Raw genomic sequence first — 65683 nt, 5'->3', positions numbered from 1 at the left:
ACCACGTGCAGCAACATTTCAGTGTATTCACACTATCATCAGGCTGAATGAGACATAAACAGTACATACTTATATACCTTCACATACCACGTGCAGCAACGTTTCAGTGTATTCACACTATCATCAGGCTGAATGAGACATAAACAGTACATACCTTATATACCATCACACACCACGTGCAGCAACATTTCAGTGTATTCACACTATCATCAGGCTGAATGAGACATAAACAGTACATACCTTATATACCTTCACATACCACGTACAGCCACGTTTCAGTGTATTCACACTATCATCAGGCTGAATGAGACATAAACAGTACATACCTTATATACCTTCACACACCAAGTGCAGCAACATTTCATTGTATTCACACTATCATCAGGCTGAATGAGACATAAACAGTACATACCTTATATACCATCACACACCACGTGCAGCAACATTTCAGTGTATTCACACTATCATCAGGCTGAATGAGACATAAACAGTACATACCTTATATACCTTCACATACCACGTGCAGCAACGTTTCAGTGTATTCACACTATCATCAGGCTGAATGAGATATAAACAGTACATACCTTATATACCTTCACACACCAAGTGCAGCGACATTTCAGTGTATTCACACTATCATCAGGCTGAATGAGACATAAACAGTACATACCTTATATACCATCACACACCACGTGCAGCAACATTTCAGTGTATTCACACTATCATCAGGCTGAATGAGACATAAACAGTACATACCTTATATACCTTCACACACCAGGTGCAGCAACGTTTCAGTGTATTCACACTATCATCAGGCTGAATGAGAAATAAACAGTACATACCTTATATACCTTCACACATCAGGTGCAGCAACGTTTCAGTATATTCACACTATCATCAGGCTAAAGAAGACATAAACAGTACATAACTTATATACCTTCACACACCACGTGCAGCAACGTTTCAGTGTATTCACACTATCATCAGGCTAAATGAGACATAAACAGTACAAACCTTATATACCTTCACACACCACGTGCAGCAACGTTTCAGTGTATTCACACTATCATCAGGCTAAAGGAGACATAAACAGTACATACCTTATATACCTTCACACACCACGTGCAGCAACGTTTCAGTGTATTCACACTATCATCAGGCTAAAGGAGACATAAACAGTACATACCTTATATACCTTCACACACCACGTGCAGCAACATTTCAGTGTATTCACACTATCATCAGGCTGAATGAGACATAAACAGTACAAACCTTATATACCTTCACACACCACGTGCAGCATCCGGATCGGAACCAGGACCACGCACCCGGCCGGTGTCGGAGGCCAATGACATCACTCAGAACCGCCGCGTCGCTGGGTGAGTGATGAAGCGCTCACCGTCACCATGGCAACACAATAACGCTAAACAATAAAACATCCAAAATGACTGCATATATAAAACATTCTAGAACCAATTGCAGAGATCACTAATACAAAGCATCTTCCACAAATTAGACGAGGACTAATTGAAAATATAAACATATAAAAAATATGATAGTAGTACGCTTTCATTACGACCGTGCGGCGCTAATTCTCCAAGTCTATGACTCCAGCTAGCGTCACATTTTATATAACGCATTGCTTCCTGAGTTCCCAATGGTACCACTGTTATATCCTTTACCAAAAATCCACAAAGGTATTCCCCCCCTCCAGGCCGTCCAATTATTGCGGCGAGGGGATCACTATCACTATCAGCTTCTATTTTCCTGGATTCTATATTGCAACCAATTATTAAGGAACAGGGCCATTTTCTTTTGGACACCACTATGTTTATTAATTGACTTAATGACATAGCCAGATTAAGGGGGGTATGCAGGGCATACTGTACCCCGGGCCCCACTTTGTCAGGGGGCCCCCTGGCCAGAGCACGCTGACATCACTAGCTTTCCCTCTTAAGCAGCAGCAGAACCAGCAGCCAGAATGTGAGCAGGACAGTGGGGGTAATTCCAAGTTAATCGCAGCAGGATTTTTGATAGCAACTGGGCAAAACCATGTGCACTGCAGGGGAGGCAGATATAACATGTGCAGAGAGAGTTAGATTGGTTGTGGTGTGTTCAATCTGCAATCTAATTTGCAGTGTAAAATAAAGCAGCCAGTATTTACCCTGCACAGAAACAAAATAACCCACCCAAATCTAACTCTCTCTGCACATGTTATATCTGCCCCCCCCCCCTCCCTGCAGTGCACATGGTTTCTCTGACGTCATAGTGGATGCTGGGAACTCCGTAAGGACCATGGGGAATAGCGGCTCCGCAGGAGTCTGGGCACATCTAAAGAAAGCTTTAGGATCACCTGGTGTGCACTGGCTCCTCCCCCTATGACCCTCCTCCCAGATCTCTGTGCCCGAACGAGAAGGGTGCACACTAGGGGCTCTCCTGAGCTCTTTGTGAAAGTTTTAGTTTAGGTTTATTATTTTCAGTGAGACCTGCTGGCAACAGGCTCACTGCATCGAGGGACTAAGGGGAGAAGAAGCGAACTCACCTGCGTGCAGAGTGGATTGGGCTTCTTGGCTACTGGACATTAGCTCCAGAGGGACGATCACAGGTTCAGCCTGGATGGGTCCCGGAGCCGCGCCGCCGGCCCCCTTACAGAGCCAGAAGAGCGAAGAGGTCCGGAAAATCGGCGGCAGAAGACGATCCTGTCTTCAGATAAGGTAGCGCACAGCACCGCAGCTGTGCGCCATTGCTCTCAGCACACTTCACACTCCGGTCACTGAGGGTGCAGGGCGCTGGGGGGGCAGCGCCCTGAGACGCAATAAATCGATAAAAACCTTATATGGCTAAAATAAATGCATCACATATAACTCCTGGGCTATATGGATGCATTTAACCCCTGCCAAAACATACAGAAAAACGGATGATAAGGACGCCGAGAAAGGGGTGGAGCCTATCTCCTCAGCACACTGGCGCCATTTTCCCTCACAGCTCAGTTGGAGGGAAGCTCCCTGGCTCTCCCCTGCAGTCACTACACTACAGAAAGGGGTTAAAAAAGAGAGGGGGGCACAAATTAGGCGCAGTATAAACAATACAGCAGCTATAAAGGGAAAAACACTTATATAAGGTTATCCCTGTATATATATAGCGCTCTGGTGTGTGCTGGCAAACTCTCCCTCTGTCTCCCCAAAGGGCTAGTGGGGTCCTGTCCTCTATCAGAGCATTCCCTGTGTGTGTGCTGTGTGTCGGTACGTTTGTGTCGACATGTATGAGGAGAAAAATGATGTGGAGACGGAGTAGAGTGTCTGTAATAGTGTTGTCACCCCCTAGGGGGTCGACACCTGAGTGGATGTACTGTTGAAATTGCGTGACAGTGTCAGCTTTGTATAAAAGACAGTGGTTGACATGAGACAGCCGGCTACTCAGCTTGTGCAGGTCCAGACGTCTCATACAGGGGCTCTAAAGCGCCCGTTACCTCAGATACAGACGCCGACACGGATACTGACTCCTGTGTCGACGGTGAAGAGACAACCGTGATTTCCAATAGGGCCACACATTGCATGATTGAGGCAATGGAAAATGTTTACACTTTTCTGATAATATGAATACCACCAAAAAAAGGGGTATTATGTTTGGTGAGGAAAAACTTCCTGTAGTTTTCCTGAATCTGAGAAATAAAATGAGGTGTGTGATGATGCGTGGGTTTCCCCCCGATAACAATTGATAATTTCTAAAAAGTTATTGGCAGTATACCTTTTCCCGCCAGAGGTTAGGGTGCGTTGGGAAACACCCCCTAGGGGGGATAAGGCGCTCACACGCTTGTAAGAACAAGGGCTCTATCCTCTCCTGAGATGGCCGCCCTTAAGGATCCTGCTGATAGAAAGCAGGAGGGTATCCTAAAATGTATTTACACACATACTGGTGTTATACTGCGACCAGCAATCGCCTCAGCCTGGATGTGCAGTGCTGGGTTGGCGTGGTCGGATTCCCTGACTGGAAATATTGATATCCTAGATAAGGACGGTATATTATTGCCTACAGAGCAATTAAAAGATGCATTTCTATATATGCATGATGCACAGCGGAATATTTGCCGACTGGCATCAAGTATAAGTGCGTTGTCCAATTCTACCAGTAAAGTGGTCAGGTGATGCGGATTCCAAACGGCATTTGGAAGTATTGCCTTAAAAAAAGGGGATGTACCCCTGGTCGCCTCTCAAAATAAGACGCCGTATTATCAGGCGCAGTCCTGGTTGGCAAGCGGACAAAAGGGTTCCTCTTTTCTGCACGTGACAGAGGGAGAGGAAAATGGCTGCAGAGATCAGCCAGTTCCCAGGAACAGAAACCCTTTTCTGCCTCTGCCAAGCCCTCAGTATGACGCTAGGGCTTTACAAGTTCAGGCACGGTGGGGGCCCGTTCTCAATGAATTTCAGTGCGCAGTGGGCTCACTCGCAAGTAGACCCCTGGATCCTTCAGGTAATATTTTCAGGGGTAAAAATTGGAATTCGAGATGTATTCCCCTCGCCGTTTTCAAAAAGTCTGTTTTACCGACGTCTCCCGCTGACAGGGAGGCAGTTTTGGAAGCCATTCACAAGCTGTATTCCCAGCAGGTGATAATTAAGGTACCCCTCCTGCAACAGGGAACGGGGTATTATTCCACACTATTGTGGTACCGAAGCCAGACGGCTCGGTGAGACCGATTTAAAATCTAAAACATACAGAGGTTCAAATTCAAACTTGAGTCACTCAGAGCAGTTATTGCAAACCTGGAAGAAGGGGACTACATGATGTCTCGGGACATCAAGGATACTTACCTTCATGTCAAAATTTACCCTTCTCACCAAGGGTATCTCAGGTTATGGTACAGAACTGTCACTATCAGTTCAGACGCTGCCGTAGGGATGGTCCGCGGCACCCCGGGTCTTTACTGAAGTAATGACCGAAATGATGATATTCCTTCGAAGGAAGGGAATTTTAGTTATCCTTTACTTGGACGATTCCCTGATAAGGGTAAGATCCAGGGAACAGTTGGAGATCGGTGTAGCACTATCTCAGGTAGTGTTGCGGCAGCACGATTGGATTCTCAATATTCCAAAATCGCAGCTGGTTCCGACGACTTGTCTTCTGTTCCTAGGGATGATCCTGGACACAGTCCAGAAAGAAGGTGTTTCTCCCGGAGGAGAAAGCCAGGGAGTTATCCGAGCTAGTCAGGAACCTCCTAAAACCGAACCAAGTCTCAGTGCATCAATGCACAAGGGTTCTGGGTAAAAATGGTGGCTTCCTACGAAGCAATCCCATTCGGCAGATTCCACGCAAGACTTTCCAGTGGAACCTACTGGACAAATGGTCCGGGTCGCATCTTCAGATGCATCAGCGGATAACCCTGTCACCAGGGACAAGGGTATCCCTCCTGTGGTGGTTGCAGAGTGCTCATCTTCTAGAGGGCCGCAGATTCGGCATTCAGGACGGGGTCCTGGTGACCACGGATGCCAGCCTGCGAGGCTGGGGAGCAGTCACACAGGGAAGGAATATCCAGGGCTTATGGTCAAGCCTGGAGACATCACTTCACATAAATATCCTGAAGCTAAGGGCCATTTACAATGCTCTAAGCTTAGCAAGACCTCTGCTTCAAGGTCAGCCGGTGTTGATCCAGTCGGACAACATTACGGCAGTCACCCACGTAAACAGACAGGGTGCCACAAGAAGCAGGAGGGCAATGGCAGAAGCTGCAAGGATTCTTCGCTGGGCGAAAAACCATGTGATAGCACTGTCAGCAGTTTTCATTCCGGGAGTGGACAACTGGGAAGCAGATTTCCTCAGCACGACCTCCACCCGGGAGAGTAGGGACTTCACCCAGAAGTCTTCCACAGGATTATAAACCGTTGGGAAAAACTCGACAGGTATTGCGCCAGGTCAAGGGACCCTCAGGCAATAGCTGTAGATGCTCTGGTAACACCGTGGGTGTACCAATCAGTGTATGGGTTCCCTCCTCTGCATCTCATACCCAAGGTACTGAGATTGATAAGATGGAGAGGAGTAAGCACTATATTAGTGGCTCCGGATTGGCCAAGAAGGACTTGGTAACCGGAACTTCAAGAGATGCTCACGGAGGATCCGTGGCCTCTATCTCTAAGAAGGGACCTGCTTCAGCGGGGACCTTGTCTGTTCCAAGACTTGCCGCGGCTGCGTTGACGGCATGGCGGTTGAACGCCGGATCCTGAAGGAAAAAGGCATTCCGGATGAAGTCATCCCTATCCTGATCAAGGCCGGGAAGGATGTAACCGCAAAACATTATCACCGCATTTGGCGAAAATATGTTGCGTGGTGCGAGGCCAGTAAGGCTCGACGGAGGAAATTCAACTGGGTCGATTCCTACATTTCCTGCAAACAGGAGTATCTATGGGCCTGAAATTGGGGTCCATTAAGGTTCAAATTTCGGCTCTGTCGATTTTCTTCCAAAAAAGAACTAGCTTCAGTCCCTGAAGTTCAGACGTTTGTTAAAGGGGTACTGCATATACAGCCTCCTTTTGTGCCTTCAGTGGCACTTTGGGATCTCAAGGTGGTTTTTGGGTTCCAAAAGTCACATTGGTTTGACCCACTTAAATCTGTGGAGTTAAAATATCTCACAGAAAAAGTGGTCATGCTGTTGGCTCTGGCCTGGGCCAGGCGCGTGTCAGAATTGGTGGCTTTATCCTGTAAAAGCCCTTATCTGATTTTCCATTCGGACAGGGCGGAATTGAGGACTCGTCCTCAGTTTCTCCCTAAGGTGGTTTCAGCGTTCACCTGAACCAAACCTATTGTGGTGCCTGCGGCTACTAGGGATTTGGAGGACTCCAAGTTGGTAGACGTTGTCAGGACCCGGAAAATATATGTTTCCAGGACGGCTGGAGTCAGGAAATCTGACTCGCTGTTTATCCTGTATGCACCCAACTAGCTGGGTGCTCCTGCTTCTAAGCAGACTATTGCTCGTTGGATTTGTAGTACAATTCAGCTTGCACATTCTGTGGCAGGCCTGCCACAGCCAAAAAAATCTGTAAATGCCCACTCCACAAGGAAGGTGGGCTCATCTTGGGCAGCTGCCCGAGGGGTCTCGGCTTTACAACTTTGCCGAGCAGTTACTTGGTCAGGAGCAAATACGTTTGTAAAATTCTACAAATTTGATACCCTGGCTGAGGAGGACCGGGAGTTCTCTCATTGGGTGCTGCAGAGTCATCCGCACTCTCCCGCCCGTTTGGGAGCTTTGGTATAATCCCCATGGTCCTTACGGAGTTCCCAGCATCCACTAGGACGTCAGAGAAAATAAGAATTTACTTACCGATAATTCTATTTCTCGTAGTCCGTAGTGGATGCTGGGCGCCCATCCCAAGTGCGGATTGTCTGCAATACTGGTACATAATTATTGTTACCAAAAAAATTCAGGTTATTGCTGTAGTGAGCCATCTTTTCTAGAGGCTCCTCTATTCTCATGCTGTTAACTGGGTTCAGATCACAAGTTGTACAGTGTGATTGGTGTGGCTGGTATGAGTCTTACCCGGGATTCAAAATCCTTCCTTATTGTGTACGCTCGTCCGGGCACAGTATCCTAACTGAGGCTTGGAGGAGGGTCATAGGGGGAGGAGCCAGTGCACACCAGGTGATCCTAAAGCTTTCTTTAGATGTGCCCAGACTCCTGCGGAGCCGCTATTCCCCATGGTCCTTACGGAGTTCCCAGCATCCACTACGGACTACGAGAAATAGAATTATCGGTAAGTAAATTCTTATTTTTGCCCAGTTGCTATCAAAAATCCTGCTGCAATCAACTTGGAATTACCCCCAGTATGCAGTGCAGGCAGAGACACAGGAATATCATGTTTCATGAGCTACCGTGACCAGAGGATAGGAGGGTGGAGAGAGCTGTGACACAGGTATCCCAGCTTCTCCTCCTCCCCGCCTGGCTGTCTGAGTCCTGTGTAAACTTTTATGCAACTAAACCATTTGGGTCTAGAGATAGAGACACACACAGATAGTCCTCCTGAGTCCTGTCCCAGTGTGTAAGTAGAACAGAGGCTGCTGCTATTCTTGCAGTAGTGATCAGCCCGTGGCAAGACATTTTGTCGAAGCCAAATATAGCCTTTCAAGCATCCGTTACCGTATGCTCGATCATATAATATTCTCTCACAGAGGTGGTGATCGTAATCTACAACTATTAAAATGTGACGCTAGGTGGATTCATAGACTTGGAGAATTAGCGCTGCATGGTCTTAATAAAAGCTAAGTACTATCATATTTTTAATATGTTTATATTTTCAATTAGTCTAATTTGTCGACGATGCTCTGTAGTGATCTTTGCAATTGGTTTTAGAATGTTTTATATATGCAGTAATTTTGTATTTTTAATTGTTTAGCGTTAATGTGTCACCTATAGTACTGCCCATACAAAGATGGCCGCCTATATGCGTGTGGGTGTGTATATATGTATCACAAGTGAGGGTGTGTCTGCCAGCCACAATATGGCCACCGATAGCCATGTTTATCTATATTACCATTCATTGCAGGAATGTCTGCCAGTCCCAAGTTGGCCGCCAGGAGTAATTTGTCTATAAATAACCGGCGTTTGCCAGTCCCAAGATGGCTGCTAGCGGTCTCCATGGTAACTCAGCTGGCAGCGCCCAGGTAATTGGAGAGATCTGACGGACTCTGCTTAGAGGGGCGGGGCATGACGTGCGCGGTGACGTCACGGGGCGACGTGCTTACAAATGCCGCCATTTTGAAGCTGGGGGGCTCTTGGTGACTCCATTTTGTAGTGGCTGCTAGCAGCGGGGCATAGAGGGGGCAGCGAGACAGCCGCCAACCGCCCGGAACACCCGCAGGAGGCTAGTGCCCGATATCCCGCACCCGGAAAGCCGCACAGGCCGTAGCGTTTGCAAAAGTGGCGCTCAGTGAGTATGCGGGAGAGGGGCGGCGTGTGCGACCGGGGGTGAGGGGCCTGGATGCGGGTGGTATATGGGGAGGTCCGGAGGGGGATGTGGGTGGTATGGGGGTATAGGGTCCTGGTATAAGGGGTGTATATGGGGTGTGAGGAGTATAGGGTCCTGGTATAAGGGGTGTATATGAGGGGGGGGGGGGGGTGAGGGGCCTGGATGTTTGGGGGTATGGGGTATAGGGGCCTGGTATAAGGGGCGCGTATGGGGTGTGAGGGGCCTGGAAATGGGGGTATAGGGTCCTGGTATAAGGGGTGTATATGGGGAGTGAGGGGCCTGGATGTGGGTGATTTGGGGGTATAGGGTCCTGGTATAAGGGGTGTATACGGGGGGGGGGTGAGGGGCATGGATGTGGGTGCTATGGGTGTATATGGTCCTGGTATGGGTGGTGTATAGGGAAGGGGGTGAGGTGCCTTGATGTGGGTGGTATGAGGGTATAGAAACCTGGTATAGGTGGTGTATGGGGAGTGAGGGGCCTGGATGTGGGTGGTATGGGTGTATGGGGTCCTGGTATAGGTGGAGTATGGGGGGTGAGGGGCCTGGATGTGGGTGGTATGGGGGGTGAGGGGCCTGGATGTGGGTGGTATGGGGGGTGAGGGGCCTGGATGTGGGTGGTATGGGGGGTGAGGGGCCTGGATGTGGGTGGTATGGGGGTTGAGGGGCCTGGATGTGGGTGGTATGGGGGTTGAGGGGCCTGGATGTGGGTGGTCTGGGGGTGGAGGGTCCTGGATGTGGGTGGTCTGGGGGTTGAGGGGCCTGGATGTGGGTGGTATGGGGGTTGAGGGGCCTGGTATAGGTGATGTATGAGGAGAGTACTGGAACTGTGCTGTATGGGGGAAGATGAGGGGGTGGGGGGGGGGGTGAAAGGCCCAGATATGGGTGGTATGGTCCTGGTATAGGGTGTGTATGGGGAAAGATGTGAGGACCGGAGGTTTGATGTATGGGGGTGGTAAGTTGGCTGTATTGAGCAATTCTGAGGTGGAGGTTTTATATGTGGTGTGTGAGGTTAGGTGATGGAGCCTATGGGAGGGTGGTGTAGGGGGTGAGGCTATATGGGGGGTGAGAGGCCTGGAGGTAGGATGTATGGTAGGTTGGTATGGGGGCGGCCAAGAAGTGCCCTGTATGGGGGGGAGAGTGTGGGGTCTATGGGGTGAATGGGCTGGTGGTGTGGGAGGTCTAGAAGGATGGGGTGTATGGGGGGGGGGGGGATGAGGTTCCGGAGGTAGTGGTGTGTTGGGGGGGGGGGTGTTAAGAGGGATGGGGGTGTATGGTGGGGGGGATGAGGTATAGAAGGATGGGGTGTATGGTGGTGTGGAGGGGAGAATATAAGGTTCTGGAGGTAGGGTATATGGGCAGGTGGTGTGGGAGGTCTAGAAGGTTTGGGTGTATGGTAGGGTGGTGGGGAGGGATGAGGGGTGTATAGGCAGGTGGACAATAGGGAGAGAAGAAGACTCTTTTGTGGGCGCACTAAGGTGTTGTGGTGGTCCATAGGGATGGGGTGTATGGCAGGGTGGTGGCGGGGGGTTTGAGGTTCTTGGGGTGGTGTGGGAGGTTTAGAAGTATGAGGTGTATGGTGGTGGTGGGGTGAGGTTCCGGAGGTGGGGTGTAAGGGCAGGTGGTGTGGGAGGTCTAGAAGTATGGGGTGTATGGTAGGGTGTGGGAAGGGGGGAAGGTTCCAGAGGTGGGGTGTAAGGGCAGGTGGTGGGGAGGGATGAGGGGTGTATGGGTGGGGGTGGGGGGGGTTCCGGAGGTGGGGTGTAAGGGCAGGGGGTGTGGGAGGTCTAGAAGCATGGGGTGTATGGGATGATGGTACGCTGGGTTACTGAATTGTGCCTTATGTATTTGCAGGTTACCCGGAAGTAAAGATGGCCTCTCCGTCGGCATCTAAAGTTGTGCTAAAGAGCACCACCAAGCTGTCGCTGAACGAGCGGTGAGGAAGCCCAACAACACCTGCGTAACATACCCAATGTAGAACATACCCTATGTGGCCCCCTGAGGCTGCGTCTCCCTAACGGAGAGCGGTCGCCAGCTGCTCAGTCATGGCAGCCTTGGCACACTGTGTGGCGTCTGTCACTAGCGTTTGGTAATACACAGTGAATGGGGGCTGTAAGATGCCTTCCCTTGTTCTATCACATGTGATACATGGGTTCAAGTTCTGGCTGCAGCCTGGTAGCATGTTACCTGTGCTGCGTGATTCCTGCTGGTGTGTCCAAGGCTGGCGCACATGCGTGTGTGGCCGGTACTGTAAGAGGCATGATGCGGGTCACCCTCCCTGCCCGAAGACTCTTTAATGAATGTTCTAGGGTCTTGTAAGAGGCAACTGCTTTGCTTTTGTGTCTGCTCATTCCCTCCTCTCCTGTCTGTCCCTGGCATCTGCACCCCATCGTGTCCTGTCCATATCTTCCAGCCCGGGGTTACCCAGTGCCCGCCAGCTCCATAGCGCTGTGTGTGTTGTCCATTACCGTCTCCTGCTCTAACCTACCTCCTGAGTGTCTGACTACCATCTGTGTGTACTGCTGCCTCCCCACAAATCCCATCACATCCACCCCTCGTCTCCTCTCCCGTCACCTACTGTAACCTGGGTTCCTCCTGCTTAGCTGTGCTGTCCGCTCTGTAATGTAGGTCTCTTTATTGCTGTGCATTTGTGGAAATTTGCGGAGGCTAGATCTTACTCTGGCATACGTGCCAACTAAAGTTCATGGCAGCTCCTCTTAGGGGCCTTAAGGTACACCGTAGTGTCTGTTAAAAACTTATTTAAACCCTCCCCCCCCATTTTGTTCGACCTTGAAGCTTTACTAACATGCTGAAGAACAAACAGCCGATGCCAGTGAATATCCGCGCCACGATGCAGCAGCAGCACCTGGCCAGCGCCAGGAACAGAAGACTGGCACAGCAGATGGAGAACCGTCCGTCCGTTCAAGCCGCTCTGAAGCTGAAACAGGTGAGATTCGGGGGGGCAGGGGCTGGCTTCTAGCGCCGCCCTGCGGGTACACACCCCCGTGGTGGTTTTCGTAAATTGCTTTCATCCTTAAGATCAGCACCATTGCACGAACTTGGTGAGATGAGCGTGTTAAAAGAAAGATGGCTTCCATTGCTCTTAGGGAGGAGTGGAGAATGCAATACAAATGTGGCTTGTTAGTGATTTTCCTGACCTTTCGCCCTCATGCCGTAATTTTGATATATTGATATATTCATGTATATACCTATGGGTGAGTTTCTGCTTTACACGACGGTGCCAGCCCATGCACTATCTGGCCCCTGTCCCTACACTTGTGTGGCTGCAACGCTGGATTGGGGTGGCAGTATACATCCCAACATGCCCTGCTACTGGTTTGCCGTTAGACCCTGCTGAAACTAGGGCATGCTGGAATGTGCAGTGCCGCGGTTTGCCTTCCGCTGACTTGTTGCACTTGTGCTGGTGGCTTGGCCCATGGATATTATGTGAGGTGCTATTGTGCTATGAGCCACCAGGAAGATGGCGTACGGTATACTGGTGCCTGGTCCTGGAAGTGACACGTCTTACACAATCTGTGCACCATGGCCAGCTAATGCCGTGACTCCCTGTATGAGGTGTGACTGCCGCCACTGTCTCCAGCTGCTGCCCCCACACACTATATCCTTCTGTATCCTGACACCGGTAAGTGAGATCACTTTGTGTAACAGCATCAGAACCAAAGGCCAGTAAGTAGCCCACCGTAAATACAATGTATAAGTGGGCAGCCTATTATACACAGGAGCCCAACACATCATCTAACACTACGCAGAGTTTCAGGGTACACCAGCCTGTGCCCACACAGAAGGATCGCTGGCCAGCCTGCGCTCTGATTACCCTGAGACACAGATGACCAGGCTTCCCCACAGTCACTTGCTGGAAACACAGAACTGTGGTCATTTATTTCATTATTAGCAGTTTTTTATATAGTGCAGCATATTCTGCGCTTTACAAGTAGAACAACAGTAATAGAACAAAACTGGGGTAATAAGTCAGTCATAGAGGTAGGAAGGCTTATGTGCCATTTACTTGTGCAGCAGTGCATTATGGGAGCATTGCTATAGGGAACACTTTACAGTCACCAGGGTAACATAGTAACATAGTATCTGAGGTTGAAAAAAGACAATTGTCCATCGAGTTCAACCTATTTGTGGTCTCCTATGCATGATGATTTGACTAAAATTTCTGACTGATGCTGCTGTCAGCCGTTGCATTTTATCCCTATTTATAGTAACTATAATGCATGACTATGCACCATACCCCTGGATATCCTTATCCATTAGGAATTTATCTAACCCATTCTTAAAGGTGTTGACAGATTCCGCCATTACAACTCCCTCGGGCAGGGAATTCCAAACACGTATAGTCCTTACCGTGAAAAAGCCTTTACGCCGTATTGTGCGGAATCTCCTCTAACCTGAGCGAGTGTCCACGAGTCCTCTGTGTTGATCTAACCAAAAACAGGTCCCGCGCAAGCTCTGTGTATTGTCCCCTTATATATTTGTAGATGTTGATCATATCCCCTCTTAGTCTCCGCTTTTCCAATGTAAACATGCCTAGTCTTTCAAGCCTTTCCTTGTATTCCATCGTCTCCATGCCCTTAATTAGTTTGGTCCCCCTCCTCTACCTTTTCAAGCTCCAGGATATCCTTTTTGTAGTACGGTGCCCAGAATTGTACACAGTATTCAAGGTGTGGCCTCACTAGTGATTTATATAACGGGAGTATAATACTCTCGTCCCTAGCATCAATACCCCGTTTTATGCATGCTTATATCTTATTAGCCTTCTTTGCTGCAGTTCTACTTTGGGTACTACTGCTTAGCTTGCTATCTATGAGGACACCCAAGTCCTTTTCCAGTACAGAATCCCCTAATTTTACCCCATTTAGTAGGTAGGTGTAATTTTTGTTCTTGTTACCACAGTGCATTACCTTACACTTGTCTGTGTTGAAGCGCATTCTGCATTTGGCTGCCCATGCTTCTAATTTAACTAAGTCGTTCTGAAGAGACTCGGCATCCTCCTCTGTATTTATAGCCTTACACAATTTGGTATCATCTGCAAAAATTGACACCATGCTCTCTAGACCTTCTGTTAGGTCGTTAATGAAAATATTGAACAATAGTGGTCCTAATACTGAGCCTTGCGACACACCACTTAGCACTTCAGTCCAAGTTGAAAAAGATCCATTAACCACAACGCGCTGCTCCCTATTATCTAACCAGTTTTTGACCCAAGTGCATATTGTGCTTCCTAGCCCTGATTCTTGTAGATAAGTCTCATGTGTGGTACAGTATCGAACGCTTTGGCAAAGTCTAAAAAGATTACATCCACGTCTTTACCCTGATCTAGGTTTGCGCTTACTGTTTCATAAAAGCCAAGTAAGTTGGTTTGACAGGATCTGTCCTTCATAAACCCATGTTGATTCCTTTTAATGACCTTATTGACTTCAAGGAACTTCTGAATACTATCTCTTAGAATACCTTCCAATACTTTCCCCACTATAGATGTAAGACTAACTGGTCTATAATTACCTGGTTCAGCTTTACTTCCCTTTTTGAATATAGGCACTACTTCCGCTATACGCCAGTCTTTGGGAACCATACCTGATATAACTGAATCCTTAAATATCAAAGATAGCGGTTTTGCCAGTTCAGAGTGAAGCTCCATTAGAACCCTTGGATGAATACCATCGGGCCCTGGTGATTTATTAATCTTTAAATGTTTTAATCGGTCACAACTACTTCCTCGCTTAAATAAGTACCTATCAGTGGGACATTCTCATTATTGAGATTGTGTGTCAGTCCCTGAATTGGGTCCTCTCTAGTGAATACTGTTGAAAAAAACTCATTTAGTGTGTCCGCTATGTCATTATCATTTTTGCTTAAGACTCCCAACTTGTCTTTTAAAGGGCCTATACTCTCCTTCTTTAATCTCTTGCTATTAATGTATTTAAATAATTTTTTGGGATTCGCTTTGCTTTCCTTTGCTACTAGTTTTTCAGTTTCTACTTTAGCCGCTCTTATTTCCTTTTTGCAAATTTTGTTACATTCCTTATAGTGCTGAAATGACTGCTTCCCCGTCAGATTTGTATTTTTTAAATGCTCGCCTTTTCTTGCCCATAAGTTCCTTAATCTTTTTGTTAAGCCACATCGGTTTATGATTTTTATTCCTTTTTTTGCTACTCATAGGAATAAATTTGAGTGTATTTTTAGCTAGCAGGAATTTTAGTACCTCCCATTTCTCTGTAGTATTTTTTCCTAAAAACAAACCTTCCCATTCAATATCCCTGAAAAATACCCTCATCTTTTCAAAATTTGCTTTGATAAAGTTTAGAGTCCTAGTTGAGCCAGTATAGGGCTGTTTATGGAAACTGATATTGAATGTGACCATATTGTGGTCGCTGTTTCCTATGGGTTCCCCTACTATAATACCTGATACCAAATCCCCATTGTTTGTTAATACCAGGTCTAAGATTGCATTGTACCTTGTTGGTTCCTCAATTAGTTGAACTAAGTAGTTATCATTAAGTGTGTTTAAAAACATATTTCCCCTAGCAGTATCACATGAATCGTTTTTCCAGTTTATCTCTGGATAGTTAAAATCTCCCATCACTACTATGTCTCCTACTCCTGCTGCTCTTTCCATTTGATTCAGTAACAATTTCTCCTCAGACACGTTAATACCAGGCGATCTGTAGCATAATCCCAATAATAACTTTTTTATTCCTTTACCCCCGTATGCAATTTCTACCCATAATGTCTCGACAGTGTCTACAGTCCCCTCCTGAATATCTTCCCGTATATCAGGTTTTAAAAACGGCTTTACGTAAAGACACGCCCCTCCACCCTTTTATTTAGTCTGTCTCTCCTAAACAGTGTATAGCCCTCTAGATTGACTGTCCAATCATGAGATTCATCCCACCAAGTTTCAGTAATGCCTATAATATCATACTGTTTGCTTGCTGCAAGTATTTCTAGTTCACCCTTTGTACCAGTAATGCTTCTGGCGTTTACATACATACAACTAAGATAAGTATTTTCCCTTGCGTTAGGGACATCTTTCACCTTATGTAGCAAGGATGACCTGTAATCGTCATTGGTTAGTGCTTTGGTCAAATCCCTTTTAGTAACCATGTTAGTAACCTTACCGCCTGCGCTTACCCTCCCCCCCCAACAATACCCAAGGGTATAGTATTTGGTACAATGTTCTCTACTGAGCCATGGACTCTCTGTTCCATCAGCCTCTATTCCCAGGTTCTTCTGCTTTGAAGCTTGTTACAGAGAAGAGTAATGGGGTGGTAGCTTGGCACACAGGAGGGTGGCAGAGGGGTGCTGGGGGTGTAGCTTGGTACATAGGGTGCCAGATGCGTGGCTTAGTACGCAGGTGGGTGCTGGGGGTGTAGCTTGGTACATAGGGTGCCAGATGCGTGGCTTAGTACGCAGGTGGGTGTTGGGGGTGTAGCTTGGTACATAGGGTGCCAGATGCGTGGCTTAGTACGCAGGTGGGTGCTGGGGGTGTAGCTTGGTACATAGGGTGCCAGATGCGTGGCTTAGTATGCAGGTGGGTGTTGGGGGTGTAGCTTGGTACATAGGGTGCCAGATGCGTGGCTTAGTATGCAGGTGGGTGCTGGGGGTGTAGCTTGGTACATAGGGTGCCAGATGCGTGGCTTAGTACGCAGGTGGGTGCTGGGGGTGTAGCTTGGTACATAGGGTGCCAGATGCGTGGCTTAGTACGCAGGTGGGTGCTGGGGTGTAGCTTGGTACATAGGGTGCCAGATGTGTGGCTTAGTACGCAGGTGGGTGCTGGGAGTGTAGCTTGGTACATAGGGTGCCAGATGTGTGGCTTAGTACGCAGGTGGGTGCTGGGGTGTAGCTTGGTACATAGGGTGCCAGATGCGTGGCTTAGTACGCAGGTGGGTGTTGGGGGGTGTAGCTTGGTACATAGGGTGCCAGATGTGTGGCTTAGTATGCAGGTGGGTGCTGGGGGTGTAGTTTGGTACATAGGGTGCCAGATACGTGGCTAAGTACGCAGGTGGGTGCTGGGGGTGTAGCTTGGTACATAGGGTGCCAGATGTGTGGCTTAGTACGCAGGTGGGTGCTCGGTGTGTAGCTTGGTACATAGGGTGCCAGATGCGTGGCTTAGTATGCAGGTGGGTGTTGGGGGTGTAGCTTGGTACATAGGGTGCCAGATGCGTGGCTTAGTACGCAGGTGGGTGCTGGGGGTGTAGCTTGGTACATAGGGTGCCAGATGCGTGGCTTAGTACGCAGGTGGGTGCTGGGGGTGTAGCTTGGTACATAGGGTGCCAGATGTGTGGCTTAGTACGCAGGTGGGTGCTGGGGGTGTAGCTTGGTACATAGGGTGCCAGATGCGTGGCTTAGTACGCAGGTGGGTGCTGGGGGTGTAGCTTGGTACATAGGGTGCCAGATGCGTGGCTTAGTATGCAGGTGGGTGTTGGGGGTGTTGCTTGGTACATAGGGTGCCAGATGTGTGGCTTAGTACGCAGGTGGGTGCTCGGTGTGTAGCTTGGTACATAGGGTGCCAGATGCGTGGCTTAGTATGCAGGTGGGTGTTGGGGGTGTAGCTTGGTACATAGGGTGCCAGATGCGTGGCTTAGTACGCAGGTGGGTGCTGGGGGTGTAGCTTGGTACATAGGGTGCCAGATGTGTGGCTTAGTACGCAGGTGGGTGCTGGGGGTGTAGCTTGGTACATAGGGTGCCAGATGCGTGGCTTAGTATGCAGGTGGGTGCTCGGTGTGTAGCTTGGTACATAGGGTGCCAGATGCGTGGCTTAGTACGCAGGTGGGTGCTGGGGGTGTAGCTTGGTACATAGGGTGCCAGATGCGTGGCTTAGTACGCAGGTGGGTGCTGGGGGTGTAGCTTGGTACATAGGGTGCCAGATGCGTGGCTTAGTATGCAGGTGGGTGTTGGGGGTGTTGCTTGGTACATAGGGTGCCAGATGTGTGGCTTAGTACGCAGGTGGGTGCTCGGTGTGTAGCTTGGTACATAGGGTGCCAGATGCGTGGCTTAGTATGCAGGTGGGTGTTGGGGGTGTAGCTTGGTACATAGGGTGCCAGATGCGTGGCTTAGTACGCAGGTGGGTGCTGGGGGTGTAGCTTGGTACATAGGGTGCCAGATGTGTGGCTTAGTACGCAGGTGGGTGCTGGGGGTGTAGCTTGGTACATAGGGTGCCAGATGCGTGGCTTAGTATGCAGGTTGGTGCTCGGTGTGTAGCTTGGTACATAGGGTGCCAGATGCGTGGCTTAGTACGCAGGTGGGTGCTGGGGGTGTAGCTTGGTACATAGGGTGCCAGATGCGTGGCTTAGTACGCAGGTGGGTGCTGGGGGTGTAGCTTGGTACATAGGGTGCCAGATGTGTGGCTTAGTACGCAGGTGGGTGCTGGGGTGTAGCTTGGTACATAGGGTGCCAGATGTGTGGCTTAGTACGCAGGTGGGTGCTGGGGGTGTAGCTTGGTACATAGGGTGCCAGATGTGTGGCTTAGTATGCAGGTGGGTGCTGGGGGTGTAGTTTGGTACATAGGGTGCCAAATGCGTGGCTTAGTACGCAGGTGGGTGCTGGGGGTGTAGTTTGGTACATAGGGTGCCAAATGCGTGGCTTAGTACGCAGGTGGGTGTTGGGGGGTGTAGCTTGGTACATAGGGTGCCAGATGTGTGGCTTAGTACGCAGGTGGGTGCTGGGGGTGTAGCTTGGTACATAGGGTGCCAGATGTGTGGCTTAGTACGCAGGTGGGTGCTGGGGGTGTAGCTTGGTACATAGGGTGCCAGATGCGTGGCTTAGTATGCAGGTGGGTGCTGGGGGTGTAGCTTGGTACATAGGGTGCCAGATGCGTGGCTTAGTACGCAGGTGGGTGCTGGGGGTGTAGCTTGGTACATAGGGTGCCAGATGCGTGGCTTAGTACGCAGGTGGGTGCTGGGGGTGTAGCTTGGTACATAGGGTGCCAGATGCGTGGCTTAGTATGCAGGTGGGTGTTGGGGGTGTAGCTTGGTACATAGGGTGCCAGATGCGTGGCTTAGTACGCAGGTGGGTGCTGGGGGTGTAGCTTGGTACATAGGGTGCCAGATGCGTGGCTTAGTACGCAGGTGGGTGCTGGGGGTGTAGCTTGGTACATAGGGTGCCAGATGCGTGGCTTAGTATGCAGGTGGGTGCTGGGGGTGTAGCTTGGTACATAGGGTGCCAGATGCGTGGCTTGGTACATAGGGTTCGTGATGCGTGGTTTACTATGCTGGTGGGTGCTGGGGGTGTAGCTTGGTACATAGGGTTCGTGATGCGTGGTTTACTATGCTGGTGGGTGCTGGGGGTGTAGCTTAGTATGAGGTTCCGGATGTGTGACTTAGTATGTAGGTGGGTGCTGGGGGTGTAGCTTGGTACATGGGGTGCCAGATGCGTGGTTTACTACACAGGTGGGTGCTGGGAGTGTAGCTTGGTATATAAGGTTCCGGGTGGGTGCTGGGGGCGTAGCTTGGTACACAGATGGGTGAAGGGTTATGCGGCTTGGTACATAAGGTGTCAGGTCCTTGGCTTAGTACGCAGGGGGCTGCTGGGGGAGCGTAGCTTGGTGCACGGTCGCATCTAATGTGTGTTTGTCAGAAACTCCCACTGTGCAGCTGCCAGAAGCTAATCTTCCTGCAGCTGACAGACTCACCATGCACGGCCAGCAGCTCCGTCCCCAGCCTCCTGCTCTCTGGATGCAAGAAGAGATTCTCTTCCTATAGTGTGAATAGTTATGAAACACTGCGGCCACCGTGATCAGCGATACCTACAGGACCGGCCACCCAAGGCAGTAGAATCCTCACTTCAGGCGTGCCTCCCCCATCCCCCCTCTCATCCCCTGGAACAGTGTCCGCTCATTAGCTTGACAGTCAATGCGTCAACCACTATTGTCGACATGAATATGGTCAACACAGCATAAGGTTGATATGAGTTTTTCAAGTTTTTTCTCTGACGTCCTAGTGGATGCTGGGACTCCGTAAGGACCATGGGGAATAGCGGCTCCGCAGGAGACAGGGCACAAAATAAAAGCTTAAGGATCAGGTGGGTTGCACTGGCTCTTCCCCCTATGACCCTCCTCCAAGCCTCAGTTAGATTTTTGTGCCCGGCCGAGAAGGGTGCAATCTAGGTGGCTCTCCTGAGCTGCTTAGAATAAAAGTTTAGTTTAGGTTTTTTTATTTTCAGTGAGTCCTGCTGGCAACAGGCTCACTGCATCGTGGGACTAAGGGGAGAAGAAACGGACTCACCTGAGTGCAGAGTGGATCGGGTTTCTTAGGCTAATGGACATTAGCTCCAGAGGGACGATCACAGGTTCAGCCTGGATGCGTCACCGGAGCCGCGCCGCCGTCCCCCTTACAGAGCCAGAAGAGACGAAGAGGTCCGGTGAAATCGGCGGCAGAAGACATCCTGTCTTCAGACTAAGGTAGCGCACAGCACCGCAGCTGTGCGCCATTGCTCTCAGCACACTTCACACTCCGGTCACTGAGGGTGCAGGGCGCTGGGGGGGAGCGCCCTGAGACGCAATATAACAGTATATACCTTAGGTGGCAAAAAGAATACATCACATATAGCTCCTGGGCTATATGGATGTATTTTAACCCCTGCCATTTTTACACAAAAAAGCGGGAGATAAGGACGTCGTGAAGGGGCGGAGCCTATCTCCTCAGCACACAAGCGCCATTTTCCCTCACAGCTCCGCTGGAAGGACGGCTCCCTGACTCTCCCCTGCAGTCCTGCTTCAGAATCAGGGTAAAAAAGAGAAGGGGGGGTATTTTTGGCAGCAAATAACGATAATAACAGCAGCTATAAGGGAATAACACTTATATAAGGTTATCCCTGTATATATATATATATATATATATATATATATATATATATATATATATATATATATATATATATATATATATATAGCGCTGGGTGTGTGCTGGCAGACTCTCCCTCTGTCTCTCCAAAGGGCTAAGTGGGGTCCTGTCCTCTATCAGAGCATTCCCGGTGTGTGTGCTGTGTGTCGGTACGCGTGTGTCGACATGTATGAGGAGGAAAATGATGTGGAGGCGGAGCAGTTGCCTGTGTTGGTGATGTCACCCCCTAGGGAGTCGACACCTGACTGGATTGTATTTAAACAATTAAGTAATAATGTCAGCAATTTGCAAAAAACTGTTGACGACATGAGACAGCCGGCAAATCAATTAGTGCCTGTCCAGGAGTCTCAGACACCGTCAGGGGCGCTAAAACGCCCGTTACCTCAGTGGGTCGACACAGACCCTGACACAGATACTGAGTCTAGTGTCGACGGTGACGAGACAAACGTAATGTCCAGTAGGGCTACACGTTACATGATCACGGCAATGAAAGATGCATTGAACCTTTCTGACACTACAAGTACCACAAAGAAGGGTATTATGTGGGGTGTGAAAAAACTACCAATAGTTTTTCCTGAGTCAGAGGAAATAAATGAGGTGTGTGATAAAGCGTGGGTTTCCCCCGATAAAAAACAGCTAATTTCTAAAAAATTATTAGCATTATATCCCTTCCCGCCAGAGGTTAGGGCGCGTTGGGGAAACACCCCCTAGGGTAGATAAGGCGCTCACACGTTTATCTAAACAAGTAGCGTTACCGTCTCCTGATACGGCCACCCTCAAAGAACCAGCTGATAGAAGGCTGGAAAATATCCTAAAAAGTATATACACACATACTGGTGTTATACTGCGACCAGCAATCGCCTCAGCCTGGATGTGCAGTGCTGGAGTCGCATGGTCGGATTCCCTGACTGAGAATATTGATACCCTGGATAGGGACAATATTTTGTTAACTATAGAACATTTAAAGGATGCATTACTATATATGCGTGATGCACAGAGGGATATTTGCACCCTGGCATCAAGAGTAAGTGCTATGTCCATCTCTGCCAGAAGAGCGTTCTGGACGCGACAGTGGTCAGGGGATGCGGATTCCAAACGGCACATGGAAGTATTGCCGTATAAAGGGGAGGAGTTATTTGGGGCTGGTCTATCGGACCTGGTGGCCACGGCAACGGCTGGAAAATCCACCTTTTTACCCCAGGTCACTTCACATCAGCAGAAAAAGACACCGTCTTTTCAAACTCAGTCCTTTCGTTCCCATAAGTACAAGCGAGCAAAAGGCCACTCCTTTCTGCCCCGGGGCAGAGGAAGAGGAAAAAGACTGCACCATGCAGCCGCTTCCCAGGAGCAGAAGCCCTCCCCTGCTTCTGCCAAGTCTTCAGCATGACGCTGGGGCTTTACAAGCAGACTCAGATATGGTGGGGGCCCGTCTCAAGAATTTCAACGCGCAGTGGGCTCACTCGCAAGTGGATCCCTGGATTCTACAGGTAGTATCGCAGGGGTACAAACTGGAATTCGAGGCGTTTCCCCCTCGTCGGTTCCTGAAGTCTGCTTTACCAAAGTCTCCCTCCGACAGGGAGGCAGTTTTGGAAGCCATTCACAAGCTGTATTCCCAGCAGGTGATAATCAAGGTACCCCTCCTGCAACAAGGAAAGGGGTATTATTCCACGCTGTTTGTGGTACCGAAGCCGGACGGCTCGGTGAGACCAATTTTAAATCTGAAATCCTTGAACACTTACATAAAAAGGTTCAAATTCAAGATGGAGTCACTCAGGGCAGTGATAGCGAACCTGGAAGAAGGGGACTATATGGTGTCTCTGGACATCAAAGATGCTTATCTCCACGTCCCAATATACCCTTCTCACCAAGGGTACCTCAGGTTTGTAGTACAAAACTGTCATTATCAGTTTCAGACGCTGCCGTTTGGATTGTCCACGGCACCTCGGGTCTTTACCAAGGTAATGGCCGAAATGATGATTCTTCTACGAAGAAAAGGCATTTTAATTATCCCTTACTTGGACGATCTCCTGATAAGGGCAAGATCCAGGGAACAGTTAGAAGTCGGAGTAGCACTATCTCAGGTAGTGTTACATCAGCACGGGTGGATTCTAAATATTCCAAAATCGCAGCTGATTCCAACGACACGTCTACTGTTCCTAGGAATGATTCTGGACACAGTCCAGAAGAAGGTGTTTCTCCCGGAGGAGAAGGCCAGGGAGTTATCCGAGCTAGTCAGGAACCTCCTAAAACCAGGCCAGGTCTCAGTGCATCAGTGCACGAGGGTCCTGGGAAAAATGGTGGCTTCTTACGAAGCGATTCCATTCGGAAGATTCCATGCAAGAACGTTTCAGTGGGATCTACTGGACAAATGGTCCGGATCGCATCTGCAGATGCATCAGCGGATAACCCTGTCGCCAAGGACAAGGGTGTCTCTCCTGTGGTGGCTGCAGAGTGCTCATCTACTAGAGGGCCGCAGATTTGGCATTCAGGATTGGATCCTGGTAACCACGGATGCCAGCCTGAGAGGCTGGGGAGCAGTCACACAGGGAAGGAATTTCCAGGGCTTGTGGTCAAGCATGGAAACATCTCTTCATATAAACATTCTGGAACTAAGGGCCATTTACAATGCCCTAAGTCAAGCAAAACCTCTGCTTCAGGGTCAGGCGGTGTTGATCCAATCGGACAACATCACGTCAGTCGCCCACGTAAACAGACAGGGCGGCACGAGAAGCAGGAGGGCAATGGCAGAAGCTGCAAGGATTCTTCGCTGGGCGGAAAATCATGTGATAGCACTGTCAGCAGTGTTCATTCCGGGAGTGGACAACTGGGAAGCAGACTTCCTCAGCAGACACGACCTTCACCCGGGAGAGTGGGGACTTCACCCAGAAGTCTTCCACCTGATTGTAAACCGTTGGGAAAAACCAAAGGTGGACATGATGGCGTCACGTCTAAACAAAAAACTGGACAGATATTGCGAAAGGTCAAGGGACCCTCAGGCAATAGCAGTGGACGCTCTGGTAACGCCGTGGGTGTACCAGTCAGTGTATGTGTTCCCTCCTCTGCCTCTCATACCAAAAGTACTGAGAATCATAAGAAGGAGAGGAGTAAGAACTATACTCGTGGTTCCGGATTGGCCAAGAAGGACTTGGTACCCGGAACTTCAAGAGATGCTCACGGACGAACCGTGGCCTCTACCTCTAAGAAAGGACCTGCTACTGCAGGGGCCTTGTCTGTTCCAAGACTTACCGCGGCTGCGTTTGACGGCATGGCGGTTGAACGCCGGATCCTGAGGGAAAAAGGCATTCCAGAAGAAGTCATCCCTACTCTGGTCAAAGCCAGGAAGGACGTAACCGCAAAACATTATCACCGCATTTGGCGTAAATATGTTGCGTGGTGTGAGGCCAAGAAGGCCCCTACAGAGGAATTTCAACTGGGTCGTTTCCTTCATTTCCTGCAAACAGGACTGTCTATGGGCCTAAAATTAGGGTCCATTAAGGTTCAAATTTCGGCCCTGTCGATTTTCTTCCAGAAAGAACTGGCTTCAGTACCTGAAGTTCAGACATTTGTAAAAGGGGTGCTGCACATACAGCCTCCTTTTGTGCCTCCAGTGGCACCTTGGGATCTCAATGTGGTGTTGGAGTTTTCTAAAGTCACATTGGTTTGAACCACTTTCCACTGTGGACTTAAAATATCTCACATGGAAGGTGTCGATGCTGTTAGCCTTGGCTTCAGCCAGGCGTGTGTCAGAATTGGCGGCTTTATCATATAAAAGCCCTTACTTAATTTTTCATTCTGACAGGGCGGAATTGAGGACTCGTCCTCAATTTCTACCTAAGGTGGTTTCTGCATTTCACATGAACCAACCTATTGTGGTACCTGCGGCTACCAGGGACTTAGAGGACTCTAAGTTGCTTGACGTTGTCAGGGCCTTGAAAATATATGTTTCCAGGACGGCTGGAGTCAGAAAATCTGACTCGCTGTTTATCCTGTATGCACCCAACAAGCTGGGTGCTCCTGCTTCTAAGCAGACGATTGCTCGTTGGATTTGTAGTACAATTCAGCTTGCACATTCTGTGGCAGGATTGCCACAGCCAAAATCAGTAAAAGCCCATTCCACAAGGAAAGTGGGCTCATCTTGGGCGGCTGCCCGAGGGGTCTCGGCTTTACAACTTTGCCGAGTAGCTACTTGGTCAGGGGCAAACACGTTTGCTAAATTCTACAAATTTGATACCCTGGCTGAGGAGGACCTGGAGTTCTCTCATTCGGTGCTGCAGAGTCATCCGCACTCTCCCGCCCGTTTGGGAGCTTTGGTATAATCCCCATGGTCCTTACGGAGTCCCAGCATCCACTAGGACGTCAGAGAAAATAAGATTTTACTTACCGATAAATCTATTTCTCGTAGTCCGTAGTGAATGCTGGGCGCCCATCCCTAGTGCGGATTGTCTGCAATACTTGTATATAGTTATTGTTACAAAAATTCGGGTTATTATTGTTGTGAGCCATCTTTTCAGAGGCTCCTTTGCGTTTATCATACTGTTAACTGGGTTCAGATCACAAGTTGTACGGTGTGATTGGTGTGGCTGGTATGAGTCTTACCCGGGATTCAATATCCTTCCTTATTATGTACGCTCGTCCGGGCACAGTATCCTAACTGAGGCTTGGAGGAGGGTCATAGGGGGAGGAGCCAGTGCACACCACCTGATCCTTAAGCTTTTATTTTGTCTTCTGTCTCCTGCGGAGCCGCTATCCCCCATGGTCCTTACGGAGTCCCAGCATCCACTACAGACTACGAGAAATAGATTTATCGGTAAGTAAAATCTTATTTTTTCATTGTTATAACTTCTTTTTATACTTTACCATCCAAATGGACTACAATTGGGAACGGTATGCCCAAAACATGGTGAGACATGCGAGGGTATGAGGTACACGAATTGTGGGTTTATGTGCTAAAACTTACTCATAATTGACACCCCAAAAACCTACACCCATCTCTGCATTCCATGTTGAGGTTTTACTTTTATCAACCATTTCTGCAGCGGGGTACACTGGGATTCCACAGGGAATACATTGGGGGTGTAGAGTTGGATCTTGATCCGAGGCACCAACAAGCTTAAGCTTCGACTCTTCCCAGGGTGCACTGCACGGCCACCTCTATAACCCCGCCTCCAGGCACTGGAGCTCAGTTTTTAAGTTGGTGCATGCAGTGCAGGTCACGAACGGGGGGCTGCGGGGCAGCCCTGAAATCAGGATTTTGGTACTTACCGATAAATCCCTTTCTCCGATTCCACAGGGGCCACTGGAGTGCAGTAACAATGGGGATATAGTAGGCAGTAACTGGGAGCTGGCACTTTAAATTTATAACCATGTGACTAGATCCTCCCCTACTGTATCCCCCCTCCGAGCCAGTCCAGTTAAAACTGTGCCCGAGGAGAGCTGGAAAAGACCAATGTTAAAGTAGAGGAGGTTCGCTAAGCCATTGAAAACAGGATAACACCAAGGAAACCTGGAAACCTAGTGAAAGTGTAACAAACAAAACGTGCAGTCACATAGTGACATGCCAACTGATAAGTGAAGTAGGAGGAAAACAGCGCAGTGGAATCGGAGAAAGGGATTTATCGGTAAGTACCGAAATCCTGATTTCCCCTTCATCCACTAGGGGCCAGTGGAGCGCAGTAACAATGGGGACGTCCCAAAGCGCCCAAGACGGGAGGGAGAGCGCTGAGAATCCTGCTAAACCGCTTGGCCAAACTGACGCAGAGGCTGCAAAAGTGTCAAACCTGTAAAAACTTGACAAACGCATGTCGGTCCAACCAAGTGACAGTGCGACATAAAGTAGTCATGGAAACCCCACGAAGGTCCCCCAGAGCGTGTAGAGTGCGCCGAAATGGAAGACGGAGGCTCTCGAGAAAACATTCAGAGCAGCTGGTCTGATGGTTAGACGTAGTCAACGGGCCAACATCTGCTTGGAAACCGGCCATCCAAGATGGGAGCATCGAACAGAACAAATAAGAAATCAGACCTTCGAATAGCTTAAGTCCTATCCACGTAGATTCGGAGTGCTACATCATCCAAAGATCTCAAATTCAGTGAATCCGCTGAGAGGGCTGTAACCACAAGTGGCTAATTGTCAAAAGCAGACACCACCTGCGAGAGAAATGACATTGGAGCATGAAGCTCAGCTGAAACCTCATGTAATATCCGGTAAGGAGGCCGATGAGAGCGAGAGAGAAAAAGAGACCCAAGCTCCGACCCTCGTCTGGCCAGAGCCAGGAGAAAGACCACCATCTAGGTGAGAGAGTTCATCTCCACCGACTCCAGAGACTCAACGGAGACTGCAGAAAAATGAGGACCAGGTTCAGGTCCCATGGTGTCTGAGGACGAAAGGGAGGCTGCTAGCAGAGAACTCCCTGCAAGAAGGTCTGAGCATCCGTCTGCAAGGCTAATTTCTTTTTCATCCACTAGGGGTCACTGGAGTACTCTTGGGGATATGGACGGTGTTAGCAAGGACAGGCACTGAATATTTAAATTTAGTAACTCCTCCCCTCCATACTCCCAGAATACCTGTGTTTTTTTCGGTGCTCACATGGATAGAAGCACAGTGTGGAGCTCCTCCACGAATTTTACTTTTAGATTATTTTATTTTTATTTTTTATACTTTTTTCTACTTACAATCCCTTCCCAGCTTACACACAAACTCTGGGATTACAGAAGCTGCTCTTGGCGTGTCTGTCCTCACAATAGGAGCCCCCTCATAGCCACAAGCAGCTCGGCTAACTTCAGATGAGGCTGCAGAAAGGACTGGACGGAACTTGCTGGAGAAGCCCCGTCAGAGCCCAAGTACATCAGCTACCTTCAGCTGTGGCTACAGAACGGAGCTTGCTGGAGAAGCCCCGTCAGAGCACAGGAACACAGGTATTTATGACCGGGGCGGTCAGATCACGCTGCCGCCCCGCCAGGTGAGGGAAATGCTGTGTGTCACCTGAGGTCATCCCGCTGCTCCGCTCCCCGCCACCGCTGCTCCCCTACTCCCGGCCGCCGCTCAGAGGTACGCGCTGGACGGCCGCTGCAAGCGCCGTTCTCAGCGCTCCCTGCCTGTAGTGCACAATCAGACCGCGGACAGCGTTCAGTGCTGCCGCGGTCTGTCCCTGTAATGGCCGGAGGCTCCGTCACTTAGGGGAAGGAAGATGCTGGCGTCTCTGCTCACTCAGACAGCGGACAGCGTTCACTGCTGCCGCGGTCTGTCTCGGTAACGGCCGGCAGCTCAGCGTAACAGTCACTGCCAGCGCTCCCTGCACACGCTAAGGGGGAAGCAGGGGGGTGAAGATGCCGGCGCCTCTGATCACTCAGACCGTGGACAGTGCTCACTGCTGCCGCGGTCTGTCCCTATAAAACAGCGGGCTCATGCTGGGCAGTCAAGAGTTTTCCCTGCCCCTATTACATGCAGCGCAGCTGCGGTTGGGGGGGGGGGGGGGGGATTATGCTGCAGCAGCAATAGACAGCCACTGCTAAAGAAAGGGCTGCATTGTGTTATATATGCATACGTATTATACAAGCACTTATACCATAGAAAATGTATATAAAATGCTATAGGTATATATGGTCATGTAAGGAAATATGCTATATGTTCTTTGACTATAAGCACATGGCTGGAGGCCATTTTAATCATACTTTCTGTTTCTTTTCCAGAACGTTCCTGTCCTACAACACTGCTCCACCGGATGGCGCAGGGGTGTTGGTAGGAATTTTGGATCAGGTTTCTTATTGTCTGCCCACGTGCACTGCACTTTGGCCATAATACACATTTTAGTAATTTTACTGAGGTGGAATTTGTCTGGTTACATAATGAGTAAGTCACCAGCAAAAACGAAAAAGTAGTTTCACTGCAATGTCTGTAAGAGTGGGTTCCGAGGTTTCTACCACATGCACAGTATATTTTATACTCCCATTTCATCTCCGATTTTGCAAAGATGGTTATCATTTGCCTTATAAATTCCCAGTTTCTGCTATGTTGCAATCCTGATGATTCTATGCCAGGCCTAACTGCGCAAGATGAATATGAGAAGGGTGAATTAGACCAGCAGTCAGATAGTGTGGGTGCATCAGTCTCTGAAGTTTACAGAGACTGAGGAACCACTGACTAATAAGGTGGTCTTTACTAGACGACAGATCTCCAGCGTGTTTCTTATTTTTTTCGGAATCTCTAAATAAGATGTTAATATAGAATCCTGATACACGGGTTTCTAAACCTCGCTGATTTAAGTCTAGTTACCCGTTTCCAGGGTCCGTGACATCTACATGGGATGTTAAAGTCGATGTATACAGCAGCAGGGGTGTTGCTTCGACCGCGTTTGGTTGGCATTTGGGTAACTACGGCTCTGCTTGTATGGATAACAGGAGTCCGGTCCCCCTACAAGACGACCAATCTGCGAAGCTGCTGATCATCTACGTACAGTTTCTACGGACGTCTGACTAGTCAGTTCTCGCCTTTCAGCGTCACTAGTTGCGGCACGACAAACGCTCTGGCTGCGTCCTTGGCAGGGGGAGACAAAGGTCGAGAGAAGAATAGAAACATTACCTTATGCGAAAGTTGTTTGGTCCTGAATTGGACAAATGGATTTTTCAGACCGAGGGGGGGGGGGGGGGGGGCGCAAGTCTGCTTTCCTACCATTGCTTCCAACGGTACCTAGACGGAAATACTCTGGACCAGCGTTCACATCCTTTAGACCTCGGCCCTTTCGAGGCCGTGGTAAAGTAACAACCACACCTGGTGGACGAGGCAGAGGACGTGGTTTTCAACAAACCACCACCCGTCGTCAGGAAGCTAAGGTCACCGGCAAGCCAGTGGCATAATGGCCTTCCAGTCCATCTCTGATCTCCAGTTGTGGGGGCACGCCTTCATACGTTCCATTTGGAGTGGTTCCAGACATCCACAGATGGGTGGATCCGCAATTTAGTGTTAAAAGGTTACAAAATAGAGTTCGACTGTCTCCCATCACTGTGGTTTTTCAAGACAGGACTGCCTGTGTCGGAAGACAAGTAGGCGGTTCTCCAGATTGCCATTCAGTCTCTGCTGGATTCAGCAGTTTTGATTCCGGTCCCTGTTCACCAACAAGGTCAGGGTTGTTATTCCAGTCTTTTTGTAGGACCAAAGCCGGATGGCTCGGTCAGACCAATATTGAACTTAAAGGGTCTCAATCTGTACGTCACTTACTACAGATTCAAGATGGAATCCCTGCGGTCAGTAATTGCGGGTATAGAGCTACAGGAATTCATGATTGCGCTGGATCTCAAGAATGCTTGCTTACACATTCCAATTTGGCCACTTCATCAGAGGTTCTTGCGGTACGGCAAAACCATTACCAGTTTCAGGCTCTACCGTTTGGCCTCTCGTCAGCGCCTCGGGTATTCACCAATGTGATATCTGTGATAGCTCATCTCAGATCCCTGGGAGTGATAATAGTTCCGTACTTGAACGATCTACTCATCAAAGTTCCTTCTCAACATATGATCCTCCAACATGCGTTGCTAACGTACAATGTGCTTGTTCAGCATGGTTGGATTGTCCACTTCAAGAAATCACATTCAATTCCAAGGAATGATTCTTGATACGATAGATCAAAGAATTTACCTACCAGAACAGAAAGTACAGAGTATTCGTCATCTGGTACAATTGGTGCTCAAGCCACGCACAGTCTCGGTACATTTGTGCATTCGACTGTTAGGAAAAATGGTGGCGGCTTTCGAAGCGCTTCCGTTCGGAAGATTTCACTCACGTCCTTTTCAACTGGATGTGCTCGCACAGTGGTCGGGCTCGCATCTGCAGATTCACCAGATGGGGAGGTTGTCTCCACGGGCCAGAGTATCTCTACTCTGGTGGCTCAAAGTACTCTCTAACCGCAGGGAAACGGTACGGCGTGTGGAATTGGATAATTCTAATGACGGACGCGAGTCTCAGAGGTTGGGGAGCTGTGGTTCAAAATTGTCAGCTCCAGGGTCTCTGGGCGGATCACGAAAGATTGCTGTATATAAATGTCCTGGAACTCCAGGTAATTAACAATGCGCTACGACAAGCAGTGCACATGCTCCGGTCTCAGACTGTCCAGATGCAGTCACAACGCGTCGGCGGTCGCGTACATTAACAAACAAGGAGGAACGAGAAGACGCATGGCCATGTGGGAAGTAGCTTGAATCCTCCATTGGGCCGAGCATCACCAAGTGATATTGTCGGCAGTGTTCATTCCGGGAGTGCACAACTGGGAGGCGGATTATCTCAACCGTCGGATTTTCATCCAGGAGAATGGGCATTAAATCCAGAAGTGTTTCAAATGTTGGTCCAGAGGTGGGGTTACCCACAAGTGTATCTGATGGCATCTTGCCACAATCACCACACGCCCCAGTATGTGTCCAGAACGCGAGATCCAAAGGCAGTGGCGGTGGATGCTCACAATCGCGTGGCCGTACAGCCTCGTGTATCTGTTTCCGCTGCTCCCTCTGTTGCTAAAACGGCTCAAACGTGAGTCCGCCACAGTCATACTAGCGGCGCCTCATTGGCCTCGGAGAGCATGGTTCTCGGCTCTCCGCGGACTACTCGCAGACGATCCTTGGCCGCTCCCGCTACGTCAGGACCTGTTACAACAGGGTCCGTTGCTTTACCCCGTTTTAGCGCGGCTGCATTTGACGGGGTGGCTGAGACCGCCCTCTTAAGAAGAGAGGGCATTCCAGAATCTTATACCAACCATGTTACGTGCTAGGAAGCCCGTTACGGCAGCTCATTATCACAGAATTTGGCGTGCATATATAGGTTGGTGTGAAGCTTGGAAGTTTCCGACATCTTTCAAGTTATCCCGTCTTTTGTTATTTCTACAGACGGGGTTGGATGGAGGACTGCGTTTGCCTACACTAAAGGTGCATGTCTCTGCTTTGTCAATTTACTTTCAAAGACGTTTGGCTCTATTGCCGTCTGTACGCGCTTTTCTGCAAGGTGTCCACAGTACAGCCTCCATTCATTCCACCTACAGCGCCATGGGACTTGAATCTGGTTTTAGATTTTTTTACAGTCTTCATATTTTGAACCCTTACAACAAGTGGATATTAAGTTTCTCACTTGGAAAAAATGTTTCACCTAGCCTTAGCTTCGGCGAGGCGTTTCAGATTTGGGTGCCTTGTCATGCAAGCCACCGTATTTGGTGTTTCATGATGACAGAGCGGAACTTTGGACGAATCCCGCTTTCTTGCCAAAGGTAGTGTCATCTTTTCACATCAATCAACCAATAGTAGTTCCTGTGTTAACAGGAGATTCTGGAACTTTGGATGTGGTACGCGTGGTATCTCGAACGTCTACAGTTTGTAAGACGGATACGTTGTTTGTTCTCTATGATGCTGCCAAGATGGGTTGGCCAGCTTCTAAGCAGACCTTATCCAGATGGATTAAACTGACCATACGTCAGGCTTACCTTCATGCTAGGTTACAGCTGCCTACATCAGTAACAGCTCATTCCACACGTTCTGTGGGAACTTCATGGGCAGCTGGTCGTGGCGCTTCTACGACGCAGCTTTGCCGTGCGGCTACATGGTCATCAGTGCACACGTTTGTGCGGTTTTACAAGTTTGATACGATTGCGGCATCAGCATCTAGCTTTGGCCGCCTAGTGTTACAGGTGCCAAACAGCTCTCCCGCCCACGGGGGAAGCTTTGGTACGTCCCAAGAGTACTCCAGTGACCCCTAGTGGATGAAAAAGAAATAGGATTTTGGTACTTACCAGATAAATCCTTTTCTTTGAATCCATAGGGGGCACTGGACGCCCACCCAGAGCAGTTTTACCTGGTTTGTGGTAAGTTCAGTGGATCTTATGGTAACACATTCTCACAGACTTTCAAAGTTCTAGCGGTTATGGTGCCAACTGTTTATTTGTCAGTTGCGTTGTGTCAACTTTATTGTTGTCCGTTATGTTATAATGTTATATGTAATTCTCCGTTGTTCATCCTCTCATCGCTCCTGTTCGGCTCAGGAAAAAACACTGAGGTATTCTGGGAGTTTGGAGGGGAGGAGAGTTACTAAATTTAAATATTCAGTGCCTGTCCTTGCTAACACCGTCCATATCCCCAAGAGTACTCCTATGGATTCAAAGAAAAGTATTTACCTGGTAAGTACCAAAATCCTATTTTCCCTTGGAAGAAAAACCAAAAGAGCAGTGACCTGAACCTCAAGTGAACCTAGTAGAAGCCCTGCCGAGAAGACCACCGAAGAAAACAAAGAAGGTGGTTAAATAAAAAACGGAAGGGGAAAACCCTCATTGGTCACACCAGACCAACTAAAGCTTCCAAATGTGGTAATAGTGAGACGATGTGACTGACTTCCGAGCTTGGAGCATAGTAGGTATAACCATACGAGGAACCCTTTTCTTCTCAGATGGCTTTCTTAACAGCCACGTCGTCCAACGAGGCCTGCGCAAAGCTGAATAAAGAAAAGGACCTTGTTGAAGCAGATCGTCCTGTAGCGGCAGGAGCTAAGGCTTCTCTACTGACAACAGGATTAGGGCGGAGTACCAAGTCCTGTGCAGCCAAATTGGGGCCACCAGGAGGACAAGCGCGTATTCTCCCTTTATGTGGTGCAGAACTCGATGTAGCAACGGGAAAGGAGGAAAGAGAAATGAACCAAAAGTTCCAAGGAGCCATCTCCCCTACCATTAGGCAATGGGCACCACACTGCAAGCTCTTGCTTCTGGCCGCCAGCGCGCGCCGAGACTCCGGAGTAGAGAGTCTCTGTATGGTGTAAGCTCGACGCCCCCCCCCCCCCCGTTGTGGCGCCCAATTCAAAAAATGCGTTAGCCTCATACTTACCACTGCTGGATCTTCTGCTGACGGAGTGGCCCCAACACGCAGCGGTGTCCGGCCATCTCCGGAGAGCCAGCATCTCCTTCAGCCTGGGGAACCCAGCCCAAGCTGCACGCAGCTACGATGAGACCTCGCCGGCAGCTCCCGCGGTGCAGACTGGCAGTGGCAGAGCTGAAGAAATGAGAGAGAAAAAAAAATCTTCAGAGCAATCCTAAGAGTGACCAGCTCCCTTGGGCACAAAATAAAGACTGGCTTGGAGGGGGGACAGAGTAGGGGAGGAGCTAGTCACATGGTTATAAATTTAAAGTGCCAGCACCCAGTTACTGCCTACTATATCCCCATTGTAACTGCGCTCCAGTGGCCCCTAGTGGATGAAGGAGAAAATAACTTTTTAAGAAGATTTCAAAGGCCGCAGCACTTGTCATTGAGACATGCTGTGCTGCGGCTCCATCACCTCCCCAGCAGCGCTGCATTCTCCCGCGGCCTGGTTTCCGGGTACTTGCAGCGGAGGCGCACCGGTTTCTAGGCACACCACCACACTGCATGACAGGGTGGAGGTAATAGGGTCCCCCAGGTCGGACTTGCCAGTAAATCACGATCCCAGGAGATGGACCCCACCGCTGGCGTGGACACTGTACTGCACAGGGACCCCATTATATCCACCAGGGCAAGGAGCACAGGTTGGATTTACTAAAGTCCATTTACAATAGGCTCCATAGTACCCGGTGCTGACCTGTGGCCCCTCTCCCAGCTCCGGCCACCATCTACAGCGGATGTTCCCACCCTGGAGCTGCATTTCTCACTCCCTGCTGAGATTTTTGCGCCATCTTCATTACTAGCTGGGCGGATCTCCGGGATTGCAGGGCTCTGTCTCCTCTGTAAAGCTGCCTGTCTTCTCAGCGCTGTGTATTTACTGGCACTTAAGTATTCTACATGTTGTTTTAGACAGTGTTGGTTAAAAACAAGTGTACTGCTATCTGAATATTTAGTACAAGTATTCTGTGATATATATATATCCAGTAGTTACTGTGCATTGTTATATCTATATATACATATCTAGTGTATATGTAGATTTACTAGTCCAATAAAACTGCACTGATTTATATGTAATCTTTTCTGCATTGTACCTGTGTCTGTGTGCCTATAGCTGTTGTGTGGATTCTATTCTGTGTATCGCACGTATTGCTGTCACTATATTCTGTACCCTGGGGGGCTAAGTGCATCAGGGTCTCATATACCATATAGTGTTCCACAGGATATACGGTTTGGTATTTTTCACTGTGTGTTTCAGTCACCTCATACCGCTTAAACCCTCGGTCTGTGTGTGCTCTGCCTTTGCAGTCACATAACGCAGGGTTTTGGGTTTTTTTTGCCGGTATTGTGTTTGTCTGGCTATATTTTAATGTTACGCCCTAAGGCTTCATTCCCAATGTCTGCTACACAGCGCGGGAAATTCGCAGATGCTCCTGCATCATGCAGTGCTGGCGCTACGGATTTACCCGAGGAAAAGATTTCAGCTGAGAGTTCAGGTACTGGGTGCCCTGCACCTTCCAGTCTGCCCGCAGCTCCTGTGGCAAATCAGGACCCACCTTGGTTTGCATTTTCAAAATGCTGACTACTCTTGTAACACGGCTTACGCCCCCGTGGGACCTCCTGTACCATTTCAGCCACATATTGTCCCTGTAGTTAATCCTCCCTGGGCGGATACTCTGTCATCCCAGTTACAGCAATGAAATCAGTCCTTGGTTAGTCAACCTAACCCTCGCCCTACTTGGGACCAAGGAGTCATCAAAGCGGGCTATTTCTTCCTCTCAAGCCACTAATATTTCGGATAATTCTTCAGATGAGGATGTGGGTTATACTGATCCATTAGACACTGATACAGTTGTTTCCGATGAGTAATCTACAACTCAAGTTGATGTTCCTGAACCAGTGGAGGCTATCAAGCTGATTCTCCAGATTGATGATGAGATTGAACCTCCTGCTACGTCTAAGAAACCTGATAAGTTTACACGTCAGAAGGTTGCTAAAGTGGTTCTACCTCATTCTGACCTTTTAATTGACATACATCAGGAATCCTGGTCATCTCCAGGAAAGACATTTTTCCCTGTCCAAAAAGATGCTTAACATATCCCTGCGGAGTTGAGTAACAAGTGGGGAAACTCCACCGCCATGTCGGCCGTCTAGTGGTGTCTTCTATGCCTGTCACCACTGTCACCTCTCTGAAGGAATCAACGTATAAGCGCGTGGAGGGATGCCTGAAGTCTATCTACACACTTACCGGTGCTGTGCATAGACCCACTATGGCAGCCTCCTGGGCTGCGAAAGGCATTGAAGCATGGGTTCAGGCAATTGAGGATGAGCTACCTCTAAATTTTTCTAACACTGCCAGACAATCTGTCGTATATAACCACAGCCTCTCACTATATTCAGGAGGCGGCCTCTGATGCAGGCGTAATGGCGGCCAAGGCGTCTACTACATCTATCCTGGCTCGCTGGATTTTGTGGTTAAGGTCCTGGAAAGTGGACCTGGACTCCAAAAAGACCTTGGAGGTGCGCCCTTTTAAGGGAGACACACTATTTCGAGAGGATCTGAACAGATCGTGACCGACTTGGCAACAGCTAAGACTGCGTTTCTCCCAAGTACCAATCCTTCTGCTCCGAAGGCTGAGTACCACTTTTCATTCCTTTCGACCTCCAGGTAAAGCGAAGGGTCAGGCGTATCCGAGACAGGCTAGTGCTTCCAAAACCACCAAGCCCAAGTCTAAACAATCTTGGGCTGCCCGTCAGCCTGCTTCCAAACTGGACAAGCCTGCGACATGATGGGGGGGGGGGGGCTCCCGCTGGGGGACCCCAGGGTGGGAGGCCGACTTCTGCAGTTCGCCCAGGCCTGGTTAAAGACCACTTCAGACTCCTGGGTGCTGGAAGTTGTCTCACGGGTACGCAACCTCTTTCAAGAGACGTCCCCCTTACCAGTTCTTCTCGACTTATCCCTCCGAATCCGTTAAAATCACAGACTTTACACTTGGTTGTACAATCTCTCCTAGATGCTGGAGTGATTGTGCCGGTACCTCTGTCTCAAAGAGGCAGGGTACACTATTCAACCCTGTTTTTAGTCCCGAAACCAAATAGGTCCTCCTGGCCTATACTCAACCTCAAATCTTTGAACAAATTTGTGAGGGCTTCCAAGTTCCGTATGGAAACTCTGCGCTCTATTGTACTGGCCTTGGAACCCAAGGACTATATGGTATCCCTGGACATACAGAATGCTTACCTGCACATACCTATTGCCATGTCGCATCAGCAATATCTGCAGTTTGCTATTGGCAACCCACATCAATTCCCGGTCTTGCCTTTTGGACTGACCGCAGCTCCTCGGATCTTCACCAAGGTCGTGGCAGTCATGACGGCTCTGCTACGCCGTCAGGGTGTCAGGATCATGCCATATTTGGACCACTTGCTGATCCTGGCGAACTTCCCAGAGGTTCTCCTCAGTCATCTTTAACTGACATTCCAGTTCCTACAAGCCCACGGGTGGCTCAACTGGAAGAAGTCCTCGCTGGTCCCTGCTCAGAGCATGGTGCACATGGGGGCATTGTTGGACACACAACCGATTGTTCTGGTCTCCAGAAGTGTCCATAAAGTGTCATTCAGGACAGTATTGGATACTTCCCCTCTCGCCAGAGTGTCAATACACTCGGCGATGCAAGTACTAGGCCTCATGGTGTCTGCGTTCAACATGGTAGAGTACGCTTAATTTCATTCTCGCCCTCTGCAGTGGTTAATTCTTTCTAAGTGGGACGGCCTGCCTCACCGTATTAGGTCTCAAATGATCTCCTTGACTCCAGAGGTTCGTCTGTCACTAAGCTGGTGGCTTCGGGACCAACAGTTGAGCAGGGTCCGTCCTTTCTGGATCTCAAACTGTCTCCTCCTAACGACGGATGCCAGTATGCGGGGTTGGGGTGCAGTGTTGGAGCAACACTCTCTCTCTCCAGGGTCAGTGGACCAGGGAGGAATCCTTCCTCCCGATAAACATTCTGGAATTGCGGGCAGTGTTCAATGCGTTGACACTTGCCCTGCCTCTGGTACAGAACAGGCCTGTTCTAGTACAGTCCGACAATGCCACCACGGTGGCTTACATAAATCCTAAAGGCAGCACTCGAAGCCGCATGGCAATGATGGAAGTGTCAAAAATCCTTCAATGGGCGGTAGCCATCTGCCAGCTATTTCGGCAGTGCTCATTCCAGGGGTCCTCAACTGGGAAGCGGAGTTCCTCAGTTGTCAGGACGTACACGCTGGAGAGTGGAGTCTTCATCCGGAAGTCGTTCAACTCCTAGTGGACAAGTGGAGCCAACTAGATGTAGACCTGATGGCGTCTCGACACAATCGCAAGGTTCTGGTTTTTGGATCAAGGACAAGGGATCCTCAAGCAGCGTTTGTGGACGCGCTGGCGATTCCATGGAACGTTCGGCTGCCGTACGTGTTCCCACCAGTGTCACTCCTGCTCAGGGTAATATGGAAGTACAAGCAAGAAGGAGGAATACTGCTTCTAGTCGCTCCAGTGTGGCCCAGACGGCATTGGTTCTCAGACCTGCAGGGTCTCTCGATAGAGCGTCCTCTTCTACTTCCTCAATGCCCAGACCTCGTTCAGGGCCCTTGTGTCTACCCGGACCTGGCAAGACTGGCTTTGACGGCGTGTCTCTTGAAGCTTCACTCCTGAGAGGCAAAGGATTCTCTGAGGCGGTCATTCAAACTATGTTAAAAGCCCCTAGCTCGGATTTATTACAGGGTCTGGAATTCTTACTTCACCTGGTGTGCCAGTAAGAACTATGATACATATACTTTCAGGACTTCCAGACTTTTGGCTTTTCCACAACAAGGCCTTTGTCTGGCCTTCCTCAAGGTTCGGTATGGTTTCGGAGGAAAATTGCGTCTCTTCTTAACGTTCACACTTCACTCAGTGTGTGTTTTACAGATTCAGCCTCCCTATGTCCCTCCTGTTGCTCCATGGGATCTGTCCGTTGTCCTGAATGCCCTTCAAGAGTCTCCATTTGAACCTCTTGAGTCTGTGGACCTTTAAATGCCATACGCTTAAGGTCGTTTCTCTGACGTCCTAGTGGATGCTGGGAACTCCGTAAGGACCATGGGGAATAGCGGCTCCGCAGGAGATTGGGCACAACTAAAGAAAGCTTTAGGACTACCTGGTGTGCACTGGCTCCTCCCTCCATGACCCTCCTCCAGACCTCAGTTAGAATCTTGTGCCCGGCTGAGCTGGATGCACACTAGGGGCTCTCCTGAGCTCCTTGAAAAAGAAAGTTTATTTTAGGTTTTTTTATTTTCAGTGAGATCTGCTGGCAACAGACCCACTGCTACGAGGGACTAAGGGGAGAAGAAGCGAACCTACCTGCTTGCAGCTAGCTTGGGCTTCTTAGGCTACTGGACACCATTGGCTCCAGAGGGATCGAACACAGGGCCCGACCTCGATCGTCCGGAGCCGCGCCGCCGTCCCCCTTACAGAGCCAGAAGCAAGAAGATGGTCCTGAAAATCGGCGGCAGAAGACTTCGGTCTTCAACAAGGTAGCGCACAGCACTGCAGCTGTGCGCCATTGCTCCTCATGCACACCTCACACTCCGGTCACTGATGGGTGCAGGGCGCTGGGGGGGGGGGCGCCCTGAGCAGCAATATTAACACCTTGTCAGGCAAAATAATCACAATATATAGTCCTAGAGGCTATATATGTGTAAAATACCCCTGCCAGGATCCATAAAAAAGCGGGAGAAAGTCCACCGAAAAAGGGGCGGGGCTATCTCCCTCAGCACACTGGCGCCATTTTCTCTTCACAGTGCAGCTGGAAGACAGCTCCCCAGGCTCTGCCCTGTAGTTTTCAGGCTCAAAGGGTTAAAAAAAGAGGGGGGGGGCACTAAATTTAGGCGCAAATCTGTGTATTATAGCAGCTATAAGGGAAAAATCACTGTGGGTAGTGTGAATCCCTGCATTATATAGCGCTCTGGTGTGTGCTGGCATACTCTCTCTCTCTCTCTGTCTCCCCAAAGGACTTTGTGGGGTCCTGTCCTCAGTCAGAGCATTCCCTGTGTGTGTGCGGTGTCGGTACGGCTGTGTCGACATGGTTGATGAGGAGGCTTATGTGGAGGCGGAGCAGATGCCGATAAATGTGATGTCGCCCCCTGTGGGGCCGATACCAGAGTGGATGGATAGGTGGAAGGTATTAACCGACAGTGTCAACTCCTTACATAAAAGGCTGGATGACGTAACAGCGGTGGGACAGCCGGCTTCTCAGCCCGCGCCTGCCCAGGCGTCTCAAAGGCCGTCAGGGGCTCAAAAACGCCCACTACCTCAGATGGCAGACACAGATGTCGACACGGAGTCTGACTCCAGTGTCGACGAGGTTGAGACATATACACAATCCACTAGGAACATCCGTTGCATGATCTCGGCAATGAAAAATGCGTTACACATTTCTGACATTAACCCAGGTACCACAAAAACGGGGTTTTATGTTTGGGGAGAAAAAGCAGCCAGTGTTTTGTTCCCCCATCAGATGAGTGAATGAAGTGTGAATAAGCGTGGGTTCCCCCGATAAGAAACTGGTAATTTCTAAAAAGTTACTGATGGCGTACCCTTTCCCGCCAGAGGATAGGTCACGTTGGGAGATCACCCCTAGGGTGGATAAGGCGCTCACACGTTTGTCAAAAAAGGTGGCACTGCCGTCTTAGAATACGGCCACTTTGAAGGAGCCTGCTGATAAAAAGCAGGAGGCTATCCTGAAGTCTCTATATACACACTCCGGTACTATACTGAGACCTGCAATTGCCTCAGCATGGATAGTGCTGCTGCAGCGTGGTCTATTACCCTGTCGGGACAGGGATACTATTTGCTAACCATAAAGCATATTAAAGACGTTGTCTTATATATGAGGGATGCACAGAGGGATATTTGCCGGCTGGCATCCAGAATTAAGGCAATGTCCATTCTGCCAGGAGGGTATTAGGGATCCGGCAGTGGACAGGCGATGCTGACTTTAGAAGGCACATGAAGATTCTGCCTTATAAGGGTGAGGAATTGTTTGGGGATGGTCTCTGGGACCTCGTATCCACAGCAACAGCTGGGAAGAAAAAAAATGTTTACCTCAAGTTTCCTCACAGCCTAAGAAAGCACCGTATTATAAGGTACAGTCCTTTCGACTTCAGAAAAGCAAGCGGGTCAAAGGCGCTTCCTTTCTGCACAGAGAAAAGGGAAGAGGGAAAAAGCTGCACCAGACAGCCAGTTCCCAGGATCAAAAATCTTCCCCTGCTTCCTCTGAGTCCACCTCATGACGCTGGGGCTCCACAGATGGAGCCAGGTGCGGTGGGGGCGCGTCTCGGGAACTTCAGCGACCAGTGGGCTCGCTCACAGGTGGATCCCTGGGTTCTGCAAGTAGTATCACAGGGATACAAGCTGGAGTTCGAGACGACTCCCCCTCGCCGTTACCTCAAATCAGCCTTGCCTGCTGCCCTCGAGGAGAGGTAGTACTGGCGGCAATTCACAAGCTGTACTTCCAGCAGGTGATAATCAAGGTACCCCTCCTTCAACAAGGCCGGGGTTACTATTCCATAATGTTTGTGGTACCGAAACCAGACGGTTCGGTGAGACCTATTCTTAAATTGAAGTCCTTGAACACTTATATACGTAGGTTCAAGTTCAAAATGGAATCGCTCAGGGCGGTTATTGCAAGCCTGGACGAAGGGGATTACATGGTATCACTGGACATCAAGGATGCTTACCTGCATGTCCCCATTTACCCTCCTCACCAGGAGTACCTCAAAATTGTGATACAGGATTGTCATTACCAATTCCAGACGTTGCCGTTGGTCTGTCCCCGGCACCGAGGGTATTTACCAAGGTAATGGCCGAAATGATACTCCTTCGAAAATAGGGAGTTATAATTATCCCGTACTTGGACGATCTCCTTATAAAGGCGAGGTCCAGGGAGCAGTTGTTCGTCGGAGTAGCACTATCTCGGGAAGTGCTACAACAGCACGGCTGGATTTTGAATAGTCCAAAGTCGCAGCTGGTTCCTACGACGCGTCTACTGTTCCTGGGTATGGTTCTGGACACAGAACAGGAAAAAGGGTTTCTCCCGGAGGAGAAGGCCAAGGAGTTGTCATCTCTAGTCAGAGACCTCCTAATACAAATACAGGTGTCGGTGCATCAATGCACGCGAGTCCTGGGAAAGATGGTAGATTCTTACGAAGAAATTCCATTCGGCAGGTTCCATGCAAGGATCTTCCAGTGGGATCTGTTGGATAAGTGGTCCGGGTCGCATCTTCAGATGCATCGGCTGATAACCCTGTCTCCAAGGGCCAGGGTGTCGCTGTTGTGGTGGCTGCAGAGTGCTCATCTTCTAGAGGGCCGCAGATTCGGCATACAGGACTGGGTCCTGGTGACCACGGATGCCAGCCTTCGAGGCTGGGGGGCAGTCACACAGGGAAGAAACTTCCAAGGACTATGGTCAAGTCAGGAGACTTCCCTACACATAAATATTCTGGGACTAAGGGCCATTTACAATGCCCTAAGTCAGGCTAGACCCCTGCTTCAACACCAGCCGGTGCTGATCCAGTCAGACAACATCACGGTGGTCGCCCATGTAAACCAGCAGGGCGGCACAAGAAGCAGGACGGCGATGGCAGAAGCCACAAGGATTTTCCGATGGGCGGAAAATCATGTGTTAGCACTGTCAGCAGTGTTCATTCCCGGAGTGGACAACTGGGAAGCAGACTTTCTCAGCAGGCACGACCTCCACCCGGGAGAGTGGGGACTTCATCCAGAAGTCTTCAAAATGATTGTACACCATTGGGAAAGGCCACAGGTGGACATGATGGCGTCCCGCCTCAACAAAAAGCTAAAAAGATATTGCGCCAGGTCAAGGGACCCTCAGGCGATAGCTGTGGACGCTCTGGTAACACCGTGAGTGTACCAGTCGGTGTATGTGTTCCTTCCTTTGCCTCTCATACCCAAGGTACTGAGAATACTAAGAAGGAGAGGAGTAAGAACTATACTCGTGGTTCCGGATGGGTCAAGAAGAGCTTGGTACCCAGAACTTCAAGAAATGATCTCAGAGGACCCATGGCCTCTGCCGCTCAGACAGGACCTGCTGCAGCAGGGGCCCTGCCTGTTCCAAGACTTACCACGGCTGTGTTTGACGGCATGGCGGTTGAACACCGGATCCTAAAGGAAAAAGGCATTCCGGAGGAAGTCATTCCTACGCTGATTAAGGCTAGGAAAGATGTGATCGCAAAATATTATCACCGCATATGGCGAAAAGATGTTGCTTGGTGTGAGGCCAGGAAGGCTAACGGAGGAATTTCAACTGGGTCGATTTCTGCACTTCCTACAGTCAGGAGTAACTAAGGGCCTAAAATTGGGTTCCATTAAGGTCCAGATTTCGGCTCTGTACATTTTCTTCCAAAAAGAACTGGCTTCACTGCCTGAAGTTCAGACTTTTGTTAAGGGAGTGCTGCATATTCAGTCCCCGTTTGTGCCTCTAGTGGCACCGTGGGATCTCAACGTGGTGTTGGATTTCCTGAAGTCGCATTGGGTTGAGCCACTTAAATCCGTAGAGCTAAAATACCTCACGTGGAAAGTGGTCATGCTGTTGGCCTTGGCGTCGGCCAGGCGTGTATCAGAATTGGCGGTTTGTCACGCAAAAGCCCTTATCTGATTTTCATATGGATAGGGCGGAATTGAGGACTCGTTCCCAATTCCTTCCTAAGGTGGTATCAGCTTTTCATGTGAACCAACCTATTGTGGTGCCTGCGGCTACTTGGGACTTGGAGGACTCCAAGTTACTGGACGTAGTCAGGGCCCTGAAAATATATGTTTCCAGGACAGCTGGAGTCAGGAAAACTGACTCGCTATTTATCCTGTATGCACCCAACAAGCTGGGTGCTCCTGCTTCTAAGCAGACTATTGCTCGCTGGATCTGTAGCACGATTCAACTTGCACATTCTGTGGCTGGACTGCCGCATCCTAAATCTGTAAAAGCCCATTCCATGAGGAAAGTGGGCTCTTCTTGGGCGGCTGCCCGAGGGGTCTCGGCTGTACAACTTTGCCGAGCTGTTACTTGGTCGGGTTCAAACATTTTTACAAGAGTCTACAAGTTTGATACCCTGGCTGAGGAGGACCTTGAGTTTGCTCATTCGGTGCTGCAGTGTCACCCGCACTCTCCCGCCCGTTTGGGAGCTTTGGTATAATCCCCATGGTCCTTACGGAGTTCCCAGCATCCACTAGGACGTCAGATAAAATAAGATTTTACTCACCGGTAAATCTATTTCTCGTAGTCCGTAGTGGATGCTGGGCGCCCGTCCCAAGTGCGGATTGTCTGCAATACTTGTATATAGTTATTGCCTAACTAAAGGGTTATTGTTATGAGCCATCTGTTAGTGAGGCTCAGTTATATTTCATACTGTTAACTGGGTATAGTATCACGAGTTATACGGTGTGGCTGGTATGAGTCTTACCCGGGATTCCAAATCCTTTCCTTATTGTCAGCTCTTCCGGGCACAGTATCCTAACTGAGGTCTGGAGGAGGGTCATGGAGGGAGGAGCCATTGCACACCAGGTAGTCCTAAAGCTTTCTTTAGTTGTGCCCAGTCTCCTGCGGAGCTGCTATTCCCCATGGTCCTTACGGAGTTCCCAGCATCCACTACGGACTACAAGAAATAGATTTACTGGTGAGTAAAATCTTATTTTTTCTGTTGGCTATTGCCTATGCTGGGATGGTGTCGGACTTGGGCGCTTTGTCCTGTCAACCCTTTCAAATTTTTCAGTGATCGAGCAGTTCTTTGAACTCGCCCAGGTTATTTACCTAAGGTGTATCATCGTTTCACCTTAATCAGGAGATTGTGGTTCCGGCCTTCATCTCTTCTGGTTTGTCCTCCATAGAGCGATCTTTTTGGATGTGGTATGGGCTCTCTGTATTTATATGGAGAGGACTGCCTCCATCAGGAGGTCTGATTTCTTTTTTGTACTTTTTGGTTTTCACAAACGTGGCTGGCCTGCGGTTAAGCAAACCTTGGCCAGATGGATTAGAATGGTGATTGCACAAGATTATGCGCAGGCTGGACCCCATCTCCTGCTGCTATCAGGGCCCATTCTACTTGGTCTGTTGGACCTTGTAGGGACGCACCACGGCGGGCCGCCAAAGAACAATTGTGCAAGCGGCTACGTGGTCCTCAGTGAACGCGTTCATTAGGTTCTATGCCTTTGATACTTCCACCTCCCAGGATGCTTCCTTTGGATGCCGGGTTCTTGTGCCCGCTACAGTGCGTCCCCTCCCATGAGGAACTGCCTTGGGACATCCCTGATGTTGTTCCCTATGGAATACAGTGTACCCCGCTGCAGAAAAGGAGATTTATGGTAAGACATACCATGGTTAAATCTTTCTGCGAGGTACACTGGATTCCACAGGGAGCCCACCCTGACGCACTTAGTTTCTTTGGGTTGGTATGGCATTAGCCGCTGACACCTTCTTCTGTCGTGAGAATGTGGTTCTATGTGACTGACATCTGCCTTCTCTCTTACCTGCTCCTGTATTGGACTGGTTAACAAAACTGAGCTCCTGTGCCTGGAGGCGGGGATATAGAGGAGGTGGTGCTGTGCATCCTGGGAACAGTCAAAGCTTTAGCCTGTTGGTGCCTCGGATAAAGATCCAACTCTACACCCCGATGTTATTCCCTGTAGAGCGCAGTGTACCTCACAGAAAGATTTAACAATGGTAAGTCTTACCATAAATCTCCTCTCTTTTTCATGTTGACCTTGATAAATGTAGACACGATTTACTGTGGACCCATTGTACCAAACGCCCCGGAACTCCCACCCCTGGTCCTGGCGGCTCTTACAGGACTGATGTGTAACTGCAGAGAGTTGTATACCGTTAAAGACTCGTGTGCCAACTCGAAACAGTTTGTGTGTGTATTATACATACATGCACAATATAATAATCGTTGTTGTTAGAAAAAATAAGGGTGTGGTTTGCGAGACACCTCCCTGCTATAAGGTGTGTGCGGGGCACAGTTGTGACGCTGTTACTTGCGGTGGTCTAGACCGCGAGCATCATTGCGATTCATGTACTAGGGAGCGCATCCTATTAAGTGATTTCCAGCAATCTACAACCTGATGGTGGGTAGGGGGGAATAAAGGGGAGATGCCGACCTGTATGGGAAGACCTGAGTGCAAGTGGAGCGGCTTTGTGCTGGTGTCCTGTGGGACACTCTATTCTGGGACTTGTAGTTACACAGAGGACTTGTGAGGTGGACTATAATTTGCGCAGTGTCTTATTTTTCACTGTATAAAGCTATATTTTTTTTAATTATGTGCATCTGCATATCTGTTCACAAAATTATGCTGAATCAGGTTTATTTAGCTATTTGGATAAGTTGATTAAAAATATCAGCAATGTTGGTAACTTTTTGGAAAACACATTTGCCAGTTAAGTGGTTAAATGCATTTAGCGTCTACCAAAATCCTACATGTAATATGTCGTGTCTGTGCACAAAAGGGAACAAGCCTTTAGGTACTTTGGGACATATTTACAAATATAAATAGTGGGATATCCCATAAAAACGTCCGATAAGAGTAAGTAGCACCCGTATGTATGTAGGGGGGGGTGGCGGAAGTATCCCATACATCTGCTGCTGCCCAGTGTGGCCTATGGTCTCTACTGATTGCTCAGCGGTGCAGCCGGGTCCTGAGCCCAGAAGTAAAGTGACCCCTGTGCTTGTACACATCGCAGGGATGTCTCCTACCGGAGCCCCTGTCCCCGGATGGGAATAATACATGCATGGAATACATAATAAATGATTGCTGTGATAAGTGGTTCTAGTGACCAAGGCCTGATGGTTGATAAATAAGCGATTAGAAAGCCAGTGTACATGGTGGTGACAGGTTACCTTTAGCTGTATGTGTTACCGTATTATAGCGAGTTTCTAGGACCATAATGCAGCGTGCCAGAGTACTCGCCGACTGGATGAGGCAGGCTGATACTCACACCGGGGTCTGGGAGGGATCTTCTCCTGGGTGGCTGGTCTGGGAAGGGTCTGGGCAGTTGGTGGGCCTGGTGGCAAGAGGAACGGAGCAGGGTATCGGCGTAGTGGTGCCAGGATTCCGTAACTTACATTGGGGCTACTACTGTCCAGGGGTGCCATGCGGGTGCTGTGGCGTGAGCAGGGAGGGTGGTCTGCAGGGTGGCATGCTGTACACAGCCCAGGTGCTCAGTGATGGCGCTGGTGTCACTGTGAGGGGAGGGGCGACGCTGGAAGCTCACTATTGGCTGCAGTGCGCTCAGCCTGCCTCTAGGCAGAAGCGGGTCCCGCTGGGTTTACACCTATAGCACATGACAGATGCGCTGTAACTCGTCGCTGCGATCACTCCTAGCTAGAGGACGTTCACTGGGAATAACTTCATGTGCAGGATTCAGGGAGAAATGGAGGGAGGAATCTATTCTTCCGGTAGTTCCATTTACTTACATTTCAGACAATGACATTAATAGATGAACTCGGGCAGTCAGCCTAGGAATGCCTCCCCATAGCAGAGGGTCTGCCTGCTACATCATCACTTGGCCAGTGGAGGGCGCCATGTTTCATGTGTGTAACTTTCTTGTTTTCTCTCTGTAGAGCTTAAAACAGCGACTTGGTAAGAGCAACATCCAGGCACGGTTAGGAAGACCCATGGGAGGGATTCAGCGCGGCCCTATGGGAATGAGAGGAGTTGGAATGGGAATGCGGGGATCACAGAGGGGAATGATGCGGATTGGCCGTGGTGGCCGAGGAATGCAGCGAGGCGCTATGGTGATGCGAGGTTGGTGACTTCTGGCTGGTATCCGCTTATAATTCAATGAGTACAGCTTTCCTAATGACCATCTGACCCATTCTAATATGTCCAGGCCAAAACCTCAGAGGGCGTGGCGGTGTCCCTAGGATGGGACTGAGGAGAGGAGGAATGCGTGGCCGCGGAGGTCCCGGACGAGGACTGATGAGAGGAGTAATGGGCCGTGGAGGCATGGGAGGCAGAGGTCAGTATTACACTCTGGTCCATTATCCTGTCCCGAGTGTGGTGGTGGGGGCACTCTATGGGGCATAGAGAGGAGATGGCTGAGCTGGGGGCACTCTATGGGGCATAGAGAGGAGATGGCTGAGCTGGGGGCACTCTATGGGGCATAGAGAGGAGATGGCTGAGCTGGGGGCACTCTATGGGGCATAGAGAGGAGATGGCTGAGCTGGGGGCACTCTATGGGGCATAGAGAGGAGATGGCTGAGCTGGGGGCACTCTATGTGGCATAGAGAGGAGATACCTGAGCTGGGGGCACTCTATGGGGCATAGAGAGGAGATGGCTGAGCTGGGGGCACTCTGTGGGGCATAGAGAGGAGATGGCTGAGCTGGGGGCACTCTATGGGGCATAGAGAGGAGATGGCTGAGCTGGGGCACTCTATGGGGCATAGAGAGGAGATGGCTGAGCTGGGGCACTCTATGGGGCATAGAGAGGAGATGGCTGGGCTGGGGGCTCTCTATGGGGCATAGAGAGGAGATGGCTGAGCTGGGGGCACTCTATGGGGCATAGAGAGGAGATGGCTGAGCTGGGGCACTCTATGGGGCATACAGAGGAGATGGCTGAGCTGGGGGCACTCTATGGGGCATAGAGAGGAGATGGCTGAGCTGGGGGCACTCTATGGGGCATAGAGAGGAGATGGCTGAGCTGGGGGCACTCTATGGGGCATAGAGAGGAGATGGCTGAGCTGGGGCACTCTATGGGGCATAGAGAGGAGATGGCTGAGCTGGGGCACTCTATGGGGCATAGAGAGGAGATGGCTGAGCTGGGGGCACTCTATGGGGCATAGAGAGGAGATGGCTGAGCTGGGGCACTCTATGGGGCATAGAGAGGAGATGGCTGAGCTGGGGCACTCTATGGGGCATAGAGAGGAGATGGCTGAGCTGGGGGCACTCTATGGGGCATAGAGAGGAGATGGCTGAGCTGGGGGCACTCTATGGGGCATAGAGAGGAGATGGCTGAGCTGGGGGCACTCTATGGGGCATAGAGAGGAGATGGCTGAGCTGGGGGCACTCTGTGGCATAGAGAGGAGATGACTGAGCTGGGGGAACTATGGGGCATAGAGAGGAGATGGCTGAGCTGGGGGCACTCTATGGGGCATAGAGGAGATGGCTGAGCTGGGGCACTCTATGGGGCATAGAGAGGAGATGGCTGAGCTGGGGCACTCTATGGGGCATAGAGAGGAGATGGCTGAGCTGGGGGCACTCTATGGGGCATAGAGAGGAGATGGCTGAGCTGGGGGCACTCTATGGGGCATAGAGAGGAGATGGCTGAGCTGGGGGCACTCTATGGGGCATAGAGAGGAGATGGCTGAGCTGGGGGCACTCTATGGGGCATAGAGAGGAGATGGCTGAGCTGGGGGCACTCTATGGGGCATAGAGAGGAGATGGCTGAGCTGGGGGCACTCTATGGGGCATAGAGAGGAGATGGCTGAGCTGGGGGCACTCTATGGGGCATAGAGAGGAGATGGCTGAGCTGGGGGCACTCTGTGGCATAGAGAGAAGATGACTGAGCTGGGGGAACTATGGGGCATAGAGAGGAGAAGGCTGAGCTGGGGGCACTCTATGGGGCATAGAGAGGAGATGGCTGAGCTGGGGGCACTCTGTGGCATAGAGATGACTGAGCTGGGGGCACTCTATGGGGCATAGAGAGGAGATGGCTGATCTGGGGGCACTCTGTGGCATAGAGGAGATGACTGAGCCCCACAAGATCCGTTAGCCCATTGTTGGTAATCATGCAGCCTGCCTGGCAGATTTGGGCTATGGTTAGCCAGTGTCTGTTCCTGGAGTAAATGATCACAATGGAAGCTGGGGTAATAGGGAGGGGGTGTCTATATTGTACAGGTTTGGGTGCCTTGTACGTGTTTAATCATCCAGTCTAATGACTCTTTATTTTCACCTGTCCACAGGCCGCGGAGGCATGATGATCCGAGGAAGAGGAGGTTTTGGCCGTGGGCGAGGACGGGGTAGAGGACGGGGGGCTGTGCGCCCCACCCTAACACGGGAACAGCTAGACAACCAACTGGACGCCTACATGTCTAAAACGAAGGGCCACCTCGACGCAGAGCTGGATGCCTATATGGCCCAAGCCGACCCAGAGGCTAATGACTGATTTCAATAAAGCTCTTATGTAAAGAACCTAATTCTACCAGCGTCTGCCTGTGCGGAGACACAACGGCTGGGCACCGGCCCGTCGCCTCTTTTTACAGTTCCTTTTTACGTTGTTTTTGATACTTGGAACTTTTTATTTGGATCTTTTTTTTTTTTTTCAAGGTTATTTTACTGTTGAATGTATGGAGACACGCGCCCTGTCCACCGTTCCTCCAGCGAGTGGTCTCCCCAGGACGGCTGCGGAGACCGTTTCTTCCTGCGGATGTTACTGCCAAATGGGTCACAGGTCTCCTGTGTACCTGAACCTGTTTTTAGTGGGAGCTTAGCCAATGCAAGTTCTAAATCTGAGGCTCACAGGCGCCTCCCTCATACACCCACCTCCCCAAAGACTGGCTATGAGGTGTGCCTCCGTGAAGAAAGCCGTACCTAGAATACAGTCTGTCTGCAGGCGAATCACCTGCGTTTTGTGTTTAGAACTGTTAAACAATCATTAAACGCGTTGAGTAAACCTGCTCCTATCATTGTTTTACCTGTGACACTATCAGCGTTTACCAGCCATGTGGCTCCTACTAGAGCGCCGCCACCTAGTGGCCGTAGTATGGAAATGTGGAGTAGTGGCATGTTTAACAATTTGCAAATTCACTGAATTGATGTATATGGCTGTGTGTAACCTATTGTATTTTCTGCTTGCGGACTTTTTGAACGTTCTTTGGTTTCAGAGTTTGGGAAAGGGAAACGTCTGTGGTGTAGCCATGTATCTGCTGCACATCAGATGGATAGTCATTTTGTCCCTACCTGTGTATGCGCACATTTTGAGCAAGAAAGATGCTTGGCCTAGTTGCCTGGAACCATATATATAAGGGCATTGCAGCATTTTATTCTCTTCTATTGATGTGCTGGTTTTTGTTTCTTCACTCATTGTGTTACAGCGCAGTACCAGACGTAAGCTGTATATAGCGTTGCAGCGCTCAGTTACAGAGTACATAAATATGAAAAACAAGAAAACAGTGATTTAAAGTTCAAGACATTATATGACAAGTACAGGGTATATAAACATAGCTGTATCAGCAGACAGCACTGAGATAAGTATGAGGGTGACAGAAAACAGAGTGGCCGTTGAAGGGAGTTTAAAGTAGAAGATTAAGAGAAGGAAAAGCGCATGAGGCTAGAGGGCCCTGCTTGTGAGAGCTTACATTCTAAAGATGTCTACACTTGCCACCAGGTGGCAATAGTGGGTTGGGTAGTATCACTAATCTTTACATAGGTCAGGTTTTCCCAACCACGGTCCTCAAGGCACACCAACAGTGCAGGTTTTAGTGATATCCAGGCTTCAGCACAGGTGACTTAATTAGTAGCTCAGTTATTTTGATTTAACCATCTGTGCTGAAGCCTGGATATAACTAAAACCTGCACTGTTGGTGTGCCTTGAGGACCGTGGTTGGGAATGCCTGACATAGGTCTTATCCTTGTTCTGTATCTTGCCTTAGTCATACTTTCCTGTTTCAGCTTGTGTAGGTGAGCCAACTCCTGGCCCTTGGGCCGCAGCATGGACAACTTTTACAGTATTTTTGTAATTGCTGTTATTTATAATATCTATGGTATGTGAAGTACTTCAGCGAGTACTACTTAGACTTTGTACCCCTAGACCTATTGTAAAATAACCAACCTCTTGAAGGGTTAATGGTCCCATTCCCTGCTGACGGGACACTGAGCGAACTATTCGCAAGCCCCATCACGGCGAGCGTACATTCCCACAGCATGCCGACACCCCTAACAGAGCCAGAAGAAAGAAGAGTGGTGAGTTCTAAGCTGGCGTTAAGACTAGCGGGTCGCCGGCCATTACGGCGACATGAGGGTACGGCGATGCACAGCTTCTAAGGGGGGCGGAATGCGTCTCCAGACACAGTACAAAGCTGGTACACAGTACCCACACTGGCAAAAACAGCCTTAAAACGGTTTTCTCTCCATTTTAAGCAACAGATTACTCGGCCAGTATAAAAAAAGCGGGAAGACCGCGCCATTGAAGGGGTGGGGCTTCACTATGAGAGGATCCAGCTGCTCACCAGCGCCATTTTCCCTCTGCAGTGGACACAGACGCTGACTGACAGGGGCGCACAGCTCCTCTGGTGTGACTCCAGATTACTTCAGCAGTAGCAGGGGGGGAGCTATATTAGTGTACCAAGTCTCTTATCAGGGTACTCAGTGTGCGACCTGGCTAAGCTCGGCATTAGCGATAATTGGGCTGCCTCCAAATTACTGTGTCCCTGAAGGGCTCTTTGTAGGTTAATTGTGCTTAACCTTTTCCTGTGTGTGTGTGTGTGTGTTATGACACATTACGTCATGCAAAGAGTGTTTCTTGTACAGCGGAGTGTTCCTCTTCACCAGGGGGCTCACTACTGGGTACTCAGGGCAGTGCACCTTCCCAGAATAGCGGTGCTGAACCGGAATGGGTTAATTCCATTAAAGGAATGATCTTGCATATTTCTACAAAGCTATCCCGCAATGAGAGATGCAATAATTAAGACAGACGGTGGATGAGTTTATGAATAGAGACTCAGTCCCCAAACCAGCGTCTCAATCCCCTCTCGTTTGTCCGCAAAAACGATCTCTGGGTCATATCCTGCAGTCTGACTCTGACGGGTCAGACATGGAGGAGGGTGAGGTGGATTTGGGGTGGATGCTATTCTGTCACAGGGAATAGGCTCTATAAGAACCTCTATCAGAGATGTTCTGCAAATTCCTGATAAGGTGTCAGAGGAGTGTGAGGAATGTTTATTTTAATGTAAAAAAAAGTCCTCAGTCACTTTCCCTGCATCAAAGGAATTGACTACACTGTCTGAAGGGGTGGTCTTCAGTATGCCGACTGACGTGATCCCGGCACACAGTATATCGGCGCTGGGATCCCGACAGCCGGCATACCGGCACTTATTCTCCCTCGTGGGGGTCCACGACCCCCCTGGAGGGAGAATAAAATAGTGTAGCGCGCCACCGTGCGCGTGGCGAGCGCAGCGAGCCCACAAGGGGCTAATTTGCGCTCGCCACACTGTCGGTAAGCTGGCGGTCGGGCTCCCGGCGCCGGTATGCTGGTCGCCGGGAGCAAGACCTCCGGCATACCATAGTGAACCCGTCTGAAGAACCGTGGGTTAATCCTGATATGAAATTTCAAATCCCTAAAAGGTTGCTCATATTTTTCTTTTCTTCTGGAGGATAGGAAAAAATGGGAAAATCCAGATAGTGGCCGCATCAGTCTCTAGGCTTTAACATAAAATTGTGTTGCCTGTCCCTGGTGCAGCCTCCCTAAAAGATACGGCTGATCGTAAAATTGAGACTACACTCAAATCATTATACACAGCTGCTGGGGTGGCCCAAAGACCCACTATTGCATGTGCGTGGATCACAAAAGCCATTGCTAAATGGTCGGGTAACCTAATTGAGGGTTAGATTTCTTGTCTAGGGTGGTGTTTTATTCTTTGCATATACAGGACTCTGCAAACTTTATGGTGGAAGCCATAAAATAGATTGGTTTACTTAATGCACGCACCACCACTATGGCAGTGTCAGCACGCAGGGGCTTGGTGCTACACCAGTGGACTGCTGATGCGGACTCCAGGAAGGGTGTGCAATGCCTACCATTCACAGGAGAGTCCTTGTTTGGAAACTAACTAGACAAATGGATCTCCAAAGCTACTGCGGGTAAGTCTTCATTCCGCAGCTCCATCAGCCAGGAAAGCGTATTCAGCTTCAAATTTACAGTCTTTTCGGACAGCCAAGTTTAAGGGAAAATCCAGAGGTGCTTCTACGGCCTCCAGAGGCGCAAGACGTAAACATCACAAACCAGCAACTGCAGGTGTTCAGGAACAGAGCTCAGGCTCTGCTTCCCCAAAGCCTTCAGCATGACGGACCGCAAGGCCTACTACAATTCATTTACATCTGGTCAAGTTCGTGCCGGGATCCCTGGGTAATGGATCTTATTTCCCAGGGCTACAGATTGGAGTTCCAAATACTCCCACCTCACAGATTCTTCAAATCAGGCTTACCAGCTTCACAAGAGGCAAGTATAACTTGATGACGGGCCATTTAAAAACTGGTAGACTCAAGTCATTGTTCCAGTTCCACCTCATCTACACTATTCCAACTTGTTTGTAGTACCGAAACTGGAAGGTCCTTGAACACGTTCCTAAGAGTGTTCCAGTTCAAGATGGAGTCTCTGAGAGCAGTGATCTCAGGTCTGGAGGAAAGGGAATTCTCTAGTGTCTCTGGATATCAAGGATGCGTACCTTCACATTCCGATCTGGTTGCCTCACCAGGCTTATCTACGGTTTGCATTACAGGACTGTCACTACCAGTTCCAGGCCCTGCCATTTGGTCTCCACGGCACCGAGGGTGTTCACCAAGGTGATGGCAGAGATGATGTTTATACTCTGCAAGCAGGGAGTTAACATAATTCCGTACCTGGACGATCTTCTGATAAAAGCGCTGTCCAGGGAGAGGTTGCTGGACAGCATTGGCCTCTCAACCAAACTTCTCCAGGGTCACGGGTGGATTCTGAAATCTCACCTAGAGCCAGCACGGAGGCTCTTATTACTGGGAATGATACTGGACGCGGAGTCGCAGAAAGTGTTCTTTCCATTGGAAAAGGCATTGTTAATCCAGTCGATTGTTCGGGATGTCCTCAAGCCAATCCGGATATCGGTGCATCTATGCATTCGTCTTCTGGGAAAAATGGTGGCCTCTTACGAGGCGCTACAATATGGAAGGTTTCACGCAAGACCCTTCCATCTCGATCTGTTGGACAGATGGTTTGGATCGCATCTTCACGTGCACCAGAGGATTCGTCTGTGGCTAAAAGCCAGGATCTTCCTTCTGTGGTGGCTACAGACCTCTCACCTCGTCGAGGTTTGGAATTCAGGACTGGATCCTGTTAACCACGGACGCAAGCCTCCTAGCTTGGGGAGCAGTCACCCAGGGGGTGCCGTTTCAAGGAAGATGGTCAAGTCAGGAAGTTGTCCTTCCCATCAACATTCTGGAACTCGGGCCATATACAACGCCCTTCTGCAGACCTCTTATCTTCAGGATCGGGCCATTCAAGTCCTGTCGGACAATGTAACGTCAGTGACGTACATAAACCAACAGGGCGGAACAAAAAGCAGAGCAATGTCAGAGGGGTCAAGAATTTGCCTCTCGGCAGGAAAAAACGCTGTGCCGTGGTCAGCGGTCTTCATTCCGGGAGTAGACAACTGGGAAGCAGCCTGCCTCAGCAGACACGACCTGCACCCGGGGGAATGGGACCTTCACCCGTAAGTGTTCAGGTGCTTGACATGTCAGTGGGGATATCCACAAATCAACATAGTGGCCTCTTGTCTCAACAAGCTGCCCAAGAGGTATTGTTCCAGGTCGAGAGACCCACAGGCAGTGGCGGTAGACACTCTTGACGACTCCATGGGTCTATCAGATGGTGTATGTGTTTCCTCCACTTCCTCTGCTCCCAAGAATTCTCAAAAGAATAAAAAGGGAAAAGGTTCAAGCAATCCTCATTGCTCCGTACTGGCCAAGAAGGGCCTGGTACGCGGACTTTCTAGAGATGCTTCTCGAGGATCTGTGGCCCCTACGCTTCACCGGGATCTTTTGCAACAGGGCCCCTTTGTCTATCAGGACTTACCGTGACTACGTTTGACGGCATGGAAGTTGGATGGCTGATTCTAGCGAGACGAGGGATCCCTAATAAAGTTATCCCGACTATGATCCAAGCCAGAAAGGGGGTAACGTCTAAACATTACCACCGTATTTGAAAGAAATACATCTTTGTGTTAGAGCAGACCTTATTCTGCAGTGGAATTTCACCTGGGACGTTTCCTGCTTTCTCTGCAGGCAAGTGTGATTGTGGGCCTCTGTCTGGGCTCCATAAAAGTCGATTTCGGCCTTGTCCATTTTCTTTCTGAAACACTTAGCTTCTCTCCCTGAGGTCCAGATATTTTTGAAAGGTGTTCTGCGCATACAACCTCCCTTTATGCCTCCCTTTATGCCTCCCACGGCACCTTGGGATCTCAATTTGGTGCTGTAGTTTCTCCAATCGGACTTGTTTGAACCAATACAGGAGGTGGAAATAAAATATTTTGCGTGGAAGACAGTCACACTGTTGCCCTTAGCTTCAGCAACACGTGTGTCGGAGCAGGGGGCTATGTCTCATAAGTGCCCCTATTTAATTTTACATGAGGACAGAGCTGAACTCAGGACGCGGCAGCAATTTCTTCCGAAAGTAGTGTCTGCGTTTCACATCAACCTATTGTGGTTCCGGTTTTCACTGACACTTCCACTACTTCAAAGTCTTTGGATTTGGTGAGGCTTTGAAGGTATATACGTAAATAAGACAGCTCGTCACAGGAAATCTGACTGTTTGTTCTATATGATCCCAATAAAATTGTGTCCTGCTTCAAAGACAATTGCATGCTGGATCAGGCTCACTCTCTAGCATGCTTATTCCACAGCAGGTTTGCCGGTTCCAAAATCTGTACAGGCCTGGGGTGTCTCGGCTTTACAACTCTACCGAGTGGCTACTTGGTCTGGTTCGAACATATTTGCTAAGTTCTGCAAGTTCGATACTTTGGTCGATGAGGACCTTCAGTTTGGTAAATCAGTTCTGCAGGAACCTCAGCACTCTCCCACCCGGTTTCGGAGCTTTGGTACATCTTCATGGAACTAAATGGAATCCCAGTATCCTCTAGGACGTAAGAGAAAATAGTATTTTAATTACCTACCGGTATATCCTTTTCGAATAGTCCGAAGAGGACACTGGGCGCCTGCCCAGTGCTTTCTGCACTGTTACTTGGTTAGGTATTGTTGGTTCTGCTGTTCCTGTTGAAGGTTGGGTTAGCATAGCTTTCCTCTGTTAGTGGTGAGATTCTAAACCAGCGCCCACAATCTTCATCTATCCTTCTCTCAAAGTATGTCCATCTCCTAAAGGTTTTTATGTCAATGTTCGGTTAATTGATGTGGTGAGGGACAATATTTGCTTCGGTTTGTCTATGTATTTTAATAATTGACAGTCCTCAGCACTAGTTTAACCTTTCCCATTGACCAAAATAATTAGAATTGGTCCTGGGCCATCAATCCAAGGCACCTACAAGTGTCCCGATGCACCCTATTGGGCTGTGGCACACCGTTTGAGAACCACGGTCCTAGTGGCTCGATCTATCCATATGTTCCATTGGCTAGCCAAACTACACTATTTGTCATGTTTGACCATTCTACTGTCTGATCGTGTTTGTTTCCATACTATCCAGCCTGTTAGTACCAGTACTAGCAGGCTGGGGGTGGCAATCTCGCTTGCATCTTCCTGCCGTTATGGGCCAAATCTCAGTGCTGGCGTAGAAGGCTACAGAGTCCATCGGGGTGGCCAGGAAATGCGCAGTGCTAGACTACCATACGTATAGCCTATGTGCGCAACACATGCTGACCCTACTGAGTCATAATTACAATAAAAATGTATGTAGTAGAGCAATGAGCACAGCAGCCATAACTATGCCAATTAGGATCTCGATACTACTTCATACATAACATACACTGCCTGCATACTCCATATAGGTATATTATCAGTATATAAAACTTGCCTATTCTTGAGGCTCCCAATTTTTGTGTATCCACCTGCACCCGTGGCAGAGCAGGCAGGTCTCCCGCATCCTACACTAGTGAAGTGGACAGGCTGGAGAGAGAAACACCGCCATTTGCATGTCTGCGATGAGGGGCTAAAATGATGCAAATCGCAGTGTTTGCTTGAGGTGGGTGTGGCTTGATGTCTGTTATGTTGCTGCAATTTACTGGTCTGCTTTTAATGTAGAGAGGCTTCCAGAAGCATTTTGCCTGTTATCTGTAGATGAGCCAGTAACGCTTATTGCAGAGGAGACTAAACTATTGTGCTTCGTGTGAACCTATCATTTAAAAAAAATTGGGGTCCTACTTCTTTTTCTAGAACCCAATATTTATGCCCTTCAGCTCCTTATCTACCCTTGAGACCTACCCTATTGCCCCTAAAATGCCTCTCTGATGCCCCCACATAGCTCCAGATCGACCACATGCCTTCACGCATACGCCTGGTCATGCGACCACGCCAAGCCGGACATTCCCTAAAATCTAATGCGAGTTTGTCAGAATCTCCCACCGGATGACCGCCGGAAGCTAATCTTCCTGCAGCTGCCAGACTCATAGTGCATGGCCAGCCCCTCCTGGCCAGTGGGTACTTCGTAATGAGCTATTCATTCATGTACAGTAGTTCCCAGCTCTGGCCAAGATCAGGTCATCAGGAACTAAAGCAGGTGGGAGCAGTCAGATAGAGCCCAGCAGCTCCATTAGGCTACAGTCTACTGGGATCACTTTGTAGGTGCTACTGCAACTGTGCTATTTAGCTCTCATTACTCATGAGGCAGTTCCTCTAAACTACCACAGGAGGGCACTGCTTTGATCAGACATTGTGTGGGCTCTGTGAAGCTGACTGAACTAGATGAGTCATTCCTCTGGCATATACCTTGCTGGGCTCTGTAGTTCACAGTCGCATGGTAAATTCCCCATTAGCTGTCTCACACCTTCATCATGAGTCAGTACCTCTTAACCTACCATGTTTGGTGCTGCTGTGCTCAGACACAGGCATTGTATGGAGGTGGACTATATTGGTGTCAGATCTTGATGAGTTTTTGTCACTGATGAGGTGGGAGGAGTAATGGAGGAGTCACTAGTGGTGGGAATGAGAAGAAGAGGTAGTATATAGTTCCTTCTCATGTACACACGGAGGTTGGTGAGTCCCATCAGAGGTGGTAGAGGCTAAGACTGTAGAGCAATGTAAACATGCTTGGGACAGGCATATGAATATCATTACAAAGAATTAAGGTTCAAAAAGGGTTGAGATTACCTAAAGGATAAAAAGGCAGAGTAGATGTGCCAAGTGGTTCTTATCTGCCGTCACATTCTATGTTTCTATGTACCAGGAGCTGCAGGAGACCTGACGTCACAACAGAAGGTGAATGTGGAGCCAAGATACTGGTTACTGATGGAATCTGGTATTAGGGACCAGGAACACTGTAAGAACGGAGATGCTGTACTAGTTGCTGGGAAGTAGAGCCGTTCCAGCTTCACCAGTTGTGCTGGTACACTGAGCAGAACCAGCTATGTCAGATATGCTGCGATGTGGAACAGTACCCGCTGTATGGGATGAGCTGAGGTATTGCACAGTTCCAGCTATACAGAATATACTGAGATGCGGAGCAAATAAGGTTTGAGGTAAAAATATGGTCACCATCAGGTGACTGCCAGTATCCAATGGTCAACCAGATGGATATCCTGGGCCAATCGGTGCGCAGTTATGCCTATAAAGCCAGTCCAGCCCAGAGGGGAATTGCCAGAGCAACAAGTCACTACTGCTGGAAGCTGCCTGTTCCTGTGCTCCCTGCTGCAGTTATTGGTTCTGTCCTGGTGTCTTAAGAGAACCATTGTTTGCTTGGTGCTGATGAGCAATGCATGAGAGAGCTGAAAAGCAGTAGTGGCTCTTGCCACGGGCAAGCAGGGCTTTTGCCCGGGCCGCCTCAGCTATGAGGGCGCTGCCGCACTGTCTGTTCCGGCACCTGCTTACACAACACCTGGAGCCTGAGCGCCATGTTAATGAATGTGAGCTCAGCGCTGACCCTCCCACTTTGCCTATGATGCCGTCACCATGCACACCGCCACGCACACAGTGCGGTGCGCGATGCACTGGTGGGAGTGGTCGCATGGAGGAAGGAAGCGCGCACCAAGCACGCGGGCGGCAGCACAGCATCAGGACAGACTACGTCGGCACAGGCCAGGCTTTGGACAAGTGGCAGCTCCCAATGTTGTGGGGACAATTTGGACAGAGAAACAGCATGCTCTGAGCAGCAGCGTTGGGGATTCTATGTAGATGGGGGGTAATTCCAAGTTGATCGCAGCAGGAATTTTGTTAGCAGTTGGGCAAAACCATGTGCACTGCAGGTGGGGCAGATGTAACGTGCAGAGAGAGTTAGATTTGGGTGTGGTGTGTTCAATCTGCAATCTAATTTGCAGTGTAAAAATAAAGCAGCCAGTGCACAGAAATAAAATAACCCACCCAAATCTAACTCTTTCTGCACATGTTACATCTGCCTCCCCTGCAGTGCACATGGTTTTGTCCAACTGCTAACAAAGGAGGTCATTCCGAGTTGTTCGCTCGCAAGGCGATTTTAGCAGAGTTGCTCACGCTAAGCCGCCGCCTACTGGGAGTGAATCTTAGCATCTTAAAATTGCGAACGATGTATTCGCAATATTGCGATTACACACCTCGTAGCAGTTTCTGAGTAGCTTCAGACTTACTCGGCATCTGCGATCAGTTCAATGCTTGTCGTTCCTGGTTTGACGTCACAAACACTCCCAGCGTTCGCCCAGACACTCCTCCGTTTCTCCGGCCACTCCTGCGTTTTTTCCGGAAACAGTAGCGTTTTTTCTCTGACGTCCTAGTGGATGCTGGGGACTCCGTCAGGACCATGGGGAATAGCGGCTCCGCAGGAGACAGGGCACAAAAGTAAAAGCTTTAGGATCAGGTGGTGTGCACTGGCTCCTCCCCCTATGACCCTCCTCCAAGCCTCAGTTAGATTTTTGTGCCCGGCCGAGAAGGGTGCAATCTAGGTGGCTCTCCTAAAGAGCTGCTTAGAGTAAAAGTTTTGTTAGGTTTTTTATTTTCAGTGAGCCCTGCTGGCAACAGGCTCACTGCATCGAGGGACTTAGGGGAGAGAAGTGAACTCACCTGCGTGCAGGATGGATTGGCTTCTTAGGCTACTGGACACCATTAGCTCCAGAGGGAGTCGGAACACAGGTCTCACCCTGGGGTTCGTCCCGGAGCCGCGCCGCCGACCCCCTTGCAGATGCCAAAAAGTGAAGAGGTCCAGAAACCGGCGGCAGAAGACTTTTCAGTCTTCATAAGGTAGCGCACAGCACTGCAGCTGTGCGCCATTGTTGTCAGCACACTTCATAGCAGCGGTCACTGAGGGTGCAGGGCGCTGGGGGGGGCGCCCTGGGCAGCAATGATAGTACCTTATTCTGGCTAAAAATACATCACATATAGCCCCTGGGGGCTATATGGATGTATTTAACCCCTGCCAGGTCTCAGAAAAACGGGAGAAGAAGCCCGCCGAAAAGGGGGCGGGGCCTATTCTCCTCAGCACACAGCGCCATTTTCCCTCACAGAAATGCTGGTGGGAAGGCTCCCAGGCTCTCCCCTGCACTGCACTACAGAAACAGGGTTAAAACAGAGAGGGGGGGCACTTATTTGGCGATATGACTATATATATTAAAATGCTATAAGGGAAAAACACTTATATAAAGGTTGTCCCTGTATAATTATAGCGTTTTTGGTGTGTGCTGGCAAACTCTCCCTCTGTCTCCCCAAAGGGCTAGTGGGGTCCTGTCCTCTATCAGAGCATTCCCTGTGTGTGTGCTGTGTGTCGGTACGTGTGTGTCGACATGTATGAGGACGATGTTGGTGAGGAGGCGGAGCAATTGCCTGTAATGGTGATGTCACTCTCTAGGGAGTCGACACCGGAATGGATGGCTTATTTAAGGAATTACGTGATAATGTCAACACGCTGCAAGGTCGGTTGACGACATGAGACGGCCGGCAAACCAATTAGTACCTGTCCAGGCGTCTCAAACACCGTCAGGGGCGTTAAAACGTCCTTTTACCTCAGTCGGTCGACACAGACACGGACACTGACTCCAGTGTCGACGGTGAAGAAACAAACGTATTTTCCTTTAGGGCCACACGTTACTTGTTAAGGGCAATGAAGGAGGTGTTACATATTTCTGATACTACAAGTACCACAAAAAAGGGTATTATGTGGAGTGTGAAAAAACTACCTGTAGTTTTTCCTGAATCAGATAAATTAAATGAAGTGTGTGATGATGCGTGGGTTTCCCCCGATAGAAAATTATTGGCGGTATACCCTTTCCCGCCAGAAGTTAGGGCGCGTTGGGAAACACCTCTTAGGGTGGATAAGGCGCTCACACGCTTATCAAAACAAGTGGCGGTACCGTCTCCAGATAGGGCCGCCCTCAAGGAGCCAGCTGATAGGAGGCTGGAAAATATCCTAAAAAGTATATACACACATACTGGTGTTATACTGCGACCAGCGATCGCCTCAGCCTGGATGTGCAGCGCTGGGGTGGCTTGGTCGGATTCCCTGACTGAAAATATTGATACCCTTGACAGGGACAGTATTTTATTGACTATAGAGCATTTAAAGGATGCATTTCTATATATGCGAGATGCACAGAGGGATATTTGCACTCTGGCATCAAGAGTAAGTGCGATGTCCATATCTGCCAGAAGTTGTTTATGGACACGACAGTGGTCAGGTGATGCAGATTCCAAACGGCACATGGAAGTATTGCCGTATAAAGGAGAAAAAGACAACGTCTTTTCAGCCTCAGTCCTTTCGTCCCCATAAGGGCAAGCGGGCAAAAGGCCAGTCATATCTGCCATGGGATAGAGGAAAGGGAAGAAGACTGCAGCAGGCAGCCCATTCCCAGAAACAGAAGCCCTCCACCGCTTCTGCCAAGTCCTCAGCATGACGCTGGGGCCGTACAAGCGGACTCAGGTGCGGTGGGGGGGGTCGTCTCAAGAGTTTCAGCACGCAGTGGGCTCACTCGCAAGTGGACCCCTGGATCCTACAAGTAGTATCCCAGGGGTACAGATTGGAAATTCGAGACGTCTCCCCCTCGCAGGTTCCTGAAGTCTGCTTTACCAACGTCTCCCTCCGACAGGGAGGCAGTAGTGGAAACAATTCACAAGCTGTATTCCCAGCAGGTGATAATCAAAGTACCCCTCCTACAACAAGGAAAGGGGTATTATTCCACACTATATTGTGGTACTGAAGCCAGACGGCTCGGTGAGACCTATTCTAAATCTGAAATAGTTGAACACTTACATACAAAGGTTCAAATCAAGATGGAGTCACTCAGAGCAGTGATAGCGAACCAGGAAGAAGGGGACTATATGGTGTCCCGGGACATCAGGGATGCTTACCTCCATGTCCCAATTTGCCCTTCTCACCAAGGGTACCTCAGGTTCGTGGTACAGAACTGTCACTATCAGTTTCAGACGCTGCCGGTTGGATTGTCCACGGCACCCCGGGTCCTTACCAAGGTAATGGCCGAAATGATGATTCTTCTTCAAAGAAAATGGACGATCTCCTGATAGGGGCAAGGTCCAGAGAACAGTTGGAGGTCGGAGTAGCACTATCTCAAGTAGTTCTACGACAGCACGGGTGGATTCTAAATATTCCAAAACCGCAGCTGTTTCCGACGACACGTCTGCTGTTCCTAGGGATGATTCTGGACACAGTCCAGAAAAAGGTGTTTCTCCCGGAGAAGAAAGCCAGGGAGTTATCCGAGCTAGTCAGGAACCTCCTAAAACCAGGAAAAGTGTCAGTGCATCATTGCACAAGGGTCCTGGGAAAAATGGTGGCTTCTTACGAAGCGATTCCATTCGGTAGATTTCACGCAAGAACTTTTCAGTGGGATCTGCTGGAAAAATGGTCCGGATCGCATCTTCAGATGCATCAGCGGATAACCCTGTCTCCAAGGACAAGGGTGTTTCTTCTGCGGTGGCTGCAGAGTGCTCATCTACTAAAGGGCCGCAGACTCGGCATTCAGGACTGGGTCCTGGTGACCACGGATGCCAGCCTGAGAGGCTGGGGAGCAGTCACACAGGGAAAAAATTTCCAGGGAGTGTGATCAAGTCTGGAGACTTCTCTCCACATAAATATACTGGAGCTAAGGGCAATTTACAATGTTCTAAGCTTAGCAAGACCTCTGCTTCAAGGTCAGCCGGTATTGATCCAGTGGGACAACACGGCAGTCGCCCACGTAAACAGACAGGGCGGCACAAGAAGCAGGAGGGCAATGGCAGAAACTGCAAGGATTCTTCGCTGGGCGAAAAATCATGTGATAGCACTGTCAGCAGTGTTCATTCCGGGAGTGGACAACTGGGAAGCAGACTTCCTCAGCAGGCACGACCTCCACCCGGGAGAGTGGGGACTTCATCGGGAAGTATTCCACATGATTGTGAACCGTTGGGAAAGACCAAAGGTGGACATGATGGCGTCCCGCCTGAACAAAAAACTGGACAGGTATTGCGCCAGGTCAAGAGACCCTCAAGCAATATCTGTGGACGTTCTGGTAACACCGTGGGTGTACCAGTCGGTGTATGTGTTCCCTCCTCTGCTTCTCATAACCAAGGTACTGAGAATTATAAGACGTAGAGGAGTAAGAACTATACTCGTGGCTCCGGATTGGCCAAGAAGGACGTGGCACCCGGAACTTCAAGAATTGCTCACAGAGGACTCATGGCCTCTGCCGCTAAGAAGGGACTTGCTTCAGCAAGTACCAGGTCTGTTCCAAGACTTACCGCGGCTGCGTTTGACGGCATGGCGGTGGAACGCCAGATCCTAAGGGAAAAAGGCATTCCGGAAGAGGTCATTCCTACCCTGGTCAAAGCCAGGAAGGAGGTGACCGCAAAACATTATCACCACATGTGGCGAAAATATGTTGCGTGGTGTGAGGCCAGGAAGGCCCCACGAAGAAATTTCAACTCGGTCGATTCCTGCATTTCCTGCAAACAGGAGTGTCTATGGGCCTCAAATTGGGGTCCATTAAGGTTCAAATTTCGGCCCTGTAAAATTTTCTTCCAGAAAGAATTGGCTTCAGTTCCTGAAGTCCAGAAGTTTGTCAAGGGAGTATTGCATATACAACCCCCTTTTTGTGCCTCCAGTGGCACTGTGGGATCTCAACGTAGTTCTGGGATTCCTCAAATCACATTTTAAACCGCTCAAATCTGTGGATTTGAAATATCTCACATGAAAAGTGACCATGCTGTTGGCCCTGGCCTCGGCCAGGCGAGTGTCAGAATTGGCGGCTTTGTCTCACAAAAGCCATATCTGATTGTCCATTCGGACAGGGCAGAGCTGCGGACTCGTCCCCAGTTTCTTCCTAAGGTGGTGTCAGCGTTTCACCTGAACCAGCTTATTGTGGTACCTGCGGCTACTAGGGACTTGGAGGACTCCAAGTTGCTAGATGTTGTCAGGGCCCTGAAAATATAGGTTTCCAGGACGGCTGGAGTCAGGAAAACTGACTCGCTGTTATCCTGTAGGCACCCAACAAACTGGGTGCTCTTGCTTCTAAGCAGACGATTGCTCGTTGGATTTGTAGCACATTTCAACTTGCACATTCTGTGGCAGGCCTGCCACAGCCTAAATCTGTCAAGGCCCATTCCACAAGGAAGGTGGGCTCATCCTGGGCGGCTGCCCGAGGGGTCTCGGCATTACAACTCTGCCGAGCAGCTACGTGGTCAGGGGAGAACACGTTTGTAAAATTCTAAAAATTTGATACCCTGGCTAAAGAGGACCTGGAGTTCTCTCATTCGGTGCTGCAGAGTCATCCGCACTCTCCCGCCCGTTTGGGAGCTTTGGTATAATCCCCATGGTCCTGACGGAGTCCCCAGCATCCACTAGGACGTCAGAAAAAATAAGATTTTACTTACCGATAAATCTATTTCTCGTAGTCCGTAGTGGATGCTGGGCGCCCATCCCAAGTGCGGATTGTCTGCAATACTTGTACATAGTTATTGTTACAAAAATCGGGTTATTATTGTTGTGAGCCATCTTTTCAGAGGCTCCGCTGTTATCATGCTGTTAACTGGGTTCAGATCACAGGTTGTACGGTGTGATTGGTGTGGCTGGTATGAGTCTTACCCGGGATTCAAAATCCTTCCTTATTGTGTACGCTCGTCCGGG

At 49.6% G+C, this 65683-nt stretch overlaps 1 protein-coding gene across 1 annotated transcript; it reads left to right on the top strand.

The window, feature by feature from the left end:
• Positions 1 to 8774: 8774 nt before the first annotated feature.
• On the top strand, positions 8775 to 50370 carry CHTOP (chromatin target of PRMT1). The gene is made up of 6 exons (XM_063946707.1): positions 8775 to 8912; positions 10803 to 10884; positions 11745 to 11895; positions 47321 to 47504; positions 47590 to 47718; positions 49661 to 50370. Exons 2-6 carry the CDS (start codon positions 10820 to 10822, stop codon positions 49861 to 49863), a joined length of 732 nt encoding a protein of 243 aa, XP_063802777.1. The 5' UTR covers positions 8775 to 8912; positions 10803 to 10819; the 3' UTR covers positions 49864 to 50370.
• Positions 50371 to 65683: the final 15313 nt, after the last annotated feature.

The sequence above is a fragment of the Pseudophryne corroboree genome, chromosome 12, assembly GCF_028390025.1.
Source record: "Pseudophryne corroboree isolate aPseCor3 chromosome 12, aPseCor3.hap2, whole genome shotgun sequence".
Lineage (NCBI taxonomy): Eukaryota > Metazoa > Chordata > Amphibia > Anura > Myobatrachidae > Pseudophryne > Pseudophryne corroboree.
This window is presented reverse-complemented; position numbering and strand designations above follow the sequence as displayed.

Coding starts and splice junctions, on each gene's coding strand:
- CHTOP (XM_063946707.1), top strand. CDS start 10,820: ATGGCCTCTCCGTCGGCATCTAAAGTTGTGCTAAAGAGCACCACCAAG. Junction 10,885..11,744: donor AAGCTGTCGCTGAACGAGCG/GTGAGGAAGCCC, acceptor TCGACCTTGAAG/CTTTACTAACATGCTGAAGA. Junction 47,719..49,660: donor TGGAGGCATGGGAGGCAGAG/GTCAGTATTACA, acceptor ACCTGTCCACAG/GCCGCGGAGGCATGATGATC.